The sequence below is a fragment of the Oncorhynchus nerka genome, linkage group LG9b (genome assembly GCF_034236695.1).
Source record: "Oncorhynchus nerka isolate Pitt River linkage group LG9b, Oner_Uvic_2.0, whole genome shotgun sequence".
Taxonomy (NCBI): domain Eukaryota; kingdom Metazoa; phylum Chordata; class Actinopteri; order Salmoniformes; family Salmonidae; genus Oncorhynchus; species Oncorhynchus nerka.
Window position 1 is genome coordinate 37436251 of NC_088424.1, and position 53167 is coordinate 37489417.

Here is a 53167-nt window from a genome sequence, read left to right on the forward strand (position 1 = left end):
TGCTGCTATGGTGACCAGTGAGCTGAGATAAGGCAGGGCTTTACCTAGCAAAGACTTGAAGATGACCTGGAGCCAGTGGATTTGGCGACGAGTATGAAGCGAGGGCCAGCCAATGAGAGCGTACAGGTCGCAGTGGTGGGTAGTATATGAGGCTTTGGTGGCAAAACGGATGGCACTGTGATGGACTGCATCCAATTTGTTGAGTAGAGTGTTGGAGAGTAGTAGTGATGCTGGACGGGCGGGCAGGTGCGGGCAGCGATCGGTTGAAGAGCATGCATTTAGTTTTACTTGGATTTAAGAGCAGTTGGAGGCCACGGAAGGAGATTTCTATGGCATTGAAGCTCATCTGGAGATTAGTTAACACAGTTTCCAAAGAAGGGCCAGAAGTATACAGAATGGTGTCGTCTGTGTAGAGGTGGATCAGAGAATCACCAGCAGCAAGAGCGACATCATTGATGTATACAGACCTGCTCTTTCCCCCCCTTACGCCCTGACTACTGTGCTGAAGTTGTAATGATCTGTATTGTTCTGCTGATTCGAAGTTGATGTTATCGCTGTTATACATTTTCAGATATACTTGCCTCCCCATACAGCTATGAGCAGTTAATGACAAAAGGTTACCATGTCCCAGATTTACTAGACTGTGGGAAGGTCTTACCACTTCTTCTGTAAAAACGTGAAAGATTGTTTTTATGTAAGTAGAGCAATATTTGCACTGCAGCAACATTGTACTGTGGTATGGTTTACCTCTAGGCCTACGCAAAGGTACGAAAAGCTATTTTGAGCGTGGAACCCCGTCTTCCTAACCCTAAAGCACCCTCTTCTCCACCTACGCTTTCACTGGGCTCCCTCTCTCTCCACTCACAACTCTCTTCTCTCCGTGGTAGGCCCCGGTGCAGCCACCCACGCATCAGGTACAGTGTGCACAACCTGGGGCTTCCTGAAACGTGACTATGGTTTCCTGTTTCCTGTAACAAAACACAAAATACTCCCAGTAGTGCAAATCTAGGACCAGCCCGTCATAATCACTGCTAGAATCAGTTATTATGAAAAACAAACCAAAAAACAAAGCTTAGATCAGTGCATAAGGACAATTTAATTTTAAAGCAACACAATGACCTCTATTATGAGTTTTGTAAAGAGGTGTTGTTACCATAAGATCCAAGAGAACAACAGAGAGATAGAAAGAGAGATGGTTGGGGGTTGAAGGCTAAGTAAGGAGAGAGTGATACAGTACATTGTGTGAGCGATGGGCAGGGAGGGAGAGAGAATTAGGTGTGTCAAGGGAGCACGGAAACAACAATAACAGCAGTGTGTCTGCCCATGTGTGAAGTTACTGCTTGCCAAAAATATCAAAATAACATCCTTCGTGCTCCACGACACATATGCTGCCACTGCAAACCCCCCTGCCTAGGGTACCTCACGTTCTCTTTTTCCCTCCCTCTCTATCTCAACGGGGGTCAAAAGCATCACCGTTAACCAGCATGCATCTCTCTTGCTCCCCGTGGCGAGCATGGCTAGCGCCACGCTGTGTGTTTGGTGATGATGTGCGTTAGTCACTGTTAAACAACAACCACACCCAACCCTCTCTGACAGAGACATTCTGTCATGACAATAAATCAAAGCATTAATCTACTTTTCATTCATCCATCTAAGCATTCATTCACTCATTCATGATGGACTCCCATTACCCTTTCCAGTTTACAAAGAACGTGAATAGAGGTGCAATATACCTCTCTCTACTCTTCTCCATCTCTCTTTTCTCTCTTTTTTACTAGTCTTTTTCTCATCTCCCCCTCCCCCTTTCTTGCAGATTGGAATTCATTAGCAATCAAAGAGCCACTGACGAATGCAGGATCTTAATTACCCTCTCATTTGCATATTTGCATATTAATCACTGCAGACTTTGCTGTTTTACTGCCGCAGTGTCTTAGAGCCCCCCCCCAAATCTCCCTCACAGCCCCCCACCTCTCCAAGTTCTAGACCTGCCCCCACCACACCCAAACGTGCATACACACACAAAGACATACAAAAACCTGCACACACACACTGCTACAATCTGAGCTCTCGAAGCTTTAGACTTGTCCCCTACAACCCCAACACAAGCATACACACACACACACGCGCACACACACACACATGCGCACACACACCAGTGGAGGCTGGTGGGAGGAGCTATAGGAGGACGGGCTCATTGTAATGGCTGGAATGGAATAAATGGAACAGTATCAAACACATCAAACATATGGAAACCACATGTATGATTCTGTTCCATTTCAACCATTACAATGAGCCTGTCCTCCTATAGCTCCTCCCAGCAGCTTCCACTGACACACGCACAAGCGCGAGAATGTAAACATGCACACACACACAAACAGAATATTATTAACGCAGCACATAGCTAAGGTAGGCTGTGGGGAATTTGTTGAACCTGACATGCCTTTGCTTCTCATGACTCTACTAAAGTGGCCTTTGAGGAAATATGATGAAGTTGTTCCTAGACCAGAGGTGTCAAACTCATTTTGCACTGGGGGCCACATTCGGTCTTCAACAAGGTCCAGGAGGTCCACACTGAAATGTTATATTTCCTCACCGTCAAAATGAACAAAAGATAATAATCTATCCATCATTTTTGGAATTTTCTATACTCCTTGACTGTTTAGCTTTCAATTCTGTGATTATTAGTGAGCTGGACAGTCAAGGAACTGTATATACGTAGGCTCATTAGCATTTCTACAGTTTCAATTTGGTTTTAGTGATTTTAAGGTATGAGTTAATGCCCCCTCAAAGTATAAATATGTATATATTTTTTATTCAAACCACCCACGGGCTGTATGTTTGACACCCCTGTTTTAGACACTAATCTAAGGTTAGATTTGCAGTTTTCCCCTCTTGGGAAACTGGTCCTATATCTGTGCCTGAGGGGTAATTCTACCCTAAGCGCCTCTGACGATACCTATGAATTTCTATACTGTCCCCTAGTGGTGACATGAGTGTAATGCTTCCAGAAGAGCACAATAAGAGTCCCGTGTACCGTTGTGACAACACATACCATTTATTGACAATTATGACTTACAAAGACAAAGCTTAGACGGTTTTGCTGTGGGACAAACCATTCCTTGTTTTTAAACGTTATTTAGAGGAAATACACTAAATTAACCAAAGAAAGCAGCGAAAGGCCCTTAACCCCCCCAGGATACAGAAATGCACTTATTTCAATGGCATATCCATACCCTGCTGTATGTGTGTGTATGTGTGTACAGTGGGGCAAAAAAGTATTTAGTCAGCCACCAATTGTGCAAGTTCTCCCACTTAAAAAGATGAGAGAGGCCTGTAATTTTCATCATAGGTACACTTCAACCTAGACAGACAAAATGAGAGAAAAAAATCCAGAAAATCACATTGTAGGATTTTTTATGAATTTATTTGCAAATTATGGTGGAAAATAAGTATTTGGTCAATAACAAAAGTTTGTCTCAATACTTTGTTATATACCCTTTCTTGGCAACGACAGAGGTCAAACGTTTTCTGTAAGTCTTCACAAGGTTTTCACACACTGCATCACTGCTCTAGAGGAGATCTGCATGGAGGAATGGGCCAAAATACCAGCAAGTCTGTCATAGTTGAAGTGTACCTATGATGAAAATTACAGGCCTCTCTCATCTTTTTAATGGGAGAACTTGTACAATTGGTGGCTGACTAAATACTTTTTTTGCCCCACTGTATATATATATATACAGTGCCTTGCGAAAGTATTCGGCCCCCTTGAACTTTGCGACCTTTTGCCACATTTCAGGCTTCAAACATAAAGATATAAAACTGTATTTTTTTGTGAAGAATCAACAACAAGTGGGACACAATCATGAAGTGGAACGACATTTATTGGATATTTCAAACTTTTTTAACAAATCAAAAACTGAAAAATTGGGTGTGCAAAATTATTCAGCCCCCTTAAGTTAATACTTTGTAGCGCCACCTTTTGCTGCGATTACAGCTGTAAGTCGCTTGGGGTATGTCTCTATCAGTTTTGCACATCGAGAGACTGACATTTTTCCCATTCCTCCTTGCAAAACAGCTTGAGCTCAGTGAGGTTGGATGGAGGCAATTTGTGAACAGCAGTTTTCAGTTCTTTCCACAGATTCTCGATTGGATTCAGGTCTGGACTTTGACTTGGCCATTCTAACACCTGGATATGTTTATTTTTGAACCATTCCATTGTAGATTTTGCTTTATGTTTTGGATCATTGTCTTGTTGGAAGACAAATCTCCGTCCCAGTCTCAGGTCTTTTGCAGACTCCATCAGGTTTTCTTCCAGAATGGTCCTGTATTTGGCTCCATCCATCTTCCCATCAATTTGAACCATCTTCCCTGTCCCTGCTGAAGAAAAGCAGGCCCAAACCATGATGCTGCCACCACCATGTTTGACAGTGGGGATGGTGTGTTCAGGGTGATGAGCTGTGTTGCTTTTACGCCAAACATAACGTTTTGCATTGTTGCCAAAAAGTTCAATTTTGGTTTCATCTGACCAGAGCACCTTCTTCCACATGTTTGGTGTGTCTCCCAGGTGGCTTGTGGCAAACTTTAAACAACACTTTTTATGGATATCTTTAAGAAATGGCTTTCTTCTTGCCACTCTTCCATAAAGGCCAGATTTGTGCAATATGGACAGAGTCTCCCACCTCAGCTGTAGATCTCTGCAGTTCATCCAGAGTGATCATGGGCCTCTTGGCTGCATCTCTGATCAGTCTTCTCCTTGTATGAGCTGAAAGTTTAGAGGGACGGCCAGGTCTTGGTAGATTTGCAGTGGTCTGATACTCCTTCCATTTCAATATTATCGCTTGCACAGTGCTCCTTGGGATGTTTCAAGCTTGGGAAATCTTTTTGTATCCAAATCCGGCTTTAAACTTCTTCACAACAGTATCTCGGACCTGCCTGGTGTGTTCCTTGTTCTTCATGATGCTCTCTGCGCTTTTAACGGACCTCTGAGACTATCACAGTGCAGGTGCATTTATACGGAGACTTGATTACACACAGGTGGATTGTATTTATCATCATTAGTCATTTAGGTCAACATTGGATCATTCAGAGATCCTCACTGAACTTCTGGAGAGAGTTTGCTGCACTGAAAGTAAAGGGGCTGAATAATTTTGCACGCCCAATTTTTCAGTTTTTGATTTGTTAAAAAAGTTTGAAATATCCAATAAATGTCGTTCCACTTCATGATTGTGTCCCACTTGTTGTTGATTCTTCACAAAAAAATACAGTTTTATATCTTTATGTTTGAAGCCTGAAATGTGGCAAAAGGTCGCAAAGTTCAAGGGGGCCGAATACTTTCGCAAGGCACTGTATATATATATATATATATATAGTACCAAAAGTTTGGACACCTACTTATTCAAGTTTTTTTTGTATTTTTACTATTTTCTACATAATAGTGAAGACATCAAAACTATGAAATAACATATATGGAATCATGTAGTAACCATAAAAGTGGTAAACAAATCAAAATGTATTTTGTATTTGAGATCCTTCAAAGTAACCACCCTTTGCCTTGATGACAGCATTGCACACTCTTGGCATTCTCTCAACCAGCTTCATGAGGTCGTCACCAGAAAGCATTTCAACTAACAGGTGTGCCTTGTTAAGTTACTTTGTGGAATTTCTTTCCTTCTTAATGCATTTGAGCCAATCAGTTGTGGTGTGACAAGGTAGGTGTGGTATACAGAAGATGGTATTTTACCAAATAGGGCCAAGTCCATATTAGGGCAAGAACAGTCTATTATTACTTTAAGATATGAAGGTCAGTCAATCCAGAACATTAAGAACTTTGAAAGTTTCTTCAAGTTCAGATGCAAAAACCATCAAGCACTATAATGAAACTGGCTCTCATGAGGACCGCCACAGGAAAGGAAGACCCAGAGTTACCTCTGCTGCAGAGGATAAGTTCATTTGTTACCTGCCTCAGATTGCAGCCCAAATAAATGTTTCACAGAGTTCAAGTAACAGACATCTCAAATTCAACTATTCAGAGGAGACTGCGTGAATCAGGCCTTCATGGTCAAATTAATGCAAAGAAACCACTGCTAAATGACACCAATAAGAAGAGACTTGCTTGGGCCAAGAAACACAAACAATGGACATTAGTCCGGTGGAAATCTGTTCTTTGGTCTGATGAGTCAAAATGAGAGATTTCCGGTTCCAACCGCCATGTCTTTGTGAGACGCAGAGTAGGTGAAAGGATGATCTCTGCATGTCTAGTTCCCAACGTGAAGCAGGGAGGTGTGATGGTGCTTTGGTGGTGACACTGTGATTTATTTAGAATTCAAGGCACACAGCATGGCTACCTCAGCATTCTGCAGCGATTCTCCATTCCATCTGGTTTGTGCTTAGTGGAACTATCATTTGTTTTCAAGAGGACGATGACCCAACGCACATCCAGGCTGTGTAAGGGCTATTTAACCAAGGAGAGTGATGGAGTGCTGCATCAGATGACCTGGCCTCCACAATCACCCGACCACAACCCAATTGAGATGGTTTGGGATGAGTTGGACCGCAGAGTGAAGGAAATGCAGGCAATAAGTGCTCAGCATATGTGGGAACTCCTTCAAGACTGTTGGAAAAGCATTCCTCCCGAAGCTGGTTGAGAGAATGCCAAGAGTGTGCAAAGCAGTCAAGGCAAAGGGTGGCTACTTTGAAGAATCTCAAATATATTTTTATTTGTTTAACACTTTTTTCGTTACTACATGATTCCATATTGCGTTATTTCATGAATGACTAGATGTGTCCAACATTTCGACTGGTACTGTATATTATGATATAAAGATAGAATTTACTCTGGTTAAAGTGTGTTCATTCCCCAACACAGGTCAGCCATGAATCTCTCCTATAGACAAAGAGATGGAGGGAGTCTGGCCAGGACACAGACACTAGGGCTGCATCTCAATAGTCTAAATTGCTTCCTCTTTCACAGACATTAGGGTTGCATCCCTGTAATTTAAGTGGCATCCTTTTCTAGTCTCCTTTCCTTGCCTTAAACTTCACCGATGTAAAATAATTGGACAGGTGAAAGCAAAACATGGGCAGCAGATATTCTCAATTGTGTTTTCATGTTTTCACCTATCCTGGCTTTCAGATAGGTGCAGATGAAGAAGACTAAACTACTTTAGACTTGTGGTCTGGACCTCAGAGCAGCATTGTTGATCTTAAACGCTACCCTGGTTAAACACTACACTCATAACTATCTGCCAAAAGAAAACTAATGTATGCATATATGCTTTACATATCTGAATCCACATACACCAAGACATGTGTAGACATACTCATATGTAAAGATATATACATCTACATCAGTGGAGACTGCAAAGGAGAGGACGGCTCATAATAAGGGCTGGAACAGAGAAAATGTGGAATCCATGTGTTTGATACTATTCCACTCCAGCCATTACCACCAACCTCCTGTGATGTACATCAACTCCTAATCATGATTGTTATAATACCAATTGCCTGGCATAATGACCAATGTCACACTGTAGCTGTGGGCAATGACGTTGAGGTTACTGTAGCTGTGGGGCAATGACGTTGAGGTTACTGTAGCTGTGGGGCAATGACGTTGAGGTTACTGTAGCTGTGGGGCAATGACGTTGAGGTTACTGTAGCTGTGGGCAATGACGTTGAGGTTACTGTAGCTGTGGGCAATGACGTTGAGGTTACTGTAGCTGTGGGCAATGACGTTGAGGTTACTGTAGCTGTGGGCAATGACGTTGAGGTTACTGTAGCTGTGGGGCAATGACGTTGAGGTTACTGTAGCTGTGGGCAATGACGTTGAGGTTACTGTAGCTGTGGGCAATGACGTTGAGGTTACTGTAGCTGTGGGCAATGACGTTGAGGTTACTGTAGCTGTGGGCAATGACGTTGAGGTTACTGTAGCTGTGGGCAATGACGGAGGTTACTGTAGCTGTGGGCAATGACGTTGAGGTTACTGTAGCTGTGGGCAATGACGTTGAGGTTACTGTAGCTGTGGGCAATGACGTTGAGGTTACTGTAGCTGTGGGCAATGACGTTGAGGTTACTGTAGCTGTGGGCAATGACGTTGAGGTTACTGTAGCTGTGGGCAATGACGTTGAGGTTACTGTTCCTGCAGTGTTTTGACGTTGAGGTTACTGTAACTGCAGTGTTTGACGTTGAGGTTACTGTAACTGCAGTGTTTGACGTTGAGGTTACTGTAACTGCAGTGTTTGACGTTGAGGTTACTGTAACTGTGGGCAATGACGTTGAGGTTACTGTAACTGTGGGCAATGACGTTGAGGTTACTGTTCCTGCAGTGTTTGACGTTGAGGTTACTGTTCCTGCAGTGTTTGACGTTGAGGTTACTGTAACTGTGGGCAATGACGTTGAGGTTACTGTAGCTGTGGGCAATGACGTTGAGGTTACTGTAGCTGTGGGCAATGACGTTGAGGTTACTGTTCCTGCAGTGATTGACGTTGAGGTTACTGTCCCCACCGAGTGAATCGTAATTGAAAAGCTAAATAAATAATAAACACAACAGAATTTCTTCTTGAAACAGATGAACTGTAGATGTTGATCATACTCAGGAAACTGAAATAGGTCTTGCTCAACTTTCCGGATTTCCTGACTGGGGGAGGGGCATATTTCTGCATAACCTCTCTGCTCAAGCCTTCCAATGTTAAAGCAACCCAAAACAAGAAAAGGAGTTTAGGGGAAGTTGCAGCAGGTAGATAGACATGTCAAAACCCAAACATTTGGTACCAACATGGTGACCTGTGAAGACTTAACTCACACAGAGCTCGGCTAGGAAGCACATTAAGCTTCTGACCAGAGCAATCTTTCACTTTATAAATTATGTCTGCTCTTCCTGGAGAATGAAGCTCCTCGATGACATCCCGTTGATACTGTAGATTACAACATCCAGACAACAAGGGGATGGGGATGCAGGCTTATGTTACAGTACGATAGATGAATCTGACAATGAGGGGTTGGCCCAACCCAACCAGTGAAGCAATCCTGATTACAGCTGTAACTGAGGGTTTGTTTCTGACATGGTTAGTAGTGCTGAGCGATTAGTGCTTTGAGGTCGGTTGTTATTCATTTTGATGTTTGAAAAACTTGAATGCACGCTGAAATAAGGATTCACAATGATTTTAGAGGGTTTTTTAATAGAAATTCCAAAGCCTAAAATAGTTAACATTCAATTGCCAAAACCTTGAAAATATTCCATTGTCTGTCAGGTCCACATTGGGTAGACATCAATAGAAAAGGGTCAATTCCAATAAAATAAAACATTTTAGTTGTGTATATTACCTAGTTTTTAAATCGGATTACTTGACTTTAAGGAATGAAAAATAATAGTAATCATCTCTGCTCTGGCAGTAGCAGTCTGCCAGGTCATCTATTGTTATCTATGTCCTCCCTATACTCTACTGGTTTTAGTCATCCGATTTAGCTAGCCTGCCTATGTTGCCTATACTGGAGAGCTGTCTGCTGAAAACATTTGACTAGTTCATCAAAGTAGATAACAGCGTCTGTCCCTCTCGTCATTGTGTTGTGTACATTCCTCTCTCATGATGCAGTCAGTGTGTACATAACGTAGCAGGCGTGAAAGTGTATCTGTACAGAGATCTGTATTTAATGTTGAGATGCTCATGTCACCGTCCAAATAACAGGAATCATCCCAAAGGCGCGAAGGCAGGCGACAAGCTTAGGTCCAAAATAAGCCCAAAGAAACTCATTGGGCTTATTTTGGACATATTTTGGCGAGTGACGCCTCTCGCTTCGCCACTTCCTCCCTGATACGTCTCTGTCCGAGACGGAAAAAACAGACGCAACGGATTAAGGTCATTGTAGTTAATTACCACGTTTCTGCGTTGAACTAGGTTTAATATTTTCTTAATGAAAACTACAACTCCCTTCAGCCCAGCATCCCACATAGTAGTTCTTGACTTGATTTCTCGTGAGAAACAGTGATTTAGGCTCAAAAAAAAAAAAGAAAAAAGAGCGTCGATCAATTAGTTGTTTAATCACAAAAACATTTTTTTAACGAAATGTTTGTTAATCGCTCAGCACTAATGGTTAGAGAAGAGTGACTGAATGGAGGCTTTAGGGCCAGTTCATACTTGGATCACCTGAAGGAGGAGAGGTGGCTGACAAGAAAAGCGTGTGTGTGTGAGAGAGATATAGATATATATCTATATATGCTGCATGTCTATGTGTGCCCATTAGTCTGTTCAGGCCGCTGCATGTCTGTTTGAGTGTGTGCTTAGTCTGCAGTGCGTGTGGGAGTGCTGGGTTGGTTCAGCCCCATGGTTTTACAGAGCCAGCCAGCGAAGTCCATCTCCTCTACCTCCGAGCGCTTGATAAAAGTGTGGTTCTGAAACAAACACAAGAGACACATGGCTCAGTACAAAGATACATCTGTGATTCAACTAATCATGTACTGTGACATATCGATCAGGTCTATCTCTTTAGTTATTATAACCATTAGCTAAGCAGCCAACAGCAAGGGACTGGAATCCAATATGGCTCGCTTTTCTGTCAAAGGGCTAGCCTTTCTCTCTTCAGTCCCTCCCAGTGCTCTTCAGTCCAAAGGCCAACACTCACCATCAGCATCTTCAGGTCCGCCCGGTCTGCTGGGTTCTTGATGAGACTGAGGAAGCACAAGAAAGTCCCAGTAATTTAATTTAAAAAAAAAAACTGATAGTGAGATCTTCTTGAACTGCAAGGTTGGTTAAGGGCTTGTTAGTAAGCATTTCACGGTAAAGTCTACACTTGTTGTATGCAGCGCATGTGGCAAATAAAGTTGGATTTGATCTAGTTATTAAACCAAGGCATTTTATTCATAAATCATTCATACTGAAGGGAACTCACCATCTGGTCACAAAGTCCTGGAAATCAGATGTGAATACTCCATGAGGCAGCTTGGGGGGAGGCTGTAACAAAAATCATGTTCATGATCAATAACGAGCCCATCTATACACCGTGCCATGGATATAACAGTAGTTTGGTCTTGTTCTATTCTAGCTTCCGTTCCATGACAATCATTTGCATTCTTCTATCTATCTATGGCCATGGGGGGTAATCCTCAGCAGTGTTCACCTCGTTGACGATGTAGTCCAGCAGCTCAAAGATGGCCATCGCAGGACCGTGGCCTGATGAACAGTAAAACATTATTGAGATCATCAGTACAAATATGTAAATTATCTCTATCTGCGAAAGAGGCTGTGGGTGTGTGTTCTGACCGCTGGCAGGTCTGCCCCCGGGGGGTCTGGGTCGGGGAGAGGTGCTGCTGTGCATTTCTCCCTCGGTCCCGTCCATGATGGGTCGGCCAAAGATGGCCTCCAGCTCCTTGGCGTCAGGCGGGGGGATGGGATACCGGCCGATAGACAGCTCCACCAGAGAAAGCCCCATGCTCCACACATCAGACTGGACAGAGTAGTGGGTGCCCTGCAATCTCTCCGGCTGTTGGTTAGAGACACAGAGATAGATGGCTTACACACACACACACATACTCTCTCACACAAACAGAATCAGGGGTACTCACCGACATGTAGGAACGTGTTCCCACGAAGGAGTTGGCCATGGAGTCTATCAGCTGGCCGCTCACCCCGAAGTCACAGAGCTTGATCTCCCCACGAGAGTTGACCAGGATATTAGAGGGCTTTACGTCTGGGGGACAGGAGGGTACATTAGACTCGGCAGGCATATTGCTAAAAACACACAGGCACAGAAGAAACGCAGTGAAAAATGTATCTACCTACACACTGTACGTAAATTCAAATGCATAGCATCAATGTGTACCTCTGTGCATGATCTGGTGTTTCTCTCGTAGATACGCTAACCCTCTTAGAACCTGTGAAGATGATGTGAAAATGTTGCAGTTTTTGCCCAGTTTCAAGAGGACACTTGGAATTGTCAAACACTATATCTATCCTTTGGGAAACAATAGACATGCATTACGATCTTCATATGTAGCTAGCTGTGTGTTGTAGGGGTGTGCCGACATGGCTCGTATTCGTAGTAGCCAGTTGGATCGGACGATACTCATGATCGAAAAGTGTTTTCATTTGCTTAAATAGATGTTGGCAAAATACCTCCCTGCACATTCTCACTGCAAAAAAAAGCTGTAGTTTAGGAGCAGCGCACGGAGGGGTGTGTCTTTCCTCAATTTGCAGCGGGCAGCCTAGTTAGCTGTCATTCAGTCAGAATGAGGATCAGCATTTCATATTTTCTCACCTACCTTCGCTCCGCTTGTTAGATATTACGCACATTGATAAACAACGTCCTCACCATGTGATTTATCATAGTAACAGGCAGCAACAATAGAAATGATCGGACTGAAAATATGCGAGGAAAACCGATCGGGTGAAATTATGAAGCGAGTGGATGGATAAATACACTATCCAATCAGAGCAGCAAGTTCAACGTAAAGCCCACCCTTCTCTTTACATACATGCAAACTAGCCAGTTGAATTACTTAGACCATGTAGAACCTTGCACAACTGAATTACATGAGAAAGATGCTGTCACCTGAAAATTAACACCCATCACGGATAATTACAAAAAAATACTCTGATCATAATGGCATCAAAAATAATGCCCATATCCGTTACGATACTCCTTTTGTCCAACTACTTGGCACACCCCTAGTTAAATAAAGGTTAAATAAAAATAATAAAAACACCCCTAGTTTGATGATACTCACAGCGATGCTGACTTTCCCCAGGATCTCCTCAGGGATCCTCCTGGCCTCCTTCAGCACCTGGTCCAGAGAGCCCCCATCCTGCAGGGAGAGAGGAGAGCCACTCAGTCACAACCACCTGACATAAACACTTCACAGTATGACAAGGTCTGAGTCTACCTGCATTACAACTTTACTATCTCAACCCTACTCCCCAAAATGATTGAACTTGCTCTTGAAAGACACCCTCTCTCACCCCCACCCTTTACCATGTGTTCCATGCAGATGCTGATCTCTCCATCGCTGTAGAAGGACCCGTAGAAACTAACGATGTAGGGAGAATTACACTCATGTAGCAACTGAGGGAGACCGAGAGAGGTGGGTTTAAACACATAAGGAATACTCTTGCTTAAGAATTGATTTGGTTTAAACATGATATTGATCATGCTAAATTAAATAACAAAAGCAGCACCTGTAGCTCTCTGATGATCTGGTTCCTGATGGCTGGCTTGATCTCCAGATGGATCAGCTGAGGGAGGATGAATGCAATACATACACACCAAAAATCAATATGTCTTTGTCTCATCACTAATGGCCATAAGTACACTGATTTTGCTGGTTCAAAATGGCCACCTTAATTGTTTTACTACCATTATAGTAATATGTGCCTAGTCTTTTCTTGTGAACAATTGTTATTACTGGGATCACATCATAGGCAATACAATCAATGAAAAACAAAAAGTACAATTGATCCTTTTTACCCCCCATGGAGCAAATGAGGGTTAAAAGCCTTGCTCAAAAGGCACAACCGATTTGTTTTTACCTAGTTTGTGCCTAGTCTGAAATCAACCCCCAACTGCTTCCCATCTGAAATGATCAGACAAGTTTGATCGATATGGTGACATATAAACCATTAGAAAGTGCCCTCAGGCAAATAGCCCATCAATCGGCTCACACCCACCTGATCCTTCCTGATCTAAGAAAAGGGTCTGCTTTCAGACTGGCAACAGCATTCACACCACTTACCTTTCTGGCCATGACGAGGCCTGAGGGTTTGTGGCACACCTTGTTGACCACGCCTCCGTTGCCGACACCCAACTCACAAATGCGGTGGAAGTCATCGTCTTTCAGTTCGCCCACCTTGGCCTTCTGGGTAAGGAAATTCTCCAGGCGCTTCTTCTGCTGCTCGTCCAGATCCAACTCCTCCAACTTCTTCTGTAGGGCTTCCAAGTTAGCACTGAGAGCGAAGGAGTAGGGAGAATTGGAGGTGAATTCTCATATGAAAGTAGAGGTTGACTTGAATTTGAGTTTAACAGTAGCCAGCTGGCTAAGGAGTTACACTTACTCAGAGGCAGCTGCGATGGTTGTGGAGGTGGACAATCCTCCCTCACCAGCAGTGGGAGTGATGTTAAGGCGCACTGGTCTTTTTTTGGGGGCCATGTTTCGTTTTAGAGAATAACTTGCTAGATACCAGCGTTGAGTCTCTTGACCTCAACTTGCTGTGTCGCCAGAAGAGTGACTGAATGTTGTTGGCAGATCCAAAATGTTCCAGGCCTGCCTAGCCAATTAGCTCTCAAACTAGCCTGTGTATCTATCGAATCAACAGGGGTGACAATGAAGTGGCTAGTTAACTATGTATTTTAGACCAGACTAGCTAACTAACGGTAGATGGCTGGATATGTTAGCTATGACTAGTTAGCTATTGTCAGTCAGTCAGTCACAGGAGGCAATAGCTAACGTTAGCAATAAACTGACTAGCAAGCTAACATTATCGAAACAAATAATTAGCTAGCTAGTAAGACACGTATGTTAAATTAATCACTTTACCGTCAAGTTGGGGTAAATAATGAATCAACACAGCCAACTGTAGATAGCTAGTTACACAAGCAAAGGTTGGACCACAGCCATCACCACATTCCATACCAATAATGACGTTGATGCTTTCGCTAGGTATCCGTGCTAGCCATTCAAGCTAACAATCCCACTGTCCTTGCTTGTTGCTCCACTATCGTCTTCGCCCGTCTAGGCCTGGCAGAAACTTCAAAAGGAGCGGACCGTTGGGGCCAACAAGTTATTCGTGTCCTGAGATGTGAACCATAGACTGCACACAGCGTCCCAGGATAAGAGTGGGGGTAGCGGCTAAATTTGGCCCTCTTCGCGGTACTATTAGATGCTATTTGGTCCAGCAAGACAAAGAAAGTCTCGCGAGAAAACTTGTCTTTGCCGACGTTATGGCACACCTTTACACCTGGTGGTATGCAAAGATTTATATAGAAAACTGATAGGGGGCGCTGTGACGAAGCCACCGTGCCTTCATCTTGGCACTCCCCCACCGTTGTAAAAAATATTTTGTATTAATGTCTACATTCGTTTTTGCCACATTTATTCGATTAGACATCTTAATGCATATGAGATATGCATTAGAGATAAACATACAAATACACAAAAAAATATATAAAGCATATTTCCTTAAAGTATAATTTTGAGATCACTAATGTTACTGTCCCCACTACAACAACAAAAAATACTTAGATACATATAATTTTGTCCTTGAAACATTTCATTGAAATACTGTAGAATAACATTAATTCCTATGATTTGATGAGTTTTAGTCACATGAACAGGGACGCAGATGTAGTTGAACGGTACAGTGACATTCTTAAGCTCTGAGCTATAACAGTGTAGGTCAAAAAGGGAAGTGAATGAAACAGTAATACAAATAATAATAATATATACATATTTACAACTGTAACAATTATAAATGTCCATTGGAGGGTGAGAGTAGGGTAAAGTTCCGTTGAGGGAGCAGTGAGGACCCTTCAGAGACAAGCCGAATTTCTATGGTTAAACTAATTTATTCAGCCTCCTGAAGTTGAAGAGTTGCTGTTCTGCCTTCTTCACCACAAGGTCCGTGTGTTTTGACCATTTCAGCTCCTCTGAGATGTGTACGCCAAGGAACTTTATCTTTTTTACCATCTCCACGGCGGCCCCGTTGACAAGGATGGGGCCCAGCCTGGTCCCCCCCTGAAGTCCACAATCGACAATCCTTTGTTTTGCTGACTTTGAGGGAGAGGTTGTTTACCTGGCACCATGCCATCAGAGTGCCTACCTCCTCTCTGTAGGCCATCTTGTCGTTGTTGGTAATCAGACCTACTATTGTCATGTCGTCAGCGAACTTGATAATGGAGTTGGAACTGTGTGAGGCAACACAGTCGTGGGTATACAGGGAGTACAGGAGGGGACTGAAGACGTATCCTTGTGGGGCCCCGTGTTGAGAATCAGTGTTGGGGAGGTAATGTTAACAACTTTCACCAACTGGGGATGGCCCGTCAGGAAGTCCAGGACCCAGTTGCATATGGAGGAGTTCAGTTCCAGGGCTGTGAGCTTAGAGGGCACTATGGTATCAAAGGCTAAGCTGTAGTCAATTAACAGTATCCTCACATATGCATTCCTTTTGTCCAGGTTGGTAAGGGGAATGTGCAGTGCAATTGCGTCGTCTGTGGATCTGTCGAGGGGTAGGCGAAATGGAGAGGGTTGAGTGTCCTGAGGAGGGGATGTTATCGATCTTTGACTAGCCTCTTGAAGCACTTTATGATGAGTGCTAAGGGTCAGTAGTCATTCAGCTCAGTTACTTTCCCCTTCTTGGTCACAGGGATGATAGTGGACATCTTGAAGCAGATGGAAATAATGGCCTGAGGTAGAGAGAGATTGCACATTTCCGAAAACACAACAGATAGCTGGTTTGCACATGCTCTGAGGGCGTGGTTAGGGATGCTGTTGGGGCCGGCAGCCTTGCGAGAGTTAACATGCTTGCATGACTTGCACACATCCTCCGTGGAGAATGTTAGTCCTTAGCCCTTGTTGTCCTCGGGGGCTCTCCTCATCAGAGTCATTATGCTCAAACTGTGAGAAAAAGGTGTTTCGATCGCCCGGTAGGGGGACGTTGGTGTCCATGACATGACTGGCTTTCTTTTTGTAATCAGTGGTTGTTAGAAGCCCCTGCCACTTAAGTATTGTGTCTGACCTGCTGAATTGCTCCTCCACTTTGTCCTGCCATCTTGATCGATCTTCGTAGGCCATATTTGTACTGTTTAACCAGGACTGCTCCTACTGGGGAATGCCAATATGTCCGACCAGTGACTTCAAAGCCTCTCAATCACCAATACATAGCATCAGTCATCCAGGGTTTAAATAGATCTTTGGTGGCATCATAGTCCTAAGGATGTAAACGTTTGCTAAATAAACTGCTTTTAAAGGCAATTATTAGGATGGAGTTTCACCAGGGAACTCTCCCATTAAATCTAAATTAATCTTTTCCATCAAGACCAAGGGCTGGTGGAAAAGGTAGGGGAGGCAGAAGAGTAATTTAGTCAGTCACATAAGCAGGCTTTCATTCACCTCTAGTGGCAGTGTACAGTTTAGGTAACAGTACAAATGGGCCTTAGTTTAAAAATATACAAATGTGCATATTAATGAAGGCTAAAGCAAACAAATGATTAGAATACTTATCATATTGAATGAAAACATGGCAAAAAAAAATTTAACAATTTTTTCTGCAGTTATGTATCACACATAAATAGCATAAAACTGCAGAGACAAGCTAGTAGGAGGTGCTACCAGAGTAGGGTCACCCTACTGATAGGCTGACAACTTACTGATTTACTTGGGCATTCTTTGCAGAACCGCAAATCAACAGACTGCATACAACCTGTTCTGTCCTGTGCCATTTGTTCAAGGTGTTGCCATGACAGTCATACTTCATTTCTTGCCTGGACAAGAATAACCTTTTTACCCATTTCACTCTCCTGGCTTACTGTGTGGAATTAGAGTGCATTCTGATAAGAATCCCACCAGCCCCATATAATAGACTACATTAGAAGTATATGAATGTTTCGGCCCCACGGTTTGACCACTGTAGGATTTGATTCTTATACAATGTACAGTGCCCTTCGGAAAGTATTCAGAACAGTTGTCTTTTTCCACATTTTGTTACATTACAGCCTTATTCTAAAATGGATTAAATAAAAAGAAGGTAGCCTGTCACAATCCCTACTGTGAAGCATGGTGGTGGCAGCATCATGCTGTGGGGAGGTTTTTCAGCGGCAGGGACGGGGAGACTAGTCTGGATCCAGGCAAAATGAACGTAGCAAAGTACAGAGAGATCCTTGATGAAAACCTGCTCCAGAGCACTCAGGACCTCAGACTGGGTTGAAGGTTCACCTTCCAACAGGACAACGACCCTAAGCACACAGCCAAGACAATGCTAAACAATGTTACATTTCGTGTCTCATAGCAAAGGGTCTCATTACTTATGTAAATAAGGTATCTGTTTTTTATATTGTAATAAATTAGCAAACATTTCTAAAACCCTGTTTTTGCTTTGTCATTATGGGGTATTGTGTGTAGATTGAGGATTTTTATTTATTTAATACATTTTAGAATAAGGCTGTAACGTAACAAAATGTGGAAAAAGTTAAGGGGTCTGAATAATTTCCGAAGGCACTGTATACAGACAGACACACAGACAATCATCAAAACCCACAACTCTGGGTTGTATTCATTAGGCACCAAGCAGAAGAAAACTGATTGAAAGAGGGAGTTCCAAAAAAAATTCCGTTGGTTGTTCTAATGAATACGACCCTGAAAGCACTGTGTTTAAATTAAATGATTCCACACACACACACACAAGGTCGTCCATTACATTTTTTTGCTTTAATTGCAGGTCCTTCAGGAAGTCACTGGCCTCCACATTCAGCTGGGGACAGGAAGTGTCCTTAATACATCCATTTACATAGCAGGAATTTGTGTATTTGGTGAAGACTACGTAAAATAACTAAACAGATGCAGTTTACAGGCTGCAAATATTGTGCAACGCCATATGTTAGGGGAACCTAACCTGAAATTAGTTTCCCCTGACCAGGAAAAAAGTTTGTGACCTTATAGCCTTTAGCTATTATTATTATTATTATTATACGACTTCTTGCCACAAGATTCACCACCACAAAGCTTTCAGGATCAGAGAAGACTGTTTGGGGTATATTAACTTCCTGTGTTTGATACTCGGACTTCTTTACCCCTCTCCTGTGTAGCCTATTTAAGAACACAATAATTGTTGGCACAAATACTATTCACACAACATTTATTGGCAGACAATGTACTCTTATGTAGCCCATAGTTTAAGTGGAACATTCAAAGAGGTTGGGTAGGAATATGATGAATGTAAATGGGATGTATGCCAGTACCCTGGCCTTGTGCCACATACAACACTTCTCTCACCCAATACTAGTGATGAAATGTAATTGGATGTCAGGCTCAAGCCCCTCAGACAGTTAAGCACACAGTACGTGGGCCTGCTGACTGAGGTAGACTGGATTAGTGCAACGATTGTCTGAACAGCCATTGTACTGAAAAACACTGGCTTCCTCCCAAACCTGCAGGACACACAGATAATAAACACAAGCATAGAAATAGAATCAGAAGATGTTCATCGACTTGAATAGGGATTCCCATTCTAGTGAATATTTCTGAACAAAACAACATTTCTGTGTTTAGGCTTTGGGAATCTACTCTAACTTTTAGTGGTGGGCATCAATATTGACATCGATAGGAGCAGGGCATATCGTGATATCAGATTATCCTTCCTATTAACCTACATATAAAAAAGCCTAGATGACTGTTCCTGCTTGCAATAAACCTCTCACAGACCTCACAGCAACCAGTCTTTGCAGAGAGACTATCCACACAGAGTTAAGAGAAGGCATAATCTGATCCAAACGTGAATGGATTTACCTGTCAGAGAGCTGGCTACTAATGAACGATCCGACCAGAACTCCTAGAAGAAGATCAAGGTGGAGAACGGGACCTTTCATGCATTATCACACACCCACTGTGGTGAAGGGACAATTTGGATCAATTAAAAATGGTACGCTTTAGCCCCATGCTATCTGATAGGACAAGCTACAATTTAGCGTTCTGTCACATGCAAGTATATGAAAGATGTTAAATTGTCTGAAATGCATTTTGAACTGGAGAACCCATTTAACTGCTTTTGGTTGCTTATGTTCACCAGTATTGCTCCCATAACTTAGAAATGCCTCGTGAGCTTAGTTGAACAGTCTCGTCAGAGCCCAAAATGTAAGCTTGTTTTACTCCTGGGTTTGTAAACAATGTAATTGTAAACACTGTATAGCCTCAAAACATGGTGAAAACTATAATTTTGTTGAGTCATGGCATCTATAGCTTTGTCTAGGAATTTGAGAGTGGGTACATTTCTACAGCCCCATCCTTCAGCTGTTTACCAAAACAGCTTTGTTGCAATGTGGGCGCTTCTACTGCAGGTTGCCCCTTTAAATCTAAAATAGAAAGTGGTATTTATACATTTCTTAGTATATTAACACAATATAGTTAAGGTGTAACTCCTATTTTAAAGGGATAGGAAGTTTTGGATATGCATTTGGCCAATGACAAGTGTTCCACATTTAACCCACCCACTTGTGAAAATCTAAATATCAAGTCGTTTTTTGGTTTATTTGCAAACAACAAAAAAGGGGGAAAAAATAAGCAATTTCAAATTTTATTCAGAAAACAATTGGCCAAAATGTACAAGGACCTCTACGCTTGATGGTTCCGGGTGGAGTGGATTGATCCGTTTCCCATTTGTCTGATTTTTTTCTCCATGTATTTTGGGTACAACCAGTAGCTTAAATGGTTGCATGTAGCTTGACTCCCCTCCTGAAAAAAATACAAAATAACTTGAAATCGCGCTTATGGTTAATGGCCTACTGAGTACATGTCGACCATGTCCTTCGTGTACAACATGAAGTGTGTAGGCTGCACCAGGGCTGCGTTTCAAACAGCTCAAAGACACACCCTCCTCCACTTACCCTCGCCTTATGCCCTTGGGGGAAGCCAAGCAAGGGAAGTCGGCAACGTAAGACCTCCTGCTGAGTTTGCGTGTACAACTCTGTTCACTCCGGGGCCTGAAACGCCCCATAATTCAATTTGTGATGATTGTACAGCTGCTATGAAAAGTCAGCCAAAACTTTAAATCAACATCAATATGGAGAAGTCAACATACAAGTGTAAATAAAAGCAGATGTAAATAAGTTAGAAAATGTGCTACTAATGCACGAAGGCAAACGCGTATCATAAAATTGTTTGGTTAGCTTCTGGAAACGTTAGCTAGCACATACAACTTTCCCTAACATCACACTTACACACTCATTTTCGATGTAACTGATATCGTCAGATGGATAGCATTCGATGTCTGCGGATGAGTTGTCTTCTAGCCAAGATATGAAATCATAATTGACTGTAGGGCATATAAAGCACACAGCTACCGGATGGTTCCATGATGACTGAAAACAACCATGGGACGAACGAGTGACATTTCTGGGCAAGTGCGGTCCATTTAAAATGAATTATTTCTTCCTTTGCCCTGTAAGTGTCAACTCGTCATAGGTCATAATCCCGTTGTCTACTTCATTTGAGGGTGTATCTATGTTTGGAATGCAGCCGACAGTCATTCAGTGCTGATCAAAGCGTCTGCGGAGCACCGAGTTACGTAAAAAGAAATCTCGCACATGCGCAGAAATCTCTATGTTTTGCCACCTCAAATCGAGTTAGTGGAGAAAAAAATATCTGTGTTAAGCCACCGTGGTAATGTCTCCAAATTTCAACAGAATTCCATTATGTATCCTGAAATATTTATCAACCTAGGCCAGGGGTTCTCCAACAGACGTTTACCCATTCATGTTACACTAAATTAAATATTGATTTTATTATACCTACACATGTTGGGGTAACATTTTTATTACTATTTCTGTCTTTCCTATGCACCCGCGGTAACAATCATATTTTTCCATCAATATGCAAATATAGCCGTTGCCCGTCTCACAAGCCTACAGCACTGGTAGTCATTGTCTAGCATATTTTTTATTTATATATATTATTTTACCTTTATTTAACTAGGCAAGTCAGTTAAGAACAAATTCTTATTTTCAATGACAGCCTAGGAACAGTGGGTTTAACTGCCTGTTCAGGGGCAGAACGACAGATTAGTCAGCTCGGGGATTTGAACCTCTAACCACTAGGCTACCCTGCCACCCCATATTGGCAGCTCGCCCAGGGGTCCTTGCCCAGGGGCTCCTTTCCATTAAAGTTTGAGAACTCCTGATCTAGGCCTATCCATCTACCAATTGTATTCTTATTATACTCCTCCACAATATCTTGAACTTGACTCAAAACATGTTTTAGGAGGGTGAAAATAATTTTATTAGAAATTGGTATTACAAAAAAAGCATTAAATACATATTAACATGAGTAAATTTACATGCACAATAATTAGATATTAAAGGGATTATCTCATCTTAAAAATGGCTTCAGGTCCAAATGAAAGATTACACCAATAAAACACCTGCTTTTCAGAGCAAATCTTCAGAATTATTAGGACTTGTAAACTATTTCATTGACATTCCAGCAATGCATCTGATTTGTGCATGTGCCAGCACCAGTAGCGCAACCCTTCCTCTATAATGCGCGAGTGAAGCGAGTTCGGAAAAACGGATAATATTCAATCTTCGAAATAGTTTTCACATACACACTTTATACTGTATGTCCGAACTCGGGCTTCACAAAAAACATGGTTACTGTGGTTACCCGATTTCAGATGCGTCAATCTACACAGGATTATTAGGGAAATCGTTCTTGCAAAGCATGTAGGCCTAAACGTTTTAAAACAAACTATTATATTAAATCTAGCTATCCACAATAATCGTAGTATTGGGTGCATGTAACCGTGCTCAATAATTGTGAGTTACGTTTCTAGACTCTTGGAACTGCTCAGTAACCATTGCCTCTTAGGCTATTTATTTTGAAAGGTCTGTGTCCAGGTTAACTGTAAACAAACACACATTTTACCTCTGCGCCGACATGTGTTGTACTGTTAATCTCTGTGATGGATTTACCATTGATGACCATACAGAACCTTGAGCAACTTCATGAAACCCGTTCCTGTCGGAGAGGTCATCGTTATGGCGCACCTTTGTGACCTCATCAGCCTCGTCCTCGGATGACTCCTGAGTAAGGTCCACAGTGACTACTTCCTTTGACACGGCTCTGGTGGTTGCAGTCACACTACTAGCACTATAGGCCTCTGTTGGAGAGAGAGGAGGTTGAAAGCACCGCTAACCCACGCCCGTATTCTGAATTGAGATCCAATCGCTAACTCAAATTTCCTCTTAAGTGTCCCTTTGACGTCGGTGACTGATTGATGCAAAACCGAGTTGAGACAGCTATTATCTCAACTCTGAATCTATGATCTCTGTTCATAGTCTCACCCATCTTCTCCAATGGTGCCGATGGCTGTGTTGTCCTGCTCACGCCATCTATAACAAACCTCCAAGAGCCGTCAGCCAGGTATTCTACCTCTGTATTGTCCTGAAAGCCCTCCAACGCCAGGATCACCGTCAGTAGCCTGCATATACAGTTGAAGTCGGAAGTTTACAGAAACTCTTTTTAATGACTCCAACCTAAGTGTTTCAACCACTCCACACATTTCTTGTTAACAAACTATAGCTTGGTTAGGACATCTACTTTGTACATGACAAGTAATTTTTCCAACAATTCTTTACACAGATGTCACTATCACAATTACATTGGGTCAGAAGATTACCTACAGTCGTGGACAAAGGTTTGAGAATGACACAAATTCAGTGTCTTTAGATATTTTTGTCAGATGTTACTATGGAAATACTGAAGTATAATTACAAGCATTTCATAAGTGTCAAATGCTTTTATTGACAATTACATGAAGTTGATGCAAAGAGTCAATATTTGCAGTGTTGACCCTTATTTTTCAAGACCTTTGCAATCTGCCCTGGCATGCTGTCAATTAACTTCTGGGCCACATCCTGACTGATGGCAGCCCATTCTTGCATAATCGATGCTTGGAGTTTGTCCGAGTTTGTGGGTTTTTGTGTGTCCACCCGCCTCTTGAGGATTGACCACAAGTTCTCAATGGGTTTAAGGTCTGGGGAGTTTCCTGGCCATGGACCCAAATAATCAATGTTTTGTTCCCCGAGCCACTTAGTTATCACTTTTGCCTTATGGCAAGCTGCTCCATCATGTTGGAAAAGGCATTGTTCGTCACCAAACTGTTCCTGGATGGTTGGGAGAAGTTGCTCTCGGAGGATGTGTTGGTACCAATCTTTATTCATGGCTGTGTTCCAAGGCAAAATTGTGAGTGAGCCCACTCCCTTGGCTGAGAAGCAACCCCACACATGAATGGTCTTGGGATGCTTTACTGTTGGCATGACACAGGACTGAGGGTAGCGCTCACCTCGTCTTCTCCGGACAAGCTTTTTTCCGGATGCCCCAAACAATCGGAAAGGGGATTTATCAGAGAAAATGACTTTACCCCAGTCCTCAGCAGTCCAATCCCTGTACCTTCTGCAGAATATCAGTCTGTCCCTGATGTGTTTCCTGGAGCGATGTGGCTTCTTCGCTGCCCTTCTTGACACCAGGCCAACCTCCAAAAGTCTTTGCCTCACTGTGCGTGCAGATGCACTCACCTGCCTGCTGCCATTCCTGAGCAAGCTCTGTACTGGTGGTGCCCCGATCCCGCAGCTGAATCAACTTTAGGAGGCGGTCCTGGCGCTTGCTGGACTTTCTTGGGCTCCCTGAAGCCTTCTTCACAACAATTGAACCGCTCTCCTTGAAGGTCTTGATGATCCGATAAATGGTGGATTTAGGTGCAATCTTACTGGCAGCAATATCCTTGCATGTGAAGCCCTTTTTGTGCAAAGCAATTATGACGGCACGCGTTACCTTGCAGGTAACCATGGATGACAGGAAGAACAATGATTCCAAGCACCACCCTCCTTTTGAAGCTTCCAGTCTTATTTGAACTCAATCAGCATGACAGAGTGATCTCCAGCCTTGTCAACACCTGTGTTAATGAGAGAATCACTGACATGATATCAGCTGGTCCTTTTGTGGCAGGGCTGAAATGCAGTGGAAATGTTTTTTGGAGATTCAGTTAATTTGCATGGTAAAGAGTGACTTTGCAATGAATTGCAATTCATCTGATCATTCTTCATAACATTCTAGAGTATATGCAAATTGCCATCATGCAAACTGAGGCAGCAGACTTTGTGAAAATTAATATTTGTGTCATTCTCAAAACTTTTGGCCAAGACTGTACACTAAGTTGATTGTGCCTTTAAACAGCTTGGAAAATTAAAAAAAAAATGTATTGTAAGTCGCTCTGGATAAGAGCGTCTGCTAAATGACTTAAATGTAATGTAAATGTAATGACTTTAAAAGCCTCTGATTGACATACTTTGAGTAAATTGGAGGTGCACCTGTAGATGTATTTCAAGGCCTACCTTCAAACTCACTGCCTCTTTGCTTGACATCATGGTAAATCTAAAGAACATCTGCCAAGACCTCAAATAAAATTGTAGACCTCCACAAGTCTGGTTCATCCTTGGGATAAATTTCCAAACACCTGAAGGTACCACGTACATCAGTACAAACAATAGTATGCAAGTATAAACACCATGGGACCACGCAGCCGCCATACCGCTCAGGAAGGAGACGCGTTCCGTCTCCTATAAATAAACGTACTTTGGTGCGAAAAGTGCAAATCAACGGGGACAAAGATCGTACTTTTTGGAGAAATGTCCTCTCGTCTTATGAAACAAAAATAGAACTGTTTGGCCAAAATGACCATCATAAGGTCTGGAGGAAAAAGGGGGAGGCTTGCAAGCCGAAGAATACCATCCCAACCGTGAAGCACGGGGGTGGCAACATTATGTTGTAGGGGTGCTTTGTTGCAGGAGGGACTGGTGCACTTCACAAAATAGATGACATTATGAAGAAAGAAGGGAAATTATGTGGATAAATTGAAGCAACATCTTAAGACATCAGTCAGGAAGATAAAGCTTGGTCGCAAATGGGTCTACCAAATGGACAATGACCCCAAGCATACTTCCAAAGTTGTGGCCAAATGGCTTAAGGACAACAAAGTCAAGGTATTGGAGTGGCCATCACAAAGCCCTGACCTCAAGCCTACAGAAACTGTGTGGCCAGAACTGAAAAAGCATGCGTGAGCAAGGAGGCCTACAAACCTGACTCAGTTTCACCAGCTCTGTCAGGAGGAATGGGCCAAAATTCACAACTTATTGTGGGATGCTTGTGGAAGGCTACCCGAAACGTTTAACCCAAGTTAAACAATTTAAACGCAATTCTACCAAATACTAATTGTGTATGTATATGTGTGACCTACTTGGGAATGTGATGAAAGAAATAAAAGCTGAAATAAATCACTACTATTATTCAGACATTTCTCATTGTTAAAATAAAGTGGTGATCCTGACTGACCTAAGACAGGGATTTTTGTCAGGAATTTTTAAAAACTGAGTTTAAATGCATTGGTGCATGTAAACTTCCGACTTCAACTGTCGCATCACACCACACTTCATTATCATAAATGTAGGTGATGCCGACTTTTGGCCAAGTCTCCGTTCATACGAGTATCTACAGGCCATTATAATACAGTGTATCACAACTGGTGGCGGATTTACATCCTACAATTTGACAGATTTCTACATTTTAGGCTCAAAAGAAGCATATTTTCTGTGACCGTGGGATAGATTTCACTTTTTTTGTATGAAAGGGAGGGAGATGCAGAATAGAGGTGGGGCTGGGATTTTGTATTTAAACCGGAGTGGTGTATACCGCTATGTGCATCCTTAAATTGTGGGTAACATGGGTTCATGGTAGGCCCATCAAATAATTTAATTTAACATGGAAACCAACAAGTACCATGGACCCATGGAAAATTGGCATTGCATTGAGTTTAGTTAATCATATCCAATAATTGACTGTCTGTGGGTACAGCTAGTGAGAGGCACATACAGTTTACTTTGTTCTGTCAATACAATAATAATGCTATGATAATGAAACCACAGATTACATCAATCACCATAGAGACCAGATAGTCATACAGAGATGCCAAAGGGCATGGTGCCGGTATTTAAATATATGATACACCATTACCCATCGATAGTTAGCTGGCTGTACGGAACTAGCTCGTGACACACTGGGCAGGTCCAGGTGGGCCTCTTCTCATTCATCTGCAGGTAGAGCGTCCCGTCGAAGCATTGGAGGTGGCCGCACTTACGCCCCCTGCAGGGCACTGACAGACGCATCTTCCCCAGCTTGTAAACAGAGGAGAACAGAGGTGTATTCATTCTACCAAACAGTTGCAAAACTAAAACGAAAGTTTATATTGGACAAATGTAGGTAGGTTTCGTTTGCTTCTGTTTAAGAAACGTTCTGCAACAGAATCGACGGAATGAATACACCCCTGGGCAGAACTTTTGTGGAACGTTCAGATAGAAATATGGTGTGTAGAACACACACCTCTGACAGTACAAGAAGCAACCATGTCAGCTCTATTCATGACACTTTTATCTGCAGTGTTCCACAACTTTTGCCTATAGAACGTGGCTCATGGTTGAAGATGACCCTGAACACCGATGTACTGCATGATCAGATGAAACAACCCCAAACACTAATCTACTTCAGGATCAGATTATCCAACCCAAACACCAGTCTACTGCAGGATCAGATTACCCAACCTACTGCAGGATCAGATTACCCAACCCCAATTTACTGCAGGATCAGATTACCCAACCCCAATCTACTGCAGGATCAGATTACCCAACCCCAATCTACTGCAGGATCAGATTACCCAACCCCAATCTACTGCAGGATCAGATTACCCAACCCCAATCTACTGCAGGATCAGATTACCCAACCCCAATCTACTGCAGGATCAGATTACCCAACCCCAACACCAGTCTACTGCAGGATCAGATTACCCAACCCCAATCTACTGCAGGATCAGATTACCCAACCCCAACACCAGTCTACTGCAGGATCAGATTACCCAACCCCAATCTACTGCAGGATCAGATTACCCAACCCCAACACCAGTCTACTGCAGGATCAGATTACCCAACCCCAACCTACTGCAGGATCAGATTACCCAACCCCAACACCAATCTACTGCAGGATCAGATTACCCAACACCAATCTACTGCAGGATCAGATTACGCAACACCAATCTACTGCAGGATCAGATTACCCAACACCAATCTACTGCAGGATCAGATTACCCAACACCAATCTACTGCAGGATCAGATTACCCAACACCAATCTACTGCAGGATCAGATTATCCAACCTACTGCAGGATCAGATTATCCAACCCCAACACCAATCTACTGCAGGATCAGATTACCCAACACCAATCTACTGCAGGATCAGATTACCCAACACCAATCTACTGCAGGATCAGATTACCCAACACCAATCTACTGCAGGATCAGATTACCCAACACCAATCTACTGCAGGATCAGATTACCCAACACCAATCTACTGCAGGATCAGATTATCCAACCTACTGCAGGATCAGATTATCCAACCCCAATCTACTGCAGGATCAGATTACCCAACACCAACACCAGTCTACTGCAGGATCAGATTATCCAACCCCAATCTACTGCAGGATCAGATTACCCAACCCCAACACCAATCTACTGCAGGATCAGATTATCCAACCCCAATCTACTGCAGGATCAGATGATCCAACCCCAACACCAATCTACTGCAGGATCAGTTGATCCAACCCCAAAACCAATCTACTGCAGGATCAGATGATCCAACCCCAAAACCAATCGACTGCAGGATCAGATGATCCAACCCTAAACCCAATGTACTGCAGGATCAGATTATCCAACCCTAAACCCAATGTACTGCAGGATCAGATTATCCAACCCTAAGCCTAACCGTGACCATTAGATCAGTGTTTCGAAATTCTGTTCCTAGGTACCCAAATGGGTGCACATGTTTGTTTTTGCCCTAGCATTACACACATGATTCCACTAATCAAAGGCTTGATGATAAATTGATTAGTGAATCAGGGCAAAAAAGATTGATACATTTAATGCATTAAATGGATTGGACAGTCATAATCAACTTCCTGTCAGTCAGTTCAATTTCTGTTTCAGTCTGCTGAAGGAATTGTTGCCCTTTGCAGCTGAGGGATAAGTGGCAAACTCTTACCGGACATATAAGGGACACCTGTAGTCCTGTTGTGGTCACCTCACATTCTGGGTCGAAACGCAGCTTCTCTTGGACTACAAATACCAGAGAGCATCAACTCAAACTGGGTGCTAATACACAATATGTCAGTGGTCTTTTTGCACTGTATGTGTGTGCAATAAAGGCAAAAATGTGTGTGCGCTTCTGTGTGTGTTGCCATACTCACTGCGCTGTCTGCAGAATGTCAGACTCTCCACTGATTGGCTCTTCAGTTGACTGAGGAGGTCTGAGGGGGACAGCACCTTCACCAGGTACACAGCCACAGAATACCTCTACATAAACACACACACGCTAGATCTTACCTAGGGCAATTCAAGAAAACACTCCTTATGCATAGAATACAGAACTGAAAACAAAATCATTAAAATAATGAAAAGTAAAGAAGGAAGACTACTTACTTTGCTACATCTCTTCCACCAGACACATAAACGAAATGAGGGGAGGAGGCTGAGAGAAACTGTTGGGGTTATGTTGATGGGTGTACAGTGTCTGTGAATTTCCTGTCCCAGCGCATCGGAAGGACAGTGAAGAATGATTGGTGAAGAGACAACATTCTCAGTTTAACATTTAACAGCTTTTGGTGCTTACCGGTAAGGGTATGTGTTTCTGATTAACTTTGATGGACAGGCATGGTGGGTATTGATCCTCCTCGTACCCAAGACTCTCTGTGAAGCAGAATCTGAAAGAGGTCAGAGATCAGTCAGCCAGCCTTTGGCATAACGGACAGAAGTGGCGACATCATCAGAACTGATGAGCAGGTACAGAAGCTCTTGGTTAGTGGTTAGAGAATGTCGTACTCCAGTTCTTTCTAGTGATGACCGGCAGGCTCCTACAGGCTCCATCCTACTCACCTGAGAACCACCTGGACACTCGGCACACCTGGTTGCAGCTCCCTGTGGAAACGTACACAGATCTCAGAATGAGTGTGCTGGTAGTAGTTTTGTAAACATAAATAATATTATGGTGAGTTTGAATTCTGTGGGTGCATTCGTAAATTCCCTCTGGCTATGTACTCTTGTCTGAGTGTGCCAGAGCACAGGATAACTGATTAATTTACGAACACTCTATACTCGTTGAATATTGCCGTGTCAGTAAACTTTGGCAAAAAAGCATAATTAAATTGTGGCCAGCAGCACCATTACAGTCACCAACACTCTGGATAACCTGAAAACAGCCTAACCAGCTCTGCTAGGGCGAGAAAAATGGTCATAGTCAGATGTTCTCGCATTTGTGTCTGGTAGAAGCAAGCAAGCAAGCCAACTTTAGTCAGGTAGCTTGGGTGCCGTTGTCAGAATGCTCGAATCAACCCTACTCCTCGGCCAGAGTGTCCAGTGTGCTCTCTGAACACTCAGAAAGCAAAACGCTCTGAATTTATGAACAGACAATCTGACAAAGCTCTGAATTTACGAATGTCCAGAGCGCACTGAGCTCACCGTGGCACTCCAGAGTGAATTTACAAACGCACCCTGTGTAGTAAGAAAATGTGCTGACTTGCAGTTTCTGTTCTGCTCCACTTGCTTTGGCGTTAGCATGAGGTTGAACTCCTGGTTTTGCATGTCGGAAAAGAAAGATCCCACTGGATGGACACACAGGGAGAATCTCAATTGCATCTCTCCTCGCCTCATCTCTCCTCGCCTCATCTCTCCTCGCCTCCATCGCAAAACCCATTGCATGTGAAAAAGTCTGACGTCCCTTCCCTCTGACTTTCTCAAAACCCATTGGTGAAGGCGAGGAGAGATGAGGCGAGGAGAGATGAGGCGAGGAGAGATGAGGCGAGGAGTATGCAATTTAGATTCTCCCACAGACAACATCAGTGGGAGAAGAGAAACTGTCATGTCAAACAATCACAAACCTCAATCCAGCCCCAAGATTAAATGATAAATATTCAAGTTTTACTAAGGAAACGATAAGGTCAACCTACCCAGTTGTGTGGGTGGTAGGACTGTCCCCAGGGCTTGGTAGAAGGGAAGGGGTACCATCTGGAACAATCTAGGGTTGTGTGTCAGACTGTTTATGTGCTGTGTGGGGTCGTGCGTCAGACTGTTTATGTGCTGTGTGGGGTTGTGTGTCAGACTGTTTATGTGCTGTGTGGGGTTGTGTGTCAGACTGTTTATGTGCTGTGTGGGGTTGTGTGATGTCTCCACCACCGGTGCCATGGTCTGCTCCTCCTGGTGGCTTCCTGGAGTCGTCTAGTTGGCATGAGATTGTCAGAAAATATCAAATCAATACACTGCCAGCAACAATTTTGAGATAGGCAGACTATAAAACAGCAGTATTCCCGTTTCTCCCAAGGTGAGAGAAAAACAGGACTTCCTGATCTATATTGGGGGAAAATTCCATGTCTGACTCACCCGGATGCTGCCAGGAACTATCTGGTCGGCGTAGCGTTCCTGGTAGAGTTGGCGCACGACTGTGAGCAGGTGGGGATTGCACTGGGTCTGTATAACCCCCACAGCTCTCCCCAGCAGATTGGACTTCAGCCCAGTCTTGGTCTGTCCCATGGCAGCCATTAGAGAACGTAATTCTGTGACACGGAGATGCGCCAACAACCTCTACAGGAGAGACAGAGGCACTAAATGAAACTGATTCTACTGATCACAAGGTGACTCTTAAACAAACACTGCAGAACAGAGCACCAAATTGCATTCTATTAATGTCAGTATCACTGAAAGGTGTGTTTGTTGACTTGTTGTCAATCAAGCAGCCAAATGCCTTGTTCAAAATAACTTAGAATTCAGAAACACCAACTTCTGAGTGTTCAAGACAGCAGGCATTTGGTTATGTTCGGCTGAGAACTCATTTTACATTCGATATTCGGATTTCAATTTAAAAGAAATTAGGTGTGGATTGTTCTCCATCCTCTCTTGATTCAGAATATACTATGTCCATTATCTAGGCATGCTTGGTTCAATAGATATTGACGAAAGAACCAAATATCCAGTATAAAACTAATTTTACCTTGTTACCTAACCATATACCTACATCGCTCTAAAAAGTCTGGTCAACAATAATTTCCTGTGGATATTTTTGTCTCAAATTTGAATCAGTAGAAGGACAAACCGCACAGACAACCTGCATAGTAAAAGTTTACATTTAATTTAAACATTCTGGCTTGTGAGGAACATTTACACCATTTTGCACACGTCTCAGGCTGTATATACCAATTAAGTGTATTACCATGAGCGCTGCTTGTTTATCTAGAGAATGTATTGACCGAATGCCAAATGTTACTTACAATTGCTTCTGCTATGTCCCCAGCCATCTGAAATTACTTTAAGATTAGAAGAGTGACACCGACATATCAGAAAAATTAACGGTAAATTAACACATCAGGTGCACTTGATTGATTGGCTCGCCAAGGTCCGTCGAGATGTTGGTTGTGTTCCCCTGCTCAGAAGTTGCTTGCATCAACCATCCAGGTGTTGTAAGATCTGGCTGCATTCTGCTGCAGAAGTTGCATGCATCAACCATGATGTGCAGTTGACTTGAGAGCCATGATTAGTTTTTCAGAGAGACTCGTTTATTTTAGTCGTTCGTTTGACCTGCTGGCATACAATGGATGAAGCACGAGTTTCCGACTTGTAAGTCGAGCTCGTTTTTTCACCTAGTTCACAGTTGTGTTGAACGCACTGAATTCGGGGTCGGAGATGTCCAATACCGCGTTCTCCGTCTTCCGACACCAGAGCGTTCAAGACAACTGAGAAGTCCGGAAAAAACGAGCTGCGACTGAGAAATCGTTTTAAACGGTCATCCAACTTTGAATTCCAGCTCGGGAATTTAGGCCTCTTTCTAGTGCTCCGACTGTCCGACCTGACGATCACTGACGTCATGATTTGACCTCGTATTTGTCCGAGTTCCCAGTTGTCTTGAAAGCACCACTAGTTCCGAGTTGTGAATATAAATATATTGTTTATATTTTGAAATAATTATAGGCATGACTAATCTACTTCACTATGTATTGTCAACCCAAAGGCTGCTGCATCGAATCCCCGAGCTGACAAGGTAAACATTTGTCATTTTTAAATGTCATCTATATTTTACCTAGGCAAGTCAGTTAAGAACTAGTTCTTATTTACAATGACCGTCTGCCGTCAAGGCAGTTAACCCACTGTTCCCCGGTAGGCCGTCATTGTAAATAAGAATTTGTTCTTTAACTGACTTGACTAGTCAATTAAAGGTTACGTTTAAAAAATGTAATGTTAGACTGGTCAGAAAATGTGGAATATACATATTATATATAGGCTAATATAAATGTTCTGCATACGCGTTAGATTTTCTGTTAGGCCCTATTAAAATAGTTAAGCTTACGTAATCAAAATAAGCATATTTTTATTTAATCATCAAGCCATTGGTGCTTGCAAAATTTAAATTACATGGTTGATTGGATCTGTAATCTCATGTCATTTCAATGTTGGAAATGTCAATGTACATGTCAATGTACACTGTGATTATATTAATGAATGTTCAGAATAACATATTCATGTTAAAAATGAAAAGCTTTGCTCCTTTCAGCAGCGGGTCGTTAGAAACCACTAGATGGCGCCAGGTCATTATAAACGAAGTGGCTGATTGCGCCGTAACGATTTCCATCACACACAATCTCTATAAACCATTTCATTAACCTATATTTTTGTCCACTACCCTCAGTAGACTACCCTCAGTAGACTACAGAAGACATCACATTGAAAAATATTTTTATAATTTTTATATATATCAGTGCCTTTGGAAAGTATTCAGACCCCTTGACTTTTTCAACATTTTGTTAAGTTACAGCCTTAATAAAGTGGATTAAATAAATACAAAACATCAGCAATCTACACACATTTGGAAAGGCTACACCTGGCTATATACGGTCCCACAGTTGACAGTGCATGTCAGAGCAAAAACCAAGCTATGAGGTCGAAGGTATTGTCCATTGAGTTCCAAGACAGGATTGTGTCGAGGCACAGTTCTTGGGAAGGGTACAAAAAATATTGTTTAGAAAAACAGTTTGCTTTACTGAGTCGTGGCTGAACGACGACATTATCAACATACAGCTGGCTGGTTATACGCTGTACTGGCAGGATAGAACAGCGGTGTCTGGTAAGGTAAGGGTTGACGGACTATGTGTTTTTGTAAATAACAGCTGGTGCACGATATCTAAGGAAGTTTCAAGCTATTGCTCATCTGAGGTAGAGTATCTTATGATAAGCTGTAGACCACACTATCCACCAAGAGAGTTTTCATCTGTATTTTCTGTAGCTGTTTACATACCACCACAGACAGAGTCTGGCACTAAGACAGCACTGAATGAGCTGTATTCCGCCATAAGCAAACAGGAAAATGCTCACCCAGAGGCGACGCTCCTAGTAGCCGGGGACTTTAATGCAGGGAAACTTAAATCCGTTTTACAAAATTTCTATCAGCATGTTAAATGTGCAACCAGGGGGAAAAAACTCTTGACCACCTTTACTCCACACACAGAGATGCATACAAAGCTATCCCTCACCCTCCATTTGGCAAATCTGACCACAATTGTAGCCTCCTGATTCCTGCTTCAAGGCAAAAAATGAAAGCAGGAAGCACCAGTGATTCAATCAACAAAAAAGTGGTCAGATGAAGCAGATGCTAAGCTACAGGACTGTTTTGCTAGCACAGACTGGAATATGTTCCGGGATTCTTACGATGGCATTGAGCAGTACACCACATCAGTTATTGGCTTCATCAATAAGTGCATCGACGTCGTCGTCCCCACAGTGACTATACGCACATACCCCAACCAGAAGCCATAGATTACAGGCAACATCCGCACTGAGCTAAAGGCTAGAGCTGCCGCTTTCAAGGAGTGGGACTCTAACCCGGAAGCGTATAAGAAATTCTGCTGTGCCCAGGACTAAGATCGAATTGTACTACACTGGCTCTGACACTAGTTGGATGTGGCAGGGCTTGCAAACCATTACAGACTACAAAGGGAAGCACAGCCGAGAGCTGCCCAGTGACACAAGCCTACCAGACAAGCTAAACTACTTCTATGCTTGCTTCGAGGCAAATAACACTGAAACATGCATGAGAGCACCAGCTGTTCCGGAAGACGTGAAGTGTGATCACGCTCTCCGCAGCCGATGTGAGTAAGGCCTTTAAACAGGTCAACATTCACAAAGCTGCAGGGCCAGACGGATTATCAACTGACAAGTGTCTTCACAACATTTTCAACCTCTCCCTGTCTGAGTCTGTAATACCAACATGTTTTCAGCAGACCACCATAGTCCCTGTGCCCTAGAACACAAAGGTAACCTGCCTAAATGACTACCGACCCGTAGCACTCACGTGTGTAACCATGAAGTGCTTTGAAAGGCTTGTCATGGCTCACATCAACACCATTATCCCAGAAACACTAGACCCACTCCAATTTGCATACCGCCCCAACAGATCCACAGATGGTGCAATCTCTATTGCACTCCACACTGCCCTATCACACCTGGACAAAAGGAACACCTATGTGAGAATGCTATTCATTGACTACAGCTCAGTGTTCAACGCCATATTGCCCTTAAAGCTCATCACTAAGCTAAGGACCCTGCGACTAAACACTTCCCTCTACAACTGGATCCTGGACTTCCTGATGGGCCGCCAACAGGTGGTAAGGATAGGTAACAACACATCCGCCATGCTGATCCTCAACACAGGGGCCCCTCAGGGCTGCGTGCTCAGTCCCCTCCTGTACAACAACCTCTCCCTCCACATGGTCAAGGCAAAGTAGATGATTGTGGACTACAGGAAAAAGAGGACCGAGCACACCCCCATTCTCATCAACGGGGCTGCAGTGGAGCAGGTTGAGAGATTCAAGTTCCTTGGTGTCCACATCACCAACAAACTAACATGGTCAAAGCACACCTTGACAGTCGTGAAGAGGGCACGACAAAACATATTCCCCCTCAGGAGACAGAAAAGATTTGGCATGGGTCCTCAGATCCTCAAAAGGTTCTACATCTGCACCATTGAGAGCATCCTGAATGGTTGCATCATTGCCTGGTGTGGCAACTGCTCGGCCTCCGACCGCAAGGCACTGCAGAGGGTAGTGCGAATGGCCCAGCTGAGGGCCAAGCTTCCTGCCATCCAGGACTTCTATAACAGGCAATGTTGGAGGAAGGCCCTAAAAATTGTCAGACTCCAGCCACCCTAGTCATAGACTGTTCTCTTTGCTACCGCACGGCAAGCGGTACCGGAGCGCCAAGTATAGGTCCAAGAGGCTCCTTAACAGCTTCTACCCCAAGCCATAAGACTCCTGAACAGCTAATCAAATGGCTACCCAGACCATTTGCTTCCCCCCCCCCCCCTCTTTTACACCGCTGCTACTCTCTGTTGTTGTCATCTATGCATAGTCACTTTAATAACTCTACCTACATGTACATATCAGCTCAACTAACATTGACTCTGTACCCCCCTGTATATATTCTCGCTATTGTTATTTTACTGCTGCTCTTTAATTACTTGTTACTTTTATTTCTTATTCTTATACATATTTTTTTAACTGCACTGTTGGTTAGGGGCTCGTAAGTAAGCATTTCACTGTAAGGTCTACACCTGTTGTAATCGGCGCATGTGACTAATAAAATTTGACTTGATTTGAAAATGTCTGCAGCATTGAAGGTCCCCAAGAACACAGTGGCCTCATCATTCTTAAATTGAAGAAGTTTGGAATCACCAAGTATCTTCCTATAGCTGGCCGCCCGGCCAAAATGATCAATAAGTCATGGAGTTGACCAAGAACCCGATGGTCACTCTGATAGAGCTCAAGAGTTCCTCTGTTGAGATGGGAGAACCTTCTAGAAGGACAACCAACTCTGCAGCACTCCACCAATCAGACATTTATGGTTGAGCGGCCAGACGGAAGCCACTCCTCTGTAAAATACCCATGACAGCCCGCTTGGAGTTTGCCAAAAGGCACCAAAAGACTCTGAACATGAGAAACAACTCTTTGGCCTGAATACCAAGCGTCACATCTGGAGGAAGCCTGTCACCATCCCTACTGGCTGTGGGGATGTGGGGATGTTTTTCAGCGGCAGGGATTGAGGCAAAGATGATACAAAGGGGGGAGGACGACAAGTCTCTGAATGTCCTTGAGTGGCCCGGACTTGAACCCGACCAAACATCTCTGTAGAGACCTGAAAATAGCTGTGCAATGACGCTCGAGAGGATCTGCAGAGAGGAATGGGAGAATAACTTAAAAAAAAAAAAAAGTATATATATTATATATATTATTTTTTACCCAATTTTGTGGTATCCAATTGTTAGTAGCTAATATCTTGTCTCATCACTGCAACTCCTGTATGGGCTCGGGAGAGACAAAGGTTGAAAGTCATGCGATACACAACCCAACCAAGCCGCACTGCTTCTTAACAAGCCAGCCGGAGGAGGAAATACCGTGCACCTGGTTATCGCGCACTGCGCCTGGCCCGCCACAGGAGTCGCTGGTGCACGATGAGACAATGATATCCCTACCGGCCAACCCTCCCTAACCCGGACGATGCTAGGCCAATTGTGCGTTGCCCCACGGACCTCCCCACGGTTACGACAAAGCCTGGGCGCGAACCCAGAGTTTCTGGTGGCACAGCCCTTAACCACTGCGCCACCCGGGAGGCCCACAGGAATGGGAGAATCTCACCAAATACAGCTGTGCCAAGCTTGTAGCGTCATACCCAAGAAGAGTGGAGACTGTAATCGCTGCCAAAGGTGCTTCAACAAAGTACTAAGTAAAGGGTCTGTATACTTATGTAAATGTAATATTTCAGGTTAAAAAAATATAAAAACGTGTTTTTGCTTTGTTATTATGGGGTATTGTGTGTAGATTGATGATAAAAACAAAGAATTGAATTCATTTTAGAATAAGGCTGCAACCTAAAAAAATGTGCAAAATGAAGGGATCTGAATACTTGCATACAGTACCAGTCAAAAGTGTGGACACACCTACTCATTCCAGGGTTTCGCTTTATTTGTACAACTTTCTACATTATAGAATAATAGTGAAGAGATCAAAACTATGAAATAGCACATATTGAATCATGTAGTAACCCAAAAGTGTTAAACAAATCAAAATATATTTTAGATTCTTCGAAGTAGCAACCCTTTGCCTTGAGGACAGCTTTGCACACTCTTGACATTATCTCAACCAGCTTCATGAGGTAGTCACCTGGAATGCATTTCAATTAACAGGTGTACCTTGTTAAAAGTTAATTTGTAGAATTTCTTTCCTTAATGCGTTTGAGCCAATTAGTTGTGTCGTGTCTTTGGCTATGCAGGATTAAGTGATATGACATGCTATTCTATAAAATAATTTCTCCATAATTAATATCACCTGATTGAGCTAATCATGTAAATGTAATTAACTAGAGAGTCGGTTACCACAAAGTAATATTTATAGAGCTGTTATCTTCCGAATAAACTCTTAAAGACCTAGTAATATTTTACATCAATAGCAGTCAATATTAATCGTCATCTTAATTCAGTCTCATCTGAAAGTTGTAAATTCTTGGTTATCTGCACAAACCCTGGCTAACAAGTTGAATCAGCAATTCAAAATTGGGTTTAATTATGTATTTACTAAATACCTAACTAATCACACAGAATTACACATACACATATTTAAATCATAACTTGTTTACAAATGACGTCATAAAGGAAAACGTCCCTAGCGGGCGGAACAGATATGACAGCTTGTTACACAAAAGAAAAGGGCTGGGTTGAGTGAAAGAGCGGGAAGACTGAGGAAAAAGGGCGAAGCTGTGCTATCGTAAATACCGTATCTAATGCATTCTAAATTACCGCCCATTTGGAAAAGGAAAATGCAATAAATATTTACTTTGAGCTGCGCTTCGGTAGGTTGGTGGTAGATGGAAGGCCGTGTTGTCCAACAGAGTCCTTGGTCCTTTGAAGAATGTCTCTGCTGGTAAATTGAATACGTTGTAGTAACGTCGTTGTGTGGTAGACAGGATACTCTGTCTGTTCCTTCCTAACCCTTGTTTGCATCTGCTGTTGCTAACTCAACGGCTAGGAGGTATCACTTCTGTAGTGAATAAGAGTTCAAAGTTCATACCATTCGCAACGAATGCTCACGCTGATGTTGGCTTCGTTCTGTAGTTATTATCTGAACCATTCTGACATCGGACCGTCGTCCTCACGTCCTCGGAACAGGAGGTTATGTTGTCATCAAGGGCTTTAATAGGAAGGGAGAGGAGGGCGTGTTTGAAAAGTTTTATAGCCCATGTTCCTTTACAGGGGCGGACCACTGATATCTTATGAAAACCCAAATCTCACATTTAAAAAAAAAAAATGTACCCCCTAATTTTGTGGTATCCAATTGTTTAGTAGCTACTATCTTGTATCATCACTCCAACTCCCGTACGGGCTCAGGAGAGACGAAGGTTGAAAGTCATGCATCCTCCGATACACAACCCAACCAAGCCGCACTGCTTCTTAACACAGTGCCATCCAACCCAGAAGCCAGCCACACCAATGTGTCGGGGGAAACACTGTGCACCTGGCAACCTTGGTTAGTGCGCACTGCACCCAGCCCGCCACAGGAGTTGCTGGTGCGCGATGAGACAAGGATTTCCCTACCGGCCAAACCCTCACAACGCTAGGCCAATTGTGCGTCGCCCGACCTCCCGGTCACGGCCGGTTACGACAGAGCCTGGGCGCGAACCCAGAGTCTCTGGTGGCACACCTGGCGCTGCAGTACAGCGCCCTTAACCACTGCGCCACCCGGGAGGCCCCAAATCTCACATTTTAGAAGCTAAAATCACATTTCATCCCATCACAAATAATTTCATATTCAAACATTTAAATTTAACAACAATGCCATGTGAATCCGATAACTCTGATGTGTAGACTTTACACTGTAGAGTTTATGTCATCTTATCATTGATGAGAATGTCTCAGATGACAACCGAACTGACATCATATTCATTAAGTTCAATTGGTCGGATTACCAGAATATAGTTCATCCCCCCCCCACACCTTCTGATGTTCCCAGAATCTCTATGTTAACCAAAGGGTTTGCAAATGTAACATCAGTAGGGTAGAGAGAGGAAAAAGGGGGGGAAGAGGTATTTATGACTGTCATAAACCTACCCTCAGGCCAACGCCATGACAGTTGTGTTGTGACTGTCACGACTGTCAAATGAAGACCAAAGCGCAGCGTGGTGAGCGTACATTTTCCTTTTTATTAGGATGATGACGCGGGACAAAAACAACCGTGCCGCTTAAAGGACTATGTGCCACAAACAACGTTAACCCCCACACTGAAAGGAGGGAAAATGGCTCCCTAAGTATAGTTCCCAATCAGAGACAACGATAGACAGCTGTTCCTGATTGAGAACCATACCTGGCCAAAACATAGAAATACAAAATCATAGAAAAAACAAAACATAGAATGCCCACCCCAAATCACACCCTGACCAAACCAAATAGAGACATAAAAAGGCTCTCTAAGGTCAGGGAGTGACAGTGACAAGGTGATATACAAAAGATAGCCCTATTTGGTAAAAGACCAAGTCCATGTTATGGCAAGAACAGCTCAAATAAGCCAAGAGAAACAACAGTCCATCATTATTTTAAGTGCAGTCACAAAAACCATCAAGCACTATGATTAAACTGGCTCTCATGAGGACCGCCACATGAAAGGAAGACCCAGAATTACCTCTGCTGCAGAGGATAAGTTCATTAGAGTTACCAGCCTCAGAAATTGCAGCCCAAATAAATTCTTCACAGAGTTCAAGCAACAGACACATCTCAACATCGACTGTTCAGAGGAGACTGCGTCAATCAAGCCTTCATGGTCGAATTGCTTCAAAGAAACCACTACTAAATGACACCAATAAGAAGAAGAGACTTGCTTGAGCCAAGAAACACAAGCAATGGACATTAGACTGGTGGCAATCTGTCCTTTGGTCTGATGAGTCCAAATGTTATATTTTTGGTTCCAACCGCCGTGTCTTTGTGAGATGCAGACTAGGTGAACAGATGATCTCTGCATGTGTGGTTCCGAAGGTAAAGTATGGAAGAGGAGGTGTGATGTGTGGGGGTGCTTTGCTAGTGACACTGTCAGGGATTTATTTAGAATTCAAAGCAAACTTAACCAGCATTGCTACTATAGTATTCTGTAGTGATACGTCATCCTATCTGGTTTGCCCTTAATGGGACTATCATTTATTTTTCAACAGGACAATGACCCAACATACCTCCAGGCTGTGTAAGGGCTATTTAACCAACAAGGAGAGTGATGGAGTGCTGCATCAAATGACCTGGCCCCCACAATCACCCGACATCAACCCAATTGAGATGGTTTGGGATGAGTTGGACCGCAGAGTGAAGTAAAAGCAGCTAAAAAGTGCTCAGCATATGTGGGAACTCCTTCAAGACTGTTGGAAAAGCATTGCAGATGAAGTTGGTTGAGAGAATTCCAAGAGTTTGTTAAGGCAAAGGGTGGCTACTTTGAAGAATATAAAATATATTTTGATTAGCTTAACCCTTTTAAGTGTTATTTCATAGTTTTGATGTGTTCACTATTATTCTAAAATGTAGAAAATAGTCAAAATACAGAAAAAGCCTTTAATGAGTAGGTGTGTCCAAACTTTGTGTACAAAGCATTAAGAACACCTTCCTAATATTGAGTCTCCCTCAGGACAGCCTCAATTCGTCGAGGCATGGACTCTACAAGGTGTTGAAAGCGTTCCACAAGGATACTGGCCTGTGTTGACTCCAATATTTCCCACAGTTGTGTCAAGTTGGATGGATGTCCTTTGGGTGTTGGACCATTCTTGAAACACACAGTAAACTGTTGAGTGTGAAAACCCCAGCAGTGTTACAGTTCTTGACACAAACCATTGTGCCTGGCACCTACTACCATACCCTTTCAAAGGCACTATTTTGTCTTGCCCATTCACCCTCTGAATGGCACACATACACAATCCATGTCTCAATTGTCTCAAGGCTTAAAAATCCTTATTTAACCAGTCTCTTCCCCTTCATATTAACTGATTGTAGTGAATTTAACAAGTGACATCAATAGCTTTCACCTGGATTCACCTGGTCAGTCTATGTCATAGAATGAGCATAATGTTTTATGCACTCAGTGTATATGATATGGTTATATATGTTTTTATAAACTGGGTGGTTCAAGCCCTGAATGCTGATTGGCTGACAGCCATGGTATATCAGACTGTATTCCATGGGTATGACAAAATGTTTGTTTTTCCAGCTCTAATTAAGTTGTTAACCAGTTTATAATAGCAGTAAGGCACCTCGGGGGTTTGCGATATATGGCCAATATACCATGGCCAAGGGCTTTGTCCAGGCACTCTGCGTCCAGGCACCTTAGCCGTGGTATATTGACCATATACCACACCTCCTTGGGCCTTATTGCTTACATAACCTTTGGGGGGAGCTGTAGTCCAGTCCAGGTAGTCATCACTGGTATGGCAGCCCACTGTAGGTCATTTCTGTGCCCCCCCCCCCCCCCTTCGATCCTTCAGTCAATGTTGGCGTAACCATGGCGACTGCTCTCTGCTCAGTGCCATAGCAATGCCCTATGACCCTGGAGAGGTAACCTTTGGCCTGAGGGTCATCAGCAAGGATCAAAGGGGTCAGCACTGGCCAGAGGGGCAGTTAGAGCACTTCACTGAGTGGCTATCATTTGCCCTGGTGATAGCCTCGTCTTTATAGTTGGAGTATTGACCACTTGGCCCCTCGTATACTGTCCATAACACCTTATCCACTTTACAGGCTACTAAAGTGTAGTGGGTAAGGTGTTATGTGCAATGTTTATGAGATTGAAAGTGTCTGTTTTGTGTGTCCTTGCAAAATATATTTTTCTTTCGTGATCATGTAAGGTTTTATTCAGTGATTACCTGATGAATTACACTGAACAAAAATATGAACTCAACATGTAATGTGTTAGTTTCATGAGCTGAAATAAAAGATCCAAGAAATGTTCCATACTCACAAAAAATGGTTTACTTCTCTGTTAGTGAGCATTTCCAGCCCAGGACCTCCACATCCGGCTTCTTCACCTGCGGGATCGTCTGAGACCAGCCACCCGGGCAGCTGATGAAACTGTGGGTTTCCACAATCGAAGAATTTCTGCACAAACTGTCAGAAATCATCTCAGGGAAGCTCATCTGGTTGCTCTTCGTCTTCACCAGGGTCTTGACCTGACAGCAGTTCAGCGTCGTACTCGACTTCAGTGGGCAAACGCTCACCTTCCATGGCCACTGGCACGCTGGAGATATGTGCTCTTCATGGATGAATCCCAGGTTCAACTGTACCAGGCAGTAGGCAGACGTGTGGGTGAGCGTTTTGCTAATGTCAATGTTGTGAACGGAGTTCCCCGTGGTGGTGGGGTTATGGTATGGGGCAGGCATAAGCTACGGACAACAAACACAATAGCATTTTATCAATGGCAATTTGAATGCACTGCGATACCGTGACGAGATCCTGAGGCCCATTGTCGTGCCATTCATCCGCCGCCATCACCTCATGTTTCAGGATAATAATGCACAGCCCCATGTTGCAAGGATCTGCCACAATTCCTGGAAGGTGAAAATGACCCAATTCTTCCATGGCCCACATAATCACCAGACATGTCACTCATTGAGCATGTTTGGGATACTCTGGATCGACATGTAAGACAGCATGTTTCAATTTTGGCCAATATCCAGCAACTTCACACAGTTATTGAAGAGGAGTGGGACAACATTCCACAGACCACAATCAACAGCCTGATCAACTCTATGTGAAGGAGAAGTGTGGCGCTACATGAGTCAAATGATACTGACTGGTTTTCTGATCCACGCCCCTACATTGTTTTTAAGGTATCTGTGACTAACCGATGCATATGTGAAATCCCTAGATTAATGCCTAATGAATTTATTTCAATTGAATGATTTCCTTACATGAAATGTAACTCAGTAAAGGATGTGTTTATATTTTTGTTCAGTGTAATAACCAACTGTGGTTACATGTCAGGGTGGGCACCTCGGGTCCTAGAGGGGCTGCAGTTTGTGCACTGTTTTGTTCCAGCCCAGCACTAACACACAGACAATGTCAAGTAATCAACTGATAATGTTCTTCAATTCAGATCACGTCTCGTTGAATCATGTGTTACAGCTGAGCTGGAACTAAACCCTGCACATCCAGCAGCCCAAGACATTGCCCATGCCTTCCCTAGTACTATCTACATTTAACATTTAAGTCATTTAGCAGACGCTCTTATCCAGAGTGACTTACAAATTGGTGCATTCACCTTATGACATCCAGTGGAACAGTAGTGCATCTAAATCTTTTAAGGGGGGGTGAGAGGGATTACTTTATCCTATCCTAGGTATTCCTTAAAGAGGTGGGGTTTCAGGTGTCTCCGGAAGGTGGTGATTGACTCCGCTGTCCTGGCGTCGTGAGGGAGTTTGTTCCACCATTGGGGGGCCAGAGCAGCGAACAGTTTTGACTGGGCTGAGCGGGAACTGTACTTCCTCAGTGGTAGGGAGGCGAGCAGGCCAGAGGTGGATGAACGCAGTGCCCTTGTTTGGGTGTAGGGCCTGATCAGAGCCTGGAGGTACTGAGGTGCCGTTCCCCTCACAGCTCCGTAGGCAAGCACCATGGTCTTGTAGCGGATGCGAGCTTCAACTGGAAGCCAGTGGAGAGAGCGGAGGAGCGGGGTGACGTGAGAGAACTTGGGAAGGTTGAACACCAGACGGGCTGCGGCATTCTGGATGAGTTGTAGGGGTTTAATGGCACAGGCAGGGAGCCCAGCCAACAGCGAGTTGCAGTAATCCAGACGGGAGATGACAAGTGCCTGGATTAGGAATTCTCTGTGTGACCAAAGCAGCCTACAGTAGAAAGGGAAATCCTGTTTGACCATACTAAGCAGTGTGATCTCATCCCAGCCCCTCTTCTTTCTTTCCTTCCTTCCTCCTGATGATGTATGCCCCCTGAGCAGATGGCTTGTCAATATCAATATATTAATCTTACAGGCAGCATGGCGATGTGGACAGCTCCATGGAAGAGCTGCGAGCGGAGGGGTTACGAGACGGATGGGTGGAGGTATGGAGGGGGACATGACAAGGACAGAGAAAGGGAAGAAGGCCGAAAGAGAAATGAGAGGAGGACGAGAGATGAAAGGAAATGGAGGAAACAAAATGAGAGAGAGAGAGGGAGGGAGGGAGAGAGAGAGAGAGAGAGAGAAAGAGAGAGAGAGAGAGAGAGAAAGAGAGAGAGAGAGAGACAGAGACAGAGAGAGAGACAGAGACAGAGAGAGAGAGAGAGAGGGAGGGAGGGAGGGAGAGAGAGAGAGAGACAGAGAGAGACAGAGAGAGAGAGAGACAACACTGGACTCTGGGTAGAAGAAACACTGCAGGCTGTATCTTCATTAACAGTGATGATGAAGAGGACATTCCTCTATTCTATATTCAATCCCATTCATTAAGAATCAAATGGATGGTCTGTGAAACACAGTCTCATTGTGTGAGAAAGGCCTGAACTCAACAGAATCCCTAACGATAATGACTGGCCGAGTGAACACTGAGCTAAAATGCATGTAGAATCCATCATTCTCAGACACCAAATATCTGGTCTTCTTCACGGCAAATATCTCAGAGAACAGTGATTTATTGGGGAGAAGTGCCATCTTATTTTAGTGCAGGAATACAACCCTGTCCTCCACTGACCCCTCTTTGGGCACCAGGCTAGTAAAAACACGTCCGGTCCGGAGGGCCGGACAATAAACATGATGGGCTACTCAATAGCCATCCCCTGCCCTGACCCCTCACCCCTCAACTCTGACCCAAACCACATGGTCCAGATTACACTGGGGAGCGACAAACCTTTGACCCACACGTCCTCTCTCTCTCCGCCCCTCTGGCTTGGTGTCATATTTGCTATTCTGGGTTGATTGTTCATTTCATTAGCTCTCCTATTAGGTGGTTATTAATAGTTTTGCCTGATCTCCCTCTCTATCTGTTTAGAATACTAAGATATCTACTGTGGGCTGTCAGGGGCGGGGCTAGGGTGGGAGAGGGGGATAGGACCTCTGGCTTTTCACGAGAGAAAAAAGAAATACCTGCACACATTGTAAATGGGCCCATAGTTTTATGATTAACGTTACTTGTTCCTTCCACATTCTAAGTATCATACACACCAACTTCAACTTGCATACACCCTCTCCAATACACGCTAAACTAAAACCCAAATCCTTCCTTTGGTTTCTGATACACAATCTATCTTTCAATACCTCAGTGATGTACTCTAAAATACTTTGGGGTATTTGACCAGGTATTTGACCAGGTATTTCACTAGGTATTTGACCAGGTATTCGACCAGGTATTTGACTAGGTATTCGACCAGGTTTGGTCCAGTGAACATTGGGGTCTACAGGAATGCTGTTATGCTGTTAAGCATAAGAATTCAATAGCTTCCCTCTTTCTCACTATACGACAGGAATTATTTCAGCTGCCGGAACTGCAAAGAGGCCAAAACATGAGTCACCAACTAACCATCTTTTCACGTTCAACAAACAAAGGCCTCTCTCTCTCTCTCTCTCTCTCTCTCCCAGTCTAAAATTATTTTATTCAGATCCACACAGACATGAATAATCTGGAAATCACGTGGTGTGTGTGTGCCTTTACATGTGATTCCAGACAGTGCAGAAATATGAGTGTTTCCCTGCTCCCTTCCCATTCAGAGGGTTATTTGTAATTTGTAGAGTAAAGGATTTTTAAAAGTCAACACAAGGCCCACTCCCTCCCTGTCCCTGTCTCACTCCCACTATTTCCCTCTCTCTCTCTCCCTCCCTCCCTACCCCCTCTCTCTCCCACTATCCCCCTTTCTCTCCCTCCCTATCCCCCTCTCTCTCCCACTATCCCCCTCTCTCTCCCACTATCCCCCTTTCTCTCCCACTATCCCCCTCTCTCTCTCCCTCCCTATCATCCTCTCTCTCTCTCCCTCCCTGTCCCCCTCTCTCCCTCCCTATCCCCCTTTCTCTCCCACTATCCCCCTTTCTCTCCCACTATCCCTCTCTCTCTCCCACTATCCCCTCTCTCCCCCCTCCCTATACCCCTCTCTCTCCCACTATCCCCCTGACACTTGCCAGCTGAGATCAATAGGTTATTGATCAACTCTCTCTATCGCCAGCCCACCAGACTAATCACCTTAACACCAGCCCAACTCTCTCTCTTTCTCAATCTCTCTTTCTCCATCTCTCTCTCCCTCCCATCTTTCTGTCTTTGTCCATTGCTCTCTCTGTCTCTCTACATCCCACTCCTTCTCCATCTCCCTCTCTCGATCACACACAGTCAGAAATATTAACAAAACTCTGTCAATTGTTTTATGCTCACAGAGCAAATGCTGAGTAATTGTTGTGCATTGATATATGCCAAACGTCAACACCAACCTCATACTGAAAGTATGTATCTATATGTATCTGTATCTATGGCAGTATCTATATCATATAAATATATCTTTATAATACCTACAGGACAGGCATTGCAGATGCCCAACAAACATCTGTGGCCAACTGGCCATGCATTATAAAAACAAAAAGGCAATGGCAAGCATTCTTCATCGCTCCCCCCCCCCCCCCATCCTACCTCTCTTCCTTTCTCTCAGTCTGTCTTTGTTTGTTGGCTAAATTGCTATGCGTATGAAGCAGGCATATTTCTCTGCCTCTTACTGTAGCCGACTGGTGGAGGAGCAGACATGTTGGATTAGGGCGAGGAATTGGATGAAAAAGCAAACAACTAAATACATTTTGTTTGCTTACTACATAATGTTATCTATTTACCCTCTTAATAAAAGGCTCTAAAGGTTGTATAGGTTTCTGTACATGCATATTTTTAAATATTCAACATGTCATCAAAATCCTTTTACTGTTTTTGTATGACCTGCATGTACTTGCAATCATTTAGAAAATATGCAGCCTCTGACATTAGCATGGGGAAGTTCATATAGTCACATCTTGTTCCATCTTACTAGCCGTAAGCGTCCTCTAAAGTCTAAGCTCTCAGTAGCCAAAATGGCTTCCTCTCTTCTCCTTCACCTGCACTAATGTGACAAAATTGTTCAAGCAAATTCCTGCCCCAGAAAGCATACACAACATTGTTTTCACCTTCGCTGTGACTATTGGGATGCACTCTATTTGACTCAACATATGTTCTCGTTGTGTCAACATTCCCGTCTCTTATTGGCCAGAGACCGTTCAATTATCTAATAATAGGACTTTCTATTGGTCCGTGAGGATCAAGGGTATGAGGGGTGTTGTATTTTCAGGTGGTGTTAGAGGATCAATGTATCCCCGTTGGGCGTTGCTGTGCTGTGAATGTATAGGTATATCTGACTGTTTAGACCATGCCTCTGTGTAGAGAAGATAAGATATTCCCATATTCCCTTAACTAGACACAGCAAATTAAACCGACAAGCCTCTGGAGAGGTGGAGGTGACCTCTGACCTATAGAAATACAAGGTCTAGAGTGTATTTTCCCATCAAGATAAAGGAATTGATTTGGTTGGGCATTTGAATGGGCATGTTGTGATCTACACAGTATATATATCTATCTGTCTTGGAACACTATGGATGAAAGAATGGAAGCTCCTCCTTTTCCTCACCCCATACACCCCTGCCACTCCTTACTGTATATTCATAAACACGTGCCATGTTAAAGAATGCACATATAAGCACGTTCACACAAGCACACACAAACACATACATGTGCACACAAGCATAAGTGCACACACGCACGCACCTCCCTGCAGAATTGATCGACTATTCCCTCTCAATCCATCTCTCCTTCTGTTACTTAGCAACCAGGTTATAGGAGTTTTATTCCACTGTATTTTCAGTAAGTAAAGTAGATTCATATTAACGTCAGACCCACATAATGTATGCAGCATTCTATATTTTAAGTGGGTTTATATCTTTATTGATGCATTGTTCATGTGGAGTGTTACAGAAAGTGATCTGGAAGCCATTATCGAGGCTATACTATAGGAGCCACATATTGGATCAGAAACGGATTACATAAAATGTTAACACTTCCTCTCTTTTCCTTATTGATCATACGAGAGCAGCAGAAAAAAATATATAGAATATAAAATATATGTTATATTGAAATATAATTATAGCAAGGAATTATAATTGTGTCCAGAAAAAATCTACCCTAATGGTTGGGTTTCTGTCACAGCACAACCAATCGATCAGTCAATCAATCAATCAGCCAATCATCCATTCAGCAGGTCAATAAATTAGTTAATACAAAGATGAATGAATGAAGGACAACAAAAAATGTATTGGAGACAACAGGAAATGATGATCATGAAGTGCCGGTTCAGAAGTGCCGGTTCAGAGATGTGAAGCCTCTCTTCTCATCTACCCCGGATCTCTAATTGGATCACACCCACATACAGTCCATATCGTACTCATGCTATTTTCTAATACGGTCATTTGCTGAAAATTAGATAAAAGAATGGTGAAAATAGACAAAAGGATGGTGATGATGATGGTGATGGTGGTGATGATGATGATGATGATGAGGAGGATGACTTTATTCTTGACAATGGCGTAAGGTCTATTTTTGTTGTTGTTATAAATAATACCAAATTTCATTTTTGTTTTTATGATATTGATGTATTTTACTGATATATTGATTAAAATGGTTATATAATGTATATGTTACTATTTGCAACAACTTTAAGAAAGCTCTAATGTACTAAGTATTATAATTATTTTAGAAAAACTTCCATGTTTAGACTACTTCATTTTATGTACTTATTACAACACGAAAAGCCATTTTGATACTCCTGAAATATCAAATTCAAAGCCGTTTGAACAAACCATTCGCTAAAAAACGTTAAACTTTGTCGAGTTGGTTTATTGGGATAAGTAGCCTATCGAAGAAAGTTTTTTCGTTAGTTATGTAAACGGTACAGGCCTCTTCTCACATTCACATACATATCTCAACGAACACTGAGACCTCTTGTGTTTTAAGAGCTGTATACCCATTTTAACCGGAAGTGGGGGCTAAATATTTCAATGAAAGTTTGATAAACAATTAGCCTGTGGGTTACATGAAAAGCATCAATTACATCAAACCAAATAAACAAATTTAATGAATTGAGTATTTTGAATAACTAACCAAAAAATATCTTAGCCTATAGCAAAGAACACTGCATTGTTTAAAGGTATACAACATATATATATTTTTCAACGAATATAGCAACTTCAAATGAATCATTCGTTGTTTACCTAAAACAGATACATTTAATAACATTTGGATTTCTATTCACTGGATATTGATTACCAATCGTATCGATAGGAGCAAGACACAGGCCACCCTTTTCATTATTCTGCCCACAGTCAGTCAGCCGTCGCACTCCAAGAGCAATCCTCTGTTTTGATGAAAAGCATGAACAGTAGCCTTACCATGTGAAAGTCAGTTTATTATACTTCAAACTACTTTATTGTTTATTTATTGTGTTATAAATATAATGTGTGAGAGTCAATATCTCCACGTCATGTGGAAGTAGGCCTATTTTAATTTATCAAAAGAAATCGAGCAACCAACAGTGACAGCTATAGACACATGTCTTTTTTTTCTTCTTAAAAATGAACAGAAAATTGATTTAATAGATGAGGGATAATTTGCTGTTTTTAGGAAATAACCATGACGAAGATTGAGAAGTATGTAGAGTGGTCAATAAATCAAATGACTAAATCAATTCTTAAACTTGGTAAAATAATTAAGTACCAGTACTACCCAGAAGAAGGAACATTTTTGTGTTCCAAAAAATAACGTTTATTCAGTCTTCTTTATTAACAACTTGACTCTCCTATTACAAAACTTAGAAAAGAGAAACCTCAAATCATGCTTCAAATTAATATTATTAATATTATTTAGTTAACAATACAACTTTTTTACCTTTCAAAATAACAGGTTGGTTCTTGTGTGTGTTTTTTTTAAAGCAGTGTGATATATACTAAAAGCAGTACGTTATTCGCTCAAGACTAAAAATATACAGTAACACAATGTATACTAAATATATTATACTAAAGCTGAAAAAACTTGAATCGGAAGATCTTTATAAATAAGGCTGCCTGTCATAATATTCTTCAAAAGGAATTCAAATATTTTGTTCACTTCCAAACATGTATGCATTGCCTTATATCAACAGCTATAACTCAGATGCTCACAAAGGTGATGTGTCATTTTCCTGACACAAACATATTGTTTAGTTCCATCGTACCAGCCCAGACAACACTGACAACAGTTGCACGCAAAACTCACAGTTAGGGCATCTGATGTCGTGATCTCTGGAAATATTCGGTCACCCGCTACCTGTTTTTGATATCCAAGTGGGTGCGCTGTTCAATTAGTAATTACTTTGTCCAAATATTTCGTTACACTTTTGTACATAAACGTGAAGTGTTTCTAACCAATTTCTTTGATAATATGAACACGAGGCCTGTTGATTTACTGTTCAATTTAAACTTTATTTTAACCAATTAAATCAAAGACTAAATATATTTTCAAAATAAGGTCAATGGTCACTAGAGAGATGAAGTGTGCAGCCATCATGCAATCAAAACCGATATAATTAATGAACAGGACTATTAAACACTATTCCTTATTGTCATCAGAGTAGTTGCATCCTATAGGCGTATCATTCCTAAAAGAAATCTGCACAGTTAAGAAAAGTGACTTGTACCGTAGCCATATGCATTTTGAGATTTGATTCATTTGTAGGTCTACAATTTATCTTGGTAGACATGCAATAAACATATCCTCTCAAAACATCACTGAACTGGTACAGAAAACCGGGCCAGAAAACAATTACTCCAATAAACATATCCTCTCAAAACATCACTGAACTGGTACAGAAAACCGGGCCAGAAAACAACTACTCCAAAAGTGCAAACGAGCCTGGTCCTAGCTACAGGTTTGTGGTTTAAAGCTGACTTACAACTTCCACAAAGGACACACACACAGACGGAGAGCTGAGTGTGTGCGACTTGGGTCAGACGGGCAGTATCTAACATCCATCACTATAGCGCCTCAGAGCCAATACCCAGGGTGAAGAGACGCTGCGCATGCCGAGCTAACCGATTCTCTGGCGCTCCAACGGTCATTTATTTCCGATAGCGGCTGGTGGGCATCGATAGAGGGAGAGTAGGCTAACCCAGGGAGACATGTTCACACGCTGTATGCTTTTTAGAGGTTACAACAGTGTGACCAGTGAAACCTTTAGTAGGCTACCCATTTTATTCAACAGTGTTAGGCCTATAGGCCTGGGCCTCAATGTCTATTGGCCTGGTAAAGGGAATACCTAGTCAGTTGAACAACTGAATGCATTCAATCGAAATGTGTCTTCCTCATTTAACCCAACCCCTCTGAAAAGAGAAGTGCTGGAACCTGCCCTAATCTACGTCCACGTCATCATGCCTTGCTCAAGGGCAGAACGGCAGATATGTTCCACTTTGCCAGCTCCGGGATTCGAACCAGCGACCTTTCGGTTAATGGCCCAACGCTTTTAACCACTACCTGCCGCCTATTTACCTAGAAGTTGTGCTTTCAAGTGCGTTGGAAATGGAAATTACATAATATTTACATAATAACTTTGTTGTTTCTCGAAACAACTACTGTACTGAATTATCTTAGTGCTGTTATTACACCATACATGTGTTAATCATAAAAATACCATCTGTGAAATAAAGTTAATAAATCAAATCAATTGTTATATTATAGCAAATTATTCATATTATTATTATTAGGCCTAGTAAATAGTAGTAGCCTATTAGTAGTATTATTAGGCCAAGTATTATTATTATTATTATTATTATTATTATTATTATATACATTAGGTTATTGTCCAATCTGTCCTGAAAAAGTTAATAAGATGGAATCTCATGGTCACCAGTAAAATTGTAAAAAATATCTGAAAACAATATAAACATGCCTGTAGTGCGAGATCAGATTTTAGAAGAAAGAACGTGGTTATTACGTCTACACGTTCACACGTCCATGCTGTTTTTTGGGCCAAACAAATTGCTCTACTTACCAGCCGAGTGAAATTCAGCACGCTGGACCTCAGAACTTCAGAACGCTGGACCTCAGAACTTCCGAACGCTGGACCTCAGAACTTCAGAACACTGGACCTCAGAACTTGAGCAGGCTAGACCTCAGATCTTCAGAACGCTGGACCTCAGAACTTCAGAACACTGGACCTCAGAACTTCAGAACGCTGGACCTCAGAACTTCAGAACGCTGGACCTCAGAACTTCAGAAC

The 53167-nt window shown here is 42.7% G+C and overlaps 2 protein-coding genes across 3 annotated transcripts; both read right to left on the reverse strand.

Annotated features, from left to right (window-relative positions):
* Positions 1–9153: 9153 nt before the first annotated feature.
* map2k2b (mitogen-activated protein kinase kinase 2b) lies at positions 9154–14947 on the reverse strand. Its single transcript, XM_029643217.2, has 12 exons — positions 14037–14947; positions 13718–13928; positions 13164–13220; positions 12961–13050; positions 12716–12793; positions 11812–11863; positions 11555–11679; positions 11253–11472; positions 11110–11162; positions 10882–10943; positions 10615–10660; positions 9154–10384 (listed from the first exon to the last, which is right to left on the reverse strand). Exons 1-12 carry the CDS (start codon positions 14129–14131, stop codon positions 10274–10276), a joined length of 1200 nt encoding a protein of 399 aa, XP_029499077.1. The 5' UTR covers positions 14132–14947; the 3' UTR covers positions 9154–10273.
* A 5301-nt stretch (positions 14948–20248) lies between these two features.
* Positions 20249–32645, reverse strand: pias4b (protein inhibitor of activated STAT, 4b). Of its 2 annotated transcripts, none has more exons than XM_065013658.1 (14): positions 32100–32645; positions 31216–31416; positions 30786–31053; positions 30356–30440; positions 29716–29757; positions 29453–29543; positions 29263–29364; positions 29031–29136; positions 28826–28899; positions 26753–26913; positions 23029–23165; positions 20908–22844; positions 20575–20670; positions 20249–20422 (listed from the first exon to the last, which is right to left on the reverse strand). In XM_065013658.1, the coding sequence occupies exons 1-12, from the start codon at positions 32124–32126 to the stop codon at positions 22606–22608; spliced, it is 1533 nt and encodes a 510-aa protein (XP_064869730.1). In that variant the 5' UTR covers positions 32127–32645; the 3' UTR covers positions 20249–20422; positions 20575–20670; positions 20908–22605. The 2 variants fall into 2 exon arrangements, with proteins under 2 accessions (XP_064869730.1, XP_029499074.1); XM_029643214.2 differs by having other exon boundaries at positions 22732–22844; positions 32100–32636.
* Between the last annotated feature and the right edge of the window lie 20522 nt (positions 32646–53167).

Bases quoted from the DNA above. Each gene is read 5' to 3' on its own strand.
- map2k2b (XM_029643217.2), bottom strand. From the start codon at position 14,131: ATGGCCCCCAAAAAAAGACCAGTGCGCCTTAACATCACTCCCACTGCT. The intron at 13,221-13,717 runs GTAAGTGGTGTG...ATCCTCCCTCAG, and splicing joins GCCTCGTCATGGCCAGAAAG to CTGATCCATCTGGAGATCAA. The intron at 11,864-12,715 runs GTGAGTATCATC...TCATCTTCACAG, and splicing joins TGGGGAAAGTCAGCATCGCT to GTTCTAAGAGGGTTAGCGTA.
- pias4b (XM_065013658.1), bottom strand. From the start codon at position 32,126: ATGGCTGGGGACATAGCAGAAGCAATT. The intron at 29,365-29,452 runs GTAAGCACCAAA...GCGCTGGGACAG, and splicing joins AGAAACACATACCCTTACCG to GAAATTCACAGACACTGTAC. The intron at 28,900-29,030 runs GTGAGTATGGCA...TGGTATTTGTAG, and splicing joins GACATTCTGCAGACAGCGCA to TCCAAGAGAAGCTGCGTTTC.